Source organism: Carica papaya, chromosome 2, assembly GCF_054855325.1.
Source record: "Carica papaya isolate Zhongbai chromosome 2, ASM5485532v1, whole genome shotgun sequence".
NCBI classification, from domain to species: domain Eukaryota; kingdom Viridiplantae; phylum Streptophyta; class Magnoliopsida; order Brassicales; family Caricaceae; genus Carica; species Carica papaya.
The window spans coordinates 9,909,085-9,960,633 of record NC_142310.1 but is presented as its reverse complement, the minus strand read 5'-3'; the positions used below and the strand labels follow the sequence as shown (position 1 = coordinate 9,960,633).

At 32.3% G+C, this 51,549-nt stretch overlaps 5 protein-coding genes across 12 annotated transcripts; 1 reads left to right on the top strand and 4 right to left on the bottom strand.

Moving 5' to 3' along the window:
* The first annotated feature begins 14,996 nt into the window (after positions 1 to 14,996).
* Positions 14,997 to 16,542, top strand: LOC110824139 (LOB domain-containing protein 42-like). The gene is made up of 2 exons (XM_022054694.2): positions 14,997 to 15,577; positions 15,667 to 16,542. Exons 1-2 carry the CDS (start codon positions 15,388 to 15,390, stop codon positions 16,098 to 16,100), a joined length of 624 nt encoding a protein of 207 aa, XP_021910386.1. The 5' UTR covers positions 14,997 to 15,387; the 3' UTR covers positions 16,101 to 16,542.
* A 3,347-nt stretch (positions 16,543 to 19,889) lies between these two features.
* On the bottom strand, positions 19,890 to 22,141 carry LOC110824138 (transcription factor MYB3R-4). The gene is made up of 3 exons (XM_022054693.2): positions 21,388 to 22,141; positions 20,759 to 21,193; positions 19,890 to 20,422 (listed from the first exon to the last, which is right to left on the bottom strand). Exons 1-3 carry the CDS (start codon positions 21,896 to 21,898, stop codon positions 20,148 to 20,150), a joined length of 1,221 nt encoding a protein of 406 aa, XP_021910385.1. The 5' UTR covers positions 21,899 to 22,141; the 3' UTR covers positions 19,890 to 20,147.
* A 5,568-nt stretch (positions 22,142 to 27,709) lies between these two features.
* EMB93 (Mitochondrial transcription termination factor family protein) lies at positions 27,710 to 32,765 on the bottom strand. Of its 3 annotated transcripts, none has more exons than XM_022054616.2 (2): positions 31,838 to 32,765; positions 27,710 to 31,010 (listed from the first exon to the last, which is right to left on the bottom strand). In XM_022054616.2, exon 1 carries the CDS (start codon positions 32,710 to 32,712, stop codon positions 31,852 to 31,854), a length of 861 nt encoding a protein of 286 aa, XP_021910308.1. In that variant the 5' UTR covers positions 32,713 to 32,765; the 3' UTR covers positions 27,710 to 31,010; positions 31,838 to 31,851. The 3 variants fall into 3 exon arrangements, with proteins under 3 accessions (XP_021910308.1, XP_021910309.1, XP_021910307.1); XM_022054617.2 differs by having other exon boundaries at positions 27,710 to 28,215; XM_022054615.2 differs by having other exon boundaries at positions 27,710 to 30,948; positions 31,838 to 32,764.
* Positions 32,766 to 34,020: 1,255 nt separating this feature from the next.
* Positions 34,021 to 39,279, bottom strand: LOC110824197 (agamous-like MADS-box protein AGL30). Of its 6 annotated transcripts, none has more exons than XM_088213246.1 (12): positions 38,533 to 39,277; positions 38,250 to 38,438; positions 37,267 to 37,326; positions 37,139 to 37,181; positions 36,946 to 37,010; positions 36,835 to 36,850; positions 36,663 to 36,724; positions 36,429 to 36,525; positions 35,796 to 35,843; positions 35,574 to 35,701; positions 34,862 to 35,225; positions 34,021 to 34,562 (listed from the first exon to the last, which is right to left on the bottom strand). In XM_088213246.1, exons 2-12 carry the CDS (start codon positions 38,435 to 38,437, stop codon positions 34,551 to 34,553), a joined length of 1,083 nt encoding a protein of 360 aa, XP_088069372.1. In that variant the 5' UTR covers position 38,438; positions 38,533 to 39,277; the 3' UTR covers positions 34,021 to 34,550. The 6 variants fall into 6 exon arrangements, with proteins under 6 accessions (XP_088069372.1, XP_088069371.1, XP_021910460.2 ...); XM_088213245.1 differs by having other exon boundaries at positions 38,709 to 39,277; XM_022054768.2 differs by having other exon boundaries at positions 38,807 to 39,277.
* Positions 39,280 to 40,872: 1,593 nt separating this feature from the next.
* Positions 40,873 to 42,121, bottom strand: LOC110824242 (expansin-A1). The gene is made up of 3 exons (XM_022054818.2): positions 41,908 to 42,121; positions 41,500 to 41,812; positions 40,873 to 41,397 (listed from the first exon to the last, which is right to left on the bottom strand). Exons 1-3 carry the CDS (start codon positions 42,047 to 42,049, stop codon positions 41,091 to 41,093), a joined length of 762 nt encoding a protein of 253 aa, XP_021910510.1. The 5' UTR covers positions 42,050 to 42,121; the 3' UTR covers positions 40,873 to 41,090.
* Positions 42,122 to 51,549: the final 9,428 nt, after the last annotated feature.

Below are 51,549 nucleotides of genomic sequence, written 5' to 3'. Positions count from 1 at the left end.
TCCTTTTTGTTTTACTATTTGTATCAAATTTTATAAAATAATTGTCTGTTTGTATTTAATATAATCTAAAATTACCATATAAAAATAAGAGTTATTATCCAAATCTCTCGTGAGTTTTTATTTAGTAAATTAAATGATAATTTTTATTTTTAAAACATAAAGATACAAATTTTAAATAAAAAATATATTTTTTTTTAACATCTCATTATCTCGTACTTAAAATGTTAATCAAACTTATAAATTCTATAACCATAAAAGAATCAAAGAAAATTAAGCGATGCATTCGATAAAAAGATTGTTAATCAGTCAATTAAGACTGATATTTGAATTATGAGGTGATAAATTAATAAAGAAAATACTATAAGATAGAAAATTTCAAATTACAAGAGTTCAAATTGAAATTTTCTCTAAAATGCATTAAATTTACGTATTTTCTGTCAAATGAAAAATAAAAATATATATTTCGCCTCTATTCCCTTTTTCTTTTTTTCATCTCTGAATCTCATGTTCTCTACTCTTCTTCTTCTTGTTTTTTTCCCCCCTTCTCTTCCTAATTTCTTCTTCTCTATTTTTTTTTTTTTTATTTTCTCCACTTGATTAACTTATCCTGCATTATAAGGTTATCCATCTTCTATATGAGTTCTATTTGTTCTATTTAAATGTTTCATTATTCTTAAATTTTTTAGGGTTCTATCTTACTCTAGAATTAACTCTTATTTTATAAATTGGATATTCGATAATAAGTAAATATAATTTAATTATAAATGAAGAACCAACATAATATTCAGTTATAAAAAAATTAATATCACATCGATTATTTGAGGAAAAATAATTTTATTCTACATCTAATGCATAAAATGAAATCAAACTCTTCATAATACATGAAGGGCAATATACTTATTTAATTTCAAAATTAGCCACTAGTCACTAGTCAAAGCTAATGGAACAACTTTTGCTCTCATTTCCCGATGGTAAATCTAACTAACCCTTATTTAGGCAACCTTGTATTTCTTAGCAATTATAAACTAATGTAAATTTGTTAGACACATCCGATATCTAATAAATACTAAAGAGAATTTTTTAGCTTTATAATTTTAATTCAATCATATACATATACCAATACAATTGCTTTAGTACAAATAAAACTTTTAGTTTCTCTTCAGTATCATTCATTGCCACAGTGGAAGTACTTGCTTTCACTTTTTAATTCTCTTCTTATTTTTCTTGACACCATTAGGAGTTCCCACATTCTTTACATTTTTTTTACTTTTTCTCTTGTTTTTCTTAGACTTGAAAGATCATTAGCCCGCCGACAACATTTATCATTTTTCCCTCGTTCGTATTCCCTCATACTTCTTTAATATATTATGGAGTTGAGTTAACTAGAATTGAGGTTCATCATATGATAGTTGACAATAAAACTAAAAACATAACGGTCGAAGAAAAATGTAGAATAATCATATTTGAAAAATTCTTGTCTAGTTTCATGTCATAGGTTATTTGCATCATATATGGTTTAATAAATGATCTTTCAGCTAACTTGGCATTGAACAACATTTTAATCAACAGAAAACTCAAATATTTTTTGTTTCACCAAATTCTTAAAAGTGATTTGTCATATTTACTAAATTTTAATAATATTCATACGATAAAATTTTCTTAAGCTTATGAGATAATAAAAGAAACTTATATTAATGTCTTGGTGAAGCTTAGATATTATTTAATGAGATTAACTAACTCTAAAATAGTAAATTTGATTTGGGAGTTAATTATTTATTAGGTTAAATAATTCAAGTACAAAAATGGATTAAAATATGTATTAATTCATGAAGTTTAAAAAAAAAGTTTAAGTTGCACTTAATGCAAAGTTAAGATTTAACATAAAGTATTTTTTTTTTAATTTTATACGATATTGCCAGCTAACATAAAGAATTTTTTTTCCTCTTGTGATGCTTGCATTATGTTAAGGGAAAAAAAAGAGAAAATCTTATTTTAATCTCTTTTGTTTTATCCTTAATGTGAAGTGTTAGACAATTAATTGAATTACTAGCTTCAATTAGACTAGTTTAATAAGTTATGTTTTCTGAATTTTTGAATTTTTAGAAATACTAAATAATCGATCTAGACATAATAAGAAATTATTTAAAATGAATTAAAGTTATAAAATGATAAATAAGGGAGAATAATAGAGGAACTAGGAGAAGGAAAAAAAAAAGGTGAGTACACGGAGAGAGAACCAATTTGAGAGTCTTTCTATACCTAACTTGCCTCTAGATTTTGGCTAGCATTTGATTTTTTATTGTGGTTAGAAGAAATTTTCAAAAAGCTATAGAGTTTAAAAGATATAGAGAAGAATTTTCTAAAAAGTTAATAGAGTCTCCATGACATCTATTTTGCTAAATGGTTTTGAGACGTCAAAACTAATTTTAGTTTAAAGATTCTCTTTCATTAATGTGAGAAGAACAACTTTAGTATTAGAGAAAGTTTTGAAGCATGAAAAGGGTTTCCAATGTAATTCTTCTCCCAATGAAAAATGCTTTTTGTTTACTAGGGTTTTAAAGAGCTAAAATCAATTTCTCTTATGGTGTTTCTCTCCAAATCGAAGATTTATATACGAGAATTCAACCATGGAAAAGGAGAATACAAGAAAAGTATTTTCTAAGATTTTACTATACGGTTGAACACAATATAATTTGAAAAACAGATAAAATTTATTTTTTCTTATATTTCTGCACATCATTTCTTGGCCAAGATAGTGGTTTTTAGTCGCAACTTAATGATTATATAAAGTTAAAATCTTACATATTAGATTTAGTTCCCAAAAAACTCTGAAAGACATAATTTGATCAATTGTTAATTAAGAAAAATTTTAAAAACTCCTAGGCTTAACTCATGCATGTGTACTTATATATTAGGATTTCATTCCTTTTAATATGAAATGCAACCTTGATTGGCCTAAAAGGATTAAGGCCCTAATAAATAAAAGAAGTGATAAGTGTGTCTAATAATGAAAAGTGTCTGCCACCATAAAATATGCTATGATCCACATATTTAAAAATTATCATTATCATGAAGTTATAATATTTATTTAAATTCAATTCCTGATGTATGTAAACTTAAGAGATAGACTTTACATACTTTATATTTTAGGATCTTTAACAAACTTCTTGTTGTATAAATGTTGTTACTGGAAATGGGAAGAATGTGTATTTTGCTCAAGTCTTAAATACATGTTATGGTATCAGAGCTCTCGATCTTCTCCTTTTTTATCTTATTCTTCTTCAAGAGCTTAGGCCACGAGTTAACCGACTTTAAAAAGCTCAATGAACTTCTTATCTATCTCCATCCCGTTAGGCTTAATCGCTCCCAAGCACCTGGAAACAACCTTCAATATACTAACATCCACTAAAAAGGCTCCTTCCTCACCAATAACTCCGAGTCATAAATACTCTCGCCGTCAACAGTCTTGTCAAAGCCTATGTCCAAACATACCCTTAAAATCCCGATACCTTTTTTTCTGTCCAGTCGGTCCTTCCTTTATTTATTATTCCTTTTCCATTATCTGTTTACCCACCTCTCACACCTTCAGTTCATCTAAACATTACTTTATCTATTCATCATGGCTAATTTGTCTAATCAAATTCTTATTCACAACACCAATGAATCTCACACCAATCTTATCAGCATCAATATTACTGCTCAAACACCTCTCAAATTAACCTCTACTAACTACCTCTCTTGGAAATTACAACTTCATAGCTTATTCATTAGATATGGTCTTCTTGGTTATATCGATGGAACCAAATTATGCCCAGCTGACACTCTCACTAATAACGAAATCACCACATCAAATCTTGTACACTTCTTTTGGATATGACAATATCAAATTATCCTAAATCGTATTATTAGCTCCATCTATCCAACTATCATGCTTTTTATTGCTCAATTTAAAACTTCATATGAAGCATGAACAATCTTAGCCAACACATATGTTAAGCCCTCTTGTGGTATCAAGCAAGTTAAGAACCAACTCAAAAACCTCACTAAAAGGTCTACCACTATCACTGAGTACATGTAGAATGTCAAAGCCCGAGCCAATGACCTTGTGCTTCTTAGAGCACTAATAGATGCAAATGATATCACTAAAAAAATTTTAGAAAGTGTCATGATCACTAAAAAGAATAAGTCCTTATTATTTAAGCGAGAGACACTACTATCTCATTTAAAGAACTTCTTGAAAAACTACTCAATGTTGAAGCCTCACTACTCACATCTATAACTGAGCCCTCTTATTTTTCAATTACTACTAATCCTACTAGTCGAACCACAAATTGGCACCCACCATCCCACACAGGACACAACAAAGCATATTGGTGCCCATCATATCCTCATACTACTAGTTAATCAACATCTCCAACTGGTGGGTCAACTTCAATGAAATGTGATCATCCCTCTCGCCCATACCTTGGTTATTGTCAATTCTGCGACTTCAAGGACAAACTGCAAAGCGTTGCCCCTCCTTTCGACTTGTTCATGTTCGCTCCTTAAATGACACTAACAATTCAACCACACCGTGGTAACCACGAACTCACTTAGCTGCTAACACTCCAACCATACTTCACACAAGCTTGATTATCATTCCAAACCTTGTGTTTTTCTTGGGTACTTTCTAACTTGAAGTGCCTATTATTGGCTTGATCCATCTTCTTTCAAAATCTATATATCCTGACATGTTAAATTTGTTGAGAATTTTCCTTTCAAATCTTTTTCTCCTTTCTCATCATCCCTAATCAAACACCATTGCCACTTGGATTCCACCATCAATTCCATTTTAATCACACTCCTTAGTTTTGTCAGTCAATACACCATCAGATGGAATAATCCTTTAATTATCCCAATGTGACACTCCCTCATTTAATCCCTCACCTACCACCATTCTCCCTCACACTCAACCACAAAACACTCACCGCATGATAACTAGAGCCAAAAACAACATTCATAAACCTCTCACAAAAATAAGACTTTATAGTCAGCTATCCACAACTAATGGCCTTAAACCAACTTCAGTGACTCAAGCTCTCAAAAATCATAAATGGCATCAAGCTATGTCTAAAGAGTATGATGTCTTAGTTAAGAATGGAACATGAGACTTGGTTCCACCTTACCCAAACCACAATCTTGTTGGATATAAGTGAATTTTTCGAACTAAACACAAATCTGATGTTTCTTTTGACAAGTATAAAGCTCATTTGGTTGCCAAAGTTTTCATCAACGTCTTAGAGTAGATTTTCATGACATATTCAGCCTTGTGGTCAAGCCCACCACAATTCAACCTGTAGTCAGTTTAGCCGTGAGTCGTGATTAGTCATTTAAACAACCTGATGTAAATAATGCTTTCTTTCAATGAAACCTTTCTAAAAATGTCTACATGTCCCAGCCACTAGGATTTGTTGATAAAGACAACCCAACACATATATGCAAACTCATAAAGCAATCTTTGGCCTGAAACAAGCCCTTCGAACCTGGTACTAGGAACTTCGAACTTTTTTTATTTTTTCTAGATTTAAGAATTCACATGTCGATGCCTCTCTATTTGTTTTAAATGCTTTTGGCCATGCTCTATTTTCTTTAAATATGTTGATGAAATAATTATGACTGGTACTGACACTTCCATATTGAATAGTTTTGTGACTGTTTTTACCCAGCAATTCTCTATTAAAGATCTTGAGATGTTAACATATTTTATGGGCATATAGGTTGTACCCAACAATAATGGTATATTACTTTCACAACACTGTTACATTATGGATCTTTTAACTCAAGAAAAGATACATGAAGCCAAGCTAGTTCTCACTCCAATATCAACCAGTCATTCTCTCACTATCACATCGAGCTCCTCTCTATCTGATCAATCTAACTACTACTAAGTCGTTGGCAACTTGCAATATTTACTAATTACAAGACCAAATATAGTCTTTGTTGTCAACAAGTTATCACAATATATGCATCGTCCAACAACTGAACACTGTCTTTTGTCAAACGCTTATTGCATTATCTAGCTAGTGCTATCAATGATGGCCTCCAAATTTATTGTGACTCAACTCTCAGTTTACATGCCTTTTCGAATGTGGATTGGACATGGGACAAGGACACATTTTGCTCCACAGGTGCTTATGTTATTTATCTTAGTAAAAATTCAGTGTCTTGGAGTTTCGAAAAGCAAAAGACTGTTGTTTCGATCCTCCATCGAGGCAGAATATTCATCTGTCGCCAACACAATTGCTGAAATAAATTAGCTTTACTCTCTTCTATCTGATCTTGGCATTCGTATCCCTGGTTGCCCTATAGTGTATTGAGATAAAATTAGCAACAAACTTCTTGCTGTATAAATGTTGCTACTAGAAATGGGAAGAATTTGTATTTTGTTCAAGTCTTAAATATTTGTTACCTAAAACATTTAATATCTCTTAGGTATACTTAGAGTTTCTGGTATATCACAATTCTTGAATTATATTTTACCTGATGGATCTAATTAATTGTGTATACTTTCTGATACTAGTTTCTTGTTAAATTCAGAAAATAGTGATTATGGATATAGAAATTTATTTGTATTGATCATGTAATCGTAATTTATTATAATGAACAAGTAATGACCTTTTTTTTTCCAAAAGTTGAGCGAAGTAGCTTAAGAGTTACATAAAAAAAAATACAAATTTTTTTTGTCTGTTGTCTAATTAATAAGTAAAAAAATCACAAAAAATTTGTTTTATTAAGTAAATAAAAGAATTGAGAATAGGGAAAATAATAATTTAGTCTTATTCATATTTTATTACTTCATAGTTCATACAAAATTTAAAAATCAGTAACTTGTTCACTAATTATTTCCTACTGAGATTATTATATTAATGTACCAAATTTGAGTTTTCTGGGAGATTTTTTGTTGGTAATTTGTTTGTTTGCCGAGTATAACCTCATTGCTTTTTGTTTATATCTCCGCTGCATGTCGGTGACAAAGATAAGAGTTCAATAAAAATAAATTAACGATTTTTCTGTTATTTAATTTTCTAAAAGTGATGGTATATGAAAACTGTTTTGATAAGTTAATTAAAAAATACGTTATTTTTTATTGACTTGATCATTTTCTTGATGATTAAAAAAAACAAAACAAAAAGTGAGTATAAAATTTTTTTTTAATTATTATTTCAATATATTTTAAAAATTATATAGTGGTAGTACGTTAATAATAATATAATTAATCTTTTAATAAATATATATATATATATATATGAAATGTAGAGTTCTTTTAGAGAGAGAGAGAGAGAGAGAGAGAGAAGGAGGAAACATAGCCGAGGAGGGGGATGGGCCGCGAATCTCGCGACGGTGTTGGAGACAATCCACATATTTATATGTTCTAAACACGTACCTGAAAAAAGCAATTAGTGTGGCTGAATGAATAATATAAATGTACCATCTTTCTTACACCTATCAATTTTTGAAATCATAACTCGTTCAATTATTTTACTATTTATAATTCTCTCAACTATATATATAAATAATATTATCATCAAAGGAATCTTATGTTTTCTTTTTCTTGTACCATGAAATATATTATTATTACTACGTAGAAAACAATTAATTTATATCATACTGATTTATGGGTTATGGCAAAATCAAGTTGAGTACACAACCAATCACACATAGGATTATCAAGTTGCTTAATGTTTAGTAAACGAAACATGATATTACAACAAGTGAACATGTTAAAATGTTTTCCTCCAACTTATGGATTAACTAATTCATATTATACATTAAAGTGTTGTTCGTGGTTGTAATAAAAGTGTTTCCGATGTAATTATCTCTCAAGCTTAATTACATGATTAAAAAACTAAAATATTTTTTCAAAAGAAATTTATTTGGATGCAAGGCCTACACAATTTCTCTCTCTCTCTTATACGTAAAGACAGAAATTAGATAGGGGGGAGGTCTTTCCCAAAAAAAAAAAAAAAAAAAAAATTATTATTAAAACTTTTTAGAGAAAGCTTTTTTCTCTCTTTTTTTTTTTTTTTTTTTGGGTTATCTTGTTTGTAGCCTTCCTATTTGTTCCTAATGCTAAACATCTTCAAAATTGAGCTTTAATATTTGTTGCTAAGTAATCAACCATTTAAAACACATTGTATCTCGTGTGGACGATTTCATTAAATGTGAATTACTTTTGTTGTCCAACCGATCATCAAAGAGGAGCCTCAGATGTACTTGGGAGAAAGGAGAGAGCAACATCACATGCTTGATCATCATTAAATTCGCTTGTTTGCAATGAATCCTCCCAAGTATTGTTTAAATGATTACCACGGTTTATGTCTTTTAATTAAATTATAGTACGTGGCTTTTTAAACAATTTGTTTTTAGCTATTTCGTGCATGATGCATTTTTAGTATCTAGTATGAAAGTCATGTTCAATAACATATATTTCAGTTAATTGTATTTTTAAAAAAATTTACGTGAATTATTGGTTGATTACTTTTATTTTTGAAATAAAAATTTCTTGCATGAATTTAAATCTGATTCAGCATGTTAAATAATCAAAATCATAATAATAGAAAGTTTTAGCATGTTTTCAAGAGTAAAACAAGCCGATAAAATGAATTTGACATAATAAGTTTCCTTCTCTTCTTCAATACCCAAACCCAAACCAAAAGGAAAAAATAAATTAATCAGAAGGAGCTTGGGGCGTCATAGCGAGAAATGATTGAATGGTTCGGGACTGACGTGTATCACAGCGAGAAAGAAGACCTCGACGGCACCGTTTGGCGTGGCCGAACGGGTTAAGAGGCGTCGCGACGAGAAGATTACGTTTGTGTAAACCTAGAATTAAAAGATATACCAGCTTTGGTCAAACGTTCCGAGGAGGTGTCAAAGTCTTCGCGTGATTCAGGACACTCACCCCCACATGGCCTTTCTCTTTTTTTTTTTTTATAAAAAATAAAAAACCTTGTTTTAATGAAATATTTATTAAAAAAAAATGACTTTTAATTCTAGATTAATTAGATGCTGATCGCACCCAGTAAATTATAATATTAATTTGATCACGGCAAAATATAATTAATAAATTATTGATCACGGCAAACACTCTTCTGTGTTTGACTTCTCTCAGAATCAAGGTCAAGCCCACAAGTATTGAATTGTGAAAGAGGAACGCAGAGGGAGGCGGAGAGGGGCTCGTAAAACATAAACAAACAATTCTACCTACATACATATATCGAGAGAGATATATATATATATATATATATATATATACATTGTCTATATTGTAATATATATATTTATATATATCATTTTTCTCTTCAGCTTAAGTTAATATCATCACATTATATTATAATTTCAATAACTCAGCTGCTAATGTGGTTAAATCTCAAAAAATAATAATAATAATAATAATAATAAAAGGTCTCATATATATTTTTTTTAAAAAAATTTTAGATTTTATCATCAAAAACTCTTTAGAGATGAAATGGTAATAACAAATATGAGATTTGATCCTAGATGAAAGAGAAGATGTCATGTTATAATCTAATAGTAAAAAAGAGAAACTAACAATTAGCTCGAGTTATATTTAAGAAAGTTATCATGATAGTTGAATTTAAGTTTAAAAAAAAAAACGACAAAAAGATAATAAGCACACAAATAATATAATATTAGTACGAGAATATAGATTTTTTTTTATATTTTTATTAGAAATTTATATATTTCATTGATTAGACAGTATATACACATCAATAATAATGTAATAAATAATAGTACAATTTATTAATGAGTACATACAAAACACATAGTCAATCTCAAACTCACAGCTTATTAAAATGTGGGAAAATAAGGGATATTGATAATAATTTTTGAAGGGCAAATAAGGGATTAGTCCCTAATATATTGATAAGAGCAAATATCTAGCCTTTTAGAGAGAGAGAGAAAGAGAGAAAGAGATATAAAAATTAAAAGATTATGACTAAGTTATAAATAATTCAAAACGTTAATTTGAGTACTTGCAAGGTCACTAACAAATTAAATATGAGAGAGAGAGAGAGACAAAAATTAAATGATAATGACTAGATTGTAAATATTTTAAAACATTAATTTGAGTACTTACAATGTCACTAATAACTTAAGTATGAGAGAGAGATAAAAATTAAATAATAATAACTAGGTTGTAAATATTTTAAAAAATTAATATATTACTGGTAAAGTCATAGAAGTATCACATGCATGTGCATCAACATGTTCTTTTCGAGTTGTAAGTTTCAAATTGAGAAATCTCCCTTTACTCTTAGACCACAAACCCTTTTAAAGCAAAAAGAATTCTATTGGGAGCAAAGAGCTAGGGATAAATAGGTTAAGTAATGGGATATATGTACTTCCTACTTCAATCTTAGAGCTACCATTAAGCGATGAAAAAATATCATCTACTTCATCTTTACTAAGGAATTACTTAGCTATGTGGACAAAAAAACATCAAACCACTATGGTGTCCTAAAATAATATTCAGTATATTATGTTAATTTGGTTTTAAATATTCCCTTTCCTCACTCATTTCAAGCTCCTGATTACTAAAGGTAATGATTAAGTCCTTAGGCATATACTATCAAATCATGTTATCACTTGCTTAATTAGTCCTGAGCTAAACTCAATGATAGTTATTATGGAAAAGTAAACTATTTCCCTTACATAAGCTCAATTGGTGGAGGATCTTACTTCATGCCCCACTTGGTTTCTCTCATTTTAATGTGTTTTTTTCTCTTCTTCTTGCATGCTGTAACAATGAGCAAACTGAAAATATATATATATATATATATATATTTACTCTTAGAATACTCATTAACAAAAGTACTCTAGTTCCTTTCACTATTCAGTCTTAAATTATCTTTACTCTTTAATTATTGCTTTTAAAGTGGATAACAACATTACTAGTAGAGAAAACAATATCAACATCTCCAAGATAAGAAGGTTAATAAATTTTCCTCTATGCATCTATTATGGTCGATTTGCTATATCTATAGTGGAATCAATATAAGTTCAAGGGAAAAAACATACATACACACAAATATATTCTATCTATGTATCAATATCAACATCTTTATCTATTATAATCGAGACTATAAGTGTAACGGTGGCATATATTAGCAAATGCAAAGGATCAACCCCTACATTACCTTTACAACAACCTCGATACATAACAAATTTATTCTCTATGTGATTCTATAAACTCCAGACCATGTCCAAGTCTCGATTTTCTCTTTGCATCATGCAACATCTCAAGTAGCCCTAACAAATGGTTATGAAAGTATAACTACACACCTATATATGTAAGGATTTTGTTGAGCCTATTTATATAGTGACTGTAGGCTGTATGAGATATTTTTTGTAAAAATCCGGAACTTTAAAGAAAATGAATTCATAAAATTAAATGTAGAAACGATTAATAGAGTTAGGGTTTATATTTTTTATAGAATAATTTTGAATGTCCAATAGGGATACGGAAATATCTCTTCTAAAATACAAACGTTAATTAAAGAAACGAAAAGAAAAGCAAATATAAAAGTACCTTAGAATAATCTTCACTTGCATTTGAAGAGAGTCTGGGTGGTGAATGAAAGAATGAGCTATATTAGCCCAATAAGAATATCACACTAATTACATATACAGAAAATTGAAGATTGGTAAAAATTAAAAAAATAACTAATGGAGCCCTTACTTTATTTAAATACCTTTAAACTTAAAAACATTTGTATGATACTTACCGTAATGAGTTTTTTAAAAATAATTTATAAAAATCTATATCCATACTACTTTTCACTTTCATGCATAAAAGAACAGGAGACAATAACTTTTCTTTTTTACCTGCTTACTGGTACCCCTAGGGGTCCATAGGGATATCTCCCCCACTCGTGAATCCAATATCCAATTTTATGATTAACCGACCGTTCTTATATCCCGTTCGGTAATGAGCACCAAATATTTCATCCCCTCGATACCCCGTCTAATATAAGGGTGAACCATATCTCTCAAATCTTTCTGATAAGGGACTTTTTAATTTCGTCTGACTGAGATAACGTTCACGGTAGGGTTCCTTATATACCGAGCTCGTCCTCCTTTTTCTGGGTATCCAATAAGTCTTTCACATACAGATTTTCATTGATAAATAACTGACAAATGCATACCAATATCTCATATTATATTTATAGATTAATTAAACTATATTTATACCGACGATATATAACTAAAATAATCAAATAAATTGATAAGACTATTAAAACTATAAATTAAGAACGTGTACCATACGAAAATCAAGTAAGTAGGACAGTACAGGAAAATAAATAAAAAATCAAGATAATTTTCAACTAACCGATTCCGGCTCCACTAGTAACCTGTAATTATTTTTAGAATTTTTTTAATTTTTTATAAAAATACGAAATTGTACATCATTAAGCCTTAGTTTATTATAACGGAGAATAGGGTGAGGAATTCTTACTTGGATCGGTGTTTCAAGACGTCGCATTGTCTACCACACCTCCTAACAGGTACTGGATTCCCTAATTTTTTTCTGTAGAATTCAAAACACTTGTCACGTACCTAAAAATACCCTAAAAATCTAAAATCGATATCCAAAACTCTTTTCGGTCAATTTTGGGGTTCCAGAACGGCACCGCCATGCTTTGGTGTTGGCTTCTTCGGTGGAAGTTCACCTCGATCAAGCTAGTTTTGGCCAATTTTGGCCAATTTTACACGTATTCCTACGAAAACATATGTTATGGGGCCTCAGTTGGCCGAAAAATTACTAAAAATATTGAACCTACCGGCGGGGGGTCACCGGGTGCAGCAGCTCTGCCGGTCCCTTACGACTAAGGTTCCTTCTTCGGCCAACCTACAAAGCAAAAGATAGTGAATACAATTATCATAAAATCGTGTGAAACGAGAATCAAGAAGAGGCTTATCAGAGAGATTTTAGAGTTTTGGCTGTGGTGGCTCCGACGGATTTTTCCAGCGGTTTTTAGCTCACATGTCGTCCCTCTTACTTCGATTTAGGCACATGAGTGCTTAGAATCGAATTCTGAGCGTGTAGAGAAAATTTTTACCTTTTAGCAGCTGGCAGTTGCTCTAGTGCGACGGCGGTTAGCGGTCGGCCTTCTTCTTCGGAGTCTAGTTCTTCTTCTCTGGCGGGAGCTGGCGGCTAAGGTTTGAGTTCCCGTGTGACGTGAAGTATTTATACTCATCCCGCATCGATTTGAGTCGTTCATCGCAATTGATCTAGTTTGTCCGATCGTACCTAAGGAGAAAACGAATATGAACTGTTCATCGTGATTGATCTCGATCATCCGATCGTGCCTAAGGAAAAAATGAATCCGAGTTGTTCACACGCGTAAAATTGATCTTGAATCGTCTTATCGTGAGGCACGCAGATCGACTACGTGGCACTGGCATCAGCGTGCCTTGCCACGCGGCGTACTCCGGTTCACCCGGGCGTCTGACTGAGCGGTCTTACGTGGTCGAATTTTTTCTTTTTTCACTTTGACCTTCTATTTTTAATTTTTCGTTCAAAAATATCATTCGAACTTAAATTTTTATCTCTTTCTTTTAAAATTGTTTTCAATTACATCTCTAACTTATTTTTTTAATTATTTAATAAAATTAAATTAAATTTATTTTAAAATAATATTTTTATTTACTTTTTGATACCAAAATTTGATGGGAACCAAATTTCAGATTTGAGTAGTATATTTTTGACTTGAGAATTAGCCGAGTCTCCTAGTGGATCATTTTCTTACTGAATTAGGCCGAGGTGGTGTCTTTTGAATGGGTTTTAATGGTAGGTGTCGGGGGCTAGTTTCTTGTAAATATATGTGGTTTTATGTTTTGATATATATATATATATTTATGTGATTTTTGTTAAAAAAAAAAAGTTATGTTTGCCTTGTGGGAGATTATACATATTTATTTAAATTAATTCGGGTAGATTATACATATTTCTTTTAATAAAAATCTTAAAAGGGAGAAGAAAAATAGTGGGATACGGAGCCAATAAATCATGAGTATGTGTGTGGAGAAATTTGACGAGAGTGTAGGCTCAACCGCTAACCAAGGAGATGTCCTTTCACTGCAATTATCTGATTGGACCAAACTATTATAATATATAATAATAATAATTCAATTTTAAAGTTTGAAATGAATTTGTTTTTTCATTGATATTGCAATTATTTATAAAATAGAAGGAAAAAAACAAACAAACAAACAAACAAGGAATCTGAGAGGGGTTTATGTTTTGAATTGCACGAAAATGTGATTTATTTTCTTGTGCGGCGAGTATAAAGTCGAATCTCTTCAGACTTCCTCTTTTTTACTTGATCAATAATTTATTTATTATATACTAAATTTCTATTTTACATTTATAATACAGATTATAATCGTAAAAATTACTTATATAATACATAAATTACAATTATTTAAAAATTAAAATTTATTTTTATATTTAAATTTTCCAAATTAATAATTTATATTATATATTATCAAAATTATAGATGATACAATTCTTAACCAATCAAAATTAAACTTTGTTTTTATATTCGAATGCTTTTTTTAAAAAAAAAAACTAACTCAAAATATAAATTTAACTAATTAATTAAGTTATAATATCAAGTCTGTTATTGTTATTATTATCAATTTATTAATTTAATTAACTAGTTACTCAAAAATTATTTAACAAAAAAATTTGTTAATAAATGTTGGGTGAGGCATGTAATTAAAGATGATTTACTTAAATTAGGGAGATTTGAAAGAAAATTAAATCCATCAAATTAAGAAAGCAAATATATATATATATATATAAAAGAAATGGAATGTACGGATTCCCCAAAACCTGGAATTAGTAAAACAGAGAGGTTATGGCGAGACACAGCCTCAACTCGTGCCGGGCACCTGCATCACTTTACATTTTCTGTTTTAATGAAAAATAAAACATGCGTTCTCTTTTCCTCCATTTCTCCCACAATTATTGACTCTTCTTTTTACTCTTAAATTACAATACATTATAACCAACCCCTCCAGGCCCATTAACAAAGGCATTATTATTTATAGAGTGGTTTATTTGTAAATAAAGTTTTGCATGTAGGGCAGTTTTCGTAGCAAGTAAAAGCTTAAAATTCAAAGAGGGTTGGCCTTTTTGCTTTTTCCAAACAGGGCATTCCATTCCCCCAAGTTTACTGAAAGAAGAAAAAGAAACCCCCACTTTTTGCACCCCTGGTTTTCACTTTCCTTCACCTTCTCTTCTATTCCTTATAAACCCACTCCCCCTATCTCTTTTTCAATCCAATCTCTCTCCCCTCCAATTTCTCTCCGCCCACCATGAGACTGAGCTGCAATGGCTGCAGGGTCCTCCGCAAAGGCTGCACTCATAACTGCATCATTAGGCCTTGCCTTCACTGGATCAAATCTCCTGACTCCCAAGCCAACGCCACCCTCTTCCTCGCCAAGTTCTATGGCCGTGCTGGTCTCCTTAATCTCCTTCAAGCCGGTCCTCATCACCTCCGTCCTGGTATGCGTACCATATATAACCATCTCTCCTCCTCTTTCTCCCTACATATATATATATATATATAGTTAATTCGTGTGCAATTTCCGCAGCTATATTCAGGTCACTCTTATTCGAGGCTTGTGGTCGAGTTGTGAATCCCGTATATGGTTCGTTGGGTTTGATGTGGTCCGGGAACTGGAAGCAGTGCCAGGCAGCCGTTGATTCGGTTCTCAATGGCATACCTATCACTCAACATTCTTCCTCAGCGCCGCACATGATTACTCCTCCTCTTAACTCCTACGACATGCGCCACTTGCCAAAGAATCTGAACAGGGTGCCCACACGGACCCGGTTCAACCGCCCCACGTCAGTGGATCCAGACAAGGTTGGCGAACCGGTCAATGGGACGAAGACCCAGCCAGTGGTAAATGAAGACGGGGAGGTGGGGCTAGAGCTCTCTCTTGGTCCGGTTCCTCAGCTAGTGCCTCCTGGAGAGGCCAACAAGTGCTCAATTAGCGACTTACGGGTGTACTCCGGAGTATAAGCAATTTTGGCGGCTTTTATGAGGGTGGTTTTAACTTTCGCCTGATCCAATATTACCCTCTTGAAGTAAAGTAAACTTTACAATTTATTAGTCTTTTATTTCCAATTTCCATTTCTGATCGAATATATGTACGTATATGATGTTGGGTGAGGGGTTAGTTGGTGTATATATACTGATATTGGAAACATTTAACATGGTTATACATATATTTAGTATGATAATGCACGATGGCGATACGTAAATATTGATGGACGTGGGCTTTACATTTGGCGGAGGGTGGCAGTGAGCTGATTCCACGTCGCTTCGGTGTTGGCGACAGCTGCTCCTCATGCAACGCCTCATGTAGTTAATATATTCTTTTGTGTCATGTTTTACTTTTCCTTTTTTTTTTGAGTTGTTTCCAGTTCTCAATACAATACCTCCGAATACTATTTTACTTTAATCTATTTTCAGTTTAAGAGTTAAAAAAGTAATTCAAAATTTTCTTTACCAATACTTTGGTTGAATCTAATAGGTCTTATTTTTCAGTAAGTATGAAGCGATGAAATCAAAATTCCTTGCGGAAAAATTTTGGCATCTTAGACTCCTTACAATATTATTATTATTATTATTAAAGGATGACTTTGTGGACTTTATTTTATCTCAAGTAAACTACTGATACTTTATTATTAAAACTATATCTACATTTTATATTGTATACGAGTCATAATTGCAATTTGTCATGTTAATTTTATTGCTGTATTTTAAAGTTTGAGTATACAATATTTAAAATTTTATCTTTGTAAAAAATGATTAATTATATTTATCACATTAATTTTATTTTTATATTTTAGAATTTAAGTGGATAATATTATCTTTATATAGTGTGTGTATATATATATATTATAATCAATATTAATTTATTTTTTTATTTTTTATTTTTAAAAAAATTTAAGAAAATACTATGTGATATTTTTCGGTATTCTATATATATATATATACACACACACACACATATATATATTGATTCTATTGATCTTTTCAGTAATTTCATGGATTTGAGTTTAGGCTAAAATTTTTAGTAATTTTTCTTCAATTTTTCAATATTTAGCTACTTTTATTTTTTGTTGAAACAACATTAAAATTAATTTTAAAAGCCCAGAAAATACGTTTTCCTTTATAAAAAAAAAAAAAAAGGAGAAAGTCTATTTTCAAAGGCCCACTTTATTGGAAGCCTCAGAGTTGATCACAAAGCCCAAATCGACCAATTTTAAGCCCATTAAAATAAAAAACTGCCCGCCTTATCCGACAAATTTTCAAATCCTCTTCAACCGTTTTATTCAGAAGACAAGCCGTGAATTTTCGGTACGATTCCTTCTTTGTACTTCCTTTTGTTGTGGAGATGTTTGGATTAATTAAATTGTAGAGAGCTTAATATTTTCCATCCTCTTATCTTATATGAAAATTGATAGACACCCTTTTCATTGTTTTACTTGGTTCTTTTTGCATGTGTTTACTTACCGATTGAATGTGTTTCCGTCTACATTTATCATTTTGTTTTTTTCTTTTTGCCTCGTGGTTTACCTGAAAATTAATTTGGGAAAGAGAGTCCGGTTAAATCGATGGAATCAGCTTGTGGGAGTGTACACCAACTGCTTGACAAAATGACCCAAAAAAGAAGAGGGGAGGGTGGGGGTTAGCCATTCCATGAACTTTTGGGTCTGTTTTTGCTTTTGCATGTTCTTTGCTTTCTTTTGCCGCTGTTTTTATTTTCTTTTCGCCCCAAGAAATGTAATAATCTTAATTCAATTTAATCACCGCAGTTATAATAATATATTAGTAAATTAAGTAATTTGTTCTAATGAAATAAACATTATAAATTTTGTCTTTAGTTTGTATCTTATATGCTCTCTTCATTTTGGCTTAGAAAGCTTCTTGGTCATATTGTATCTTGTTGAGTTAGCGTGCATTGCATAATATAATCTTTTTTATTATTATTATTTTCGTTCGATACTTTTTTTTTCTTAATGCTGATAACAATATTTGAAAGATGACATATATTATATTATACGACTCTAAAATATAATTCTTTAACCAGGTGCATGATGAAATAAGACTATAGAAAATTGAGATTATAGCCCATAAAGTTCACCAAAAAAATTGAGGTTTAACCTTAATTTTTTTCTTTTTTCTTTAGATGCATTTGATTTCGTATTCCGAATTAAATTTGCCACAACAAAAGAGTTTACAATATGTATCGCATGCAACCTATATGTTTTTAAAATCAATAAAAAATATCTTAAATATTTATAACAATCCACTGGGAGAAGCAGTACATTTTAAATAGTATATACTATGTGATAAAGATATTAAGTAATATATACTGTAAATTAGGAATTGAGAAAAAAAATAGTATACATGATCATGTAAATGGTTACAAGATTTCAATATGCATACATATATATAAATATGTAAATGCTAAGATACTTGATTTCATTATTAACTTATGAAAAATGTTTAAATTGACTAATTGCAATCCTAATGACATTCTCAATATTGTTATAACTATCATCTCATTATCATTGTCATTATTATTACAATCATAATCATTGTCACTTTAATGATGATTTATTACTAACCATCACCACCATCGGCATCACAATGTTACATGACCACTACACTTGTCACTTTTATCGTCACAAACATTATTACTACTTTTGTTATCACTACTATCACTCCTAATATTACCACTTTTATTACTGTTATATATGTTATTGTCACTACTTTCTTTGTAATTCTCACCATCAATGTTATTTTAATTGATATCGTTATTAACACATGTAAAATTATTGTTGACACTACAACCACTATTATTATTATTATAATCTTATCTCCACTACTCTATCAGCACCATTGATATTATTATTATTATTATTATTATTATTATTATTACCATTACTCTAAATTATTGTTATCGTAATTTCTATTATTATTATCGTTAGTTTTGGTTATCATTGTTCCATTATTTTTGTTGTTATTATTACCGTTTTTATTGTCACAAAAATTAATCTGTGAGCCCAAATATAATGAAATTCATCTGTTACAGTCCAATATTTCTTCCCCAAAAATTATGGATTTGACTTCCTCCAAATCATCACGTTGCTATTAATTTGAGGGGAAAAAAAATGAAAAAGACAATCGAACTGGGCTTCAAAGTTATTGGGTCGTCAGCCCAATAAATCCAACGGTTCAATTCCCTCTCTCTCTATCTATATATATATATATATATATATATATATATTAATTTATAAATTTTAACTTCAGTATCTCTCAAGTCCACTTTGGAAAAAAATAAAAAGAGATTAAAATTAAAAAGTAGATTAATTAGGGTATTAAAAAGAGTTGGGTGGGGAAAGAGGAAGGAGTAAGCATTTAAGACGAGTTGAAAAATTAGTGAATGAGAAGGTAAAAAGGAGTTGAGACGACCCACGACCCCCATCCCCATGTGGGTGGCATGAAAGATTCTGCTGATGAAGGAAGGATGTTGAACAGTTTCTATCATGAATGCATTGTGTGTTTGCAGAATTTGTGCCTGAATTTTGCAGGTCCATGGGAAAATGATGTTTTGCTAGAACTCCTCACTTTCTTGTTTTGTTTTCTTTGGCTTCATCATCATCTCCCCATTTCCCAAACAACTTATTACTACTAATTTTTCTTTTCTTTTTCTTTTTCTTTCTTGCTTCTCTGGAAAATCAACTAGAAAAGAAAACAACAAAAAGGGAAAATGAATATTATTCGTGACAATAATAACACAATCCTTCTATCTTTTTTAGAAAGGGTCTCATAACATAAAACAGAAAGATGGTGTGGATGTGACTTCAAACACACTTTGTTGCAGAGATTTTCTGCTGTCATCCTACTGGAACAACCACATCCTTTTTTACCTCTAATCCCCTTCTCACTTTATCTTGGAAAACATCCCCATTAACTCATCTTTCTGTAAAAAATAATCATAATAACAATAATAAATTGACAACCCTTTCACCTTCTTCTTCTTCTTCTTCTTCTTCATGTGGCTCCTACACCAAGAAAGTCGATGAATGGTGGTGAGACCGTGTCATGATTGTGGCCACTTGCTGGGGCAACTGATGTTGAAGCTTCACTTGCTGAAATTTGATGTGCTGGGCAGTCTGAGAAGCTGTGAAGCACTTGTAAATCTGACTGTTGTATTGCCATCATGTATGGCGGATTGTGTTGGGTATATATATTGTGGGGTTCATCAACTGGCCTATCCCAAACTCTGCTCTGCCTAAAAATCCCCATAACTTCATCACTATTACAACCTGAAAATCACAGCCAATAACCAAGATGGGAAGAACCAGTGAGCTAAAAATCAAACGAACATAACTGCAGAGAGGATTTAAGACTTTAAAGCTGCAATAAAGGAGAGGTAAAGTGAAAAGGGGAGTAGCGTCAGTCAATGTCTATAAAAGTGAACAAATAAATGAACACCGGGTTGGTTTTAACTGCAAAACAAAACAAAAAAATTAAGACTAGAGAACCCCCTCCTCCCTTGATCTAAAGAAAAAAGGAGGTTGGGTTTTCATAAAGGAAACCCAAGAGGAAACGTTATGCATAAACGAAATGAGAAGATAGAAAAGATCGGAGAGGATACTAACCGGAGAAGAAGTGAAAAGGTGTTTGTTGTGGAGGAAAGCCAGAGCCTGGTAATGCTTCGCCTCCCCCACCATTGAAGCTTCCAAATGGGAAAGGAGAGATATTGCTGAATCGTCTTCTTGGGATACTGAGAGAACAATCTTGTGGTTGATCTGTTATTGTGCTTGGAATTTCATCCATTCCTCTGTACACAGATTGGTTCATCTTCCTCCTCCTATAAGCACTAGATTGTTCTCTATATTTCCTGGCCATTATTACATGCCAGTGATTCTTCACTGCATTATCAGTCCTTCCAGGGAACAGCCTTGCTATCATTGCCCATTTGTTTCCATAAAGTCTATGAGCTTGCATCAACCTTTCTTCTTCTTCTTCTGTAAAAGCTCTTCTATTGATTCTTGGGTCCAACTGGTTAAACCATCTTAGTCTACAGCTCTTACCTTCAAATTCCAAATAACAAAAAGTCAAAATAATAAGGCAACACTAATCATCACTTTACAAATAAGACACAACAAGATATATATATATATATATATATATATATATAAATACATATCTTTCAAAAAGAAAACAAACAAAGCTTTAATGAAATGAGTGAAGAAACAAGAACACAGAGGAGCCCCCACTATATTACCTGACCTTCCTTCCAACTTCTCAGCTATGAGGTTCCAGTTCTGGGGACCATAAAGAGCAACAAGTTCCTTAAGTTTAGCATCTTCAGTAGGCCGCCAATGTCCTCTGGCGCAAAGTTTTGACTGCCCACTATCTGTTTCCTTGCCATTTTCCATGTTCTGATCATTAGGATGGTCTTCGTTAAGATTAATTCTCTCATTGTTTTCCCCATACCCATCACTGAAATCAACAACATTACTGTTGTGGTGCTCCTCAAAGTTCCTTGTTGAGCAGCTAGCATTGAAAGGAAAAACCCAAGAACTATTCCCATTTTCAATATCAAGGCTGCCGTAGTTTTGGTGAGAAGAGGAAAGGGTTGGGACTACCCCATATTTGGGACTTAGGGAGAGGGAACCCATGTCTGCATAAACCAAAGCCAGTGGAGAGGAAGAAGAAGAGGATGAAGTAGTGGAAGAGTAGCAAGTAAGACCATTTGTGCTATCTGTCGCATATAAAACACACTTGTTATCCATGTCTTGGTTCCTCTCTGACAAATGCTGTTAAAAAGTCATCATCCTCCTCCTTGAAAATTTAAAGAGAAGAAAAGAAGTTCAACAAGGAGAATTGGAGAAGAGAAGAGCAAAAACAGCAAAAGGGTTCTTTTCTTTAATTTTTTAGAAAAAAACATAAACCTACAAACACACACGAGTTCCCTTGTGATATCTCATGGCCGATTCCTGATGAAAGAGTGTAAAAACAAATGCTTAAAAGTAGTTAACAACCAACCCTTTTTAAATCTAACTAGTTCACTCTTATAATATTAATTTTTTTTTTTAAAAAAAAAAAAAGGAAATCAGACATCACTCGCACGTGTGGGGGAGTCTCGTGGGCTTAAAGGTTCTTAGACTGTCTGTCTGTATATTGACAAGAAAGAGTCTAATTTGATGTGTGCTAGCTTCAGCTTGTACAGGTCTAGACACCTATCTTTTCAAGCCAGAAATTGAGAGCACAACACACCACCTCCTGTCACTAACTAGTAAATAACATAGCCCCCCATCAAGAAGTTTATTTTATTTTATTTTATTTTGATGGTTAATTAATATTAAATTCAGAAGAGAGTTCAAATTATCAGGCTAGTTTTTTCATACTTCATTCCAAAAATTGCTTGATTTATGTCTCTTCCTTGACAACCAATTTTAACAGTCCTAAAACATCATTGCTTTACTTGGATTCTTTCTGATCTGTTAATTATAATCTGTAATTAATTAATTCTGCCATAAACCAAGATTCTCTTTTCCTATTTGTGTAAGAAAATAGGAGAAAAAGCAGTTAAAAAGTTACCCATATGGAGTAAAATGCATTTCTGATTTGATTCAATTAATAGATAAATGGGTCAAAACTACATGCTGAGATTGATACATATATGTATGTATATATACACATATTATAATGTCATGTGTCTTTGACCGACAAATTTGAATACTTTAAAGATAAAAAGGTCCAAAGTTGAGAACTGAGATTGATTGAGTATTGTTTTCATGTGCATAGACGGTAGCAGTAGACCCTATGTATTATTTATTCCTCTGTATGGAAAAATTATTTTCAGATCCCTATTTCATTAAAAGTTACATACACACATAAAAATGTTGTATATAATTTTCAAGAAGAGAAGAATGTTTTTTAACAAGTGCCTAAAAACCTTGCCCAAGAAAATTATGGCAGGAAATTGGAATGTCTCTTTTATGTATTCATATAAATAATATATATATTTCAACAGTAGTACAGTTGAGCAACTGGAAAACCAGTTATGTGATCTGAATTCACAAAAAGAATAAAGAAATGGGGGGAAACCCATTGACACAAGTAAAATAAATTAATGGTGGAAGGTGAAAAGGGAAGAGCACAGTGTCTTTGGTCAAATACTTTCAAAACATGACTTCACATATCTAACACTTGTTCGTAACACCTCTGCCTATTTTAGATGCCCATTAGCTTCCCAGCTAATTTGGTCCACCACTATGCTGCTCAAACTGATATGCCATAAAAATTTATAGTAAATTTTTTTCTTTTTTTTTTTTTTTTTTGTTTTACTATTCCAAATTATAAAAATTTTGACAACAGGTTAAAGTTAAAATTATTGGTCATAAAAAAGTAAACAACAAATAATTACAAAAGAAAAAAAGAAACAAACAGATTTTTGTTCATAATTTGAGTGATTATCGGATGTAATTTAATATTAAAATCAAATTAGTGCCTAATATTCAAATACTCCCACATCTCCAAGAAACAAACATCTAAGAATAAATTACCCATCTCTCTAGAAAACAGTTCTACCATTTACTTTTGTGTGTGTATCTATTTAACGATTTAATTATCTTATTTGTTTCACTAATAAATAATGCATTAATTAAGGAAAGATAAGCTTTGTGTTTACATGTCTGCAAAAAAAAAATACTTACAGGCCCACTTAGCTCAAGCCCATTGACATTGTACTACTCATATTTTGGGCTCTTTTTTGTAATTTTTTTTTTAATGGGGTAAATATTAAATAAGCAAATTGATGAATTATTAAAGTAACTATAATAATGTTTTTCCTTTTTAATTTAGTTACCCATATATTTTTTTTATTTCCTTATATTTCCTAACAGTAAAAATTTTAAAATAATAAAATTATGTTTACATATTTTAAACTAATGAAATGAAAAGAAACTAAAACATTTGAAAAAAAAATGTAATTATCTTATTGAGTTTTGTAACTATAAAATTTTGGCATACTACAATAAATTCCAAACTTACCACCAACAAAAATAAATATTTATGTTTTTAAAATATTTGAACCTGGAAAGACATAAATAAAAATCGTTAGTTTTGTTTTCACAAGGAATTCCATAATTTACACCTCCCTTGCACTTTGTTTATAATAAATCGAAAGTCTTAATTTTTAATTATGAGATCACGAGATTAAAACTCATGCATTAAATGTATCAAGAAATTTTATATAATACGAATAACAATGCAATCACAATACGTCTCAAAAGTTATTAAATTTCTAATGAAATTCTACACAATTTTATGTAAATTCAATTTTATTTGTTATCTTAATACAATTTACAACATCTATTACTTGAATTAACAAAAAAAATATATATGTAAAATGCATGTGTATATATATATACACATAAGGAGAGGAGAACAAATACAAGTGGAGTCTATACCTACCTACCATTTATAGCATGGTTATATCATATGCATGTGAACATTGTGATGAGACAGACATTAAGGGTGTATGTATATGTTGGGAAGTGAACAAAGTCTGTTTTTAATGTTGTCATATTTTGATTCGACACCTTAAGTTAGGAGGAGGCCCATGTCTATTGCCTATTCTTTTTCATTCTATCGCTTTCCTTTTCCTTCACTGTTTTTACGCCCTGTGAATCTTCTTATTTATTTATTTTTATTTTATTTTTTTAACAATTTTTATTAATTATATGCTTTTAGTTATTTTTTATGTCATCAAGCTTTCTCATTACGTCACCCACGAATTTTCACAACATTTCTATTTTCCACACAACTTAAGAATTATAATAACAAGAAATTAACTTTAATAGACAAAGAGTAATCTGATTTTCATTTAACTCATCTGCATGATACTTGTAATAAACATCAAGGAAGAAAGGCTTCAATAACTAATTTTTTTGAATTCTACTTTTAATTCGCATTAACTATAAATATTTTATTTTTTTTTAAAGTCATTTTTGTCTTAATCAAGCAAGATAGAACAAAATTTGACTAACTTTTGTACAGAAATCATATTCTAAAATAATTTTATAAATTTAAATACCAAAATATGAAAAGAAAAATTTAATACTCAATTGCAATGTAATCTATAATTGATAGGTTAAATTGATTACTTGTATTATTTTTTTTTTTAATTTGGTTTTGCTTATTACCTATAAATTCTTGAAAGGATATAAATTATTTACTTTTTCAAACTTTTCATAAAAATAAATATTTAATAAAGTAATATTAATTATAAATTAATAATAATATAAATGACCATCAAAAACTTGTTTAATGGTTAGAAACAACATCAAAAAATAAAAAAAAAAATTTCAATAATAATAACATTGTATGCAACAATAAGAGTAGCAACTAGCATATAACGATAGATATAAAAAAATAATAGCAATTATATTATCAATGACAGTAGTAGTAAGAATAATAGTTTAAATGTAATTATAGTTAAGGTATTGATTACGACGGTAACTATGATAATGTATACGATAGTAAATATGATTGTTACTATAATAGTGATGATAGTAATAGTTAGTGATAGTAATACAAAAAATAAAAAAAAATGATATGAGCTCTGGTATTAATAAAAGAATTTTTTTAATTTAAAAAAAAAATATGCCAAAGTCGATAATATTTATTAAATAAATAACATATATCTCTAAATCTAAATTGAATAATATCAGAAAATTGATTTATAAATAGTGAATAGATTATTTTATACATAAAATAACATAATTCTTAACATTAAATAGGGTAAGACAAATATCTTTAAGCCACTTCATTTTCTAAAATTTGAAGGGTACATATAGCCTGCCAACTAGATGCTTCTACGCCTCGTAAAAACCAGATTAGATTATTATTGAGCGTTCCAACTCTAACACGTCATAATCAGTAAAAGGTGGCATATAAAAAAAAAAAAAAAAAAAAAAAAAAAACAAAATTAAATGCTGATTTCGTGTCAGATCTACTTACATGTATATAATATATATGGGTAATACTGTAATGTCTCCTAAATGCCTGCATTAATTTCGACCATTAAATTAACCACAGACCTTTTAACAATTTACTTTAATTTTTAAAATTTTCATGACTAAAAATATACTACACATATCACTAAGAATATTTTATTTTTGGTCTGCCGTTTTGCATCGAGATCTTTTTGACACTACGAACAATGCATTAAAAAATAATTACCTAGTACAACAATTACAAGAGGTGCATGATAATACATAGTGATAAAAATGCAAATATTAATTACCTTAGGCTGACACAAACAAATAACCCACTTGATTAATCACCATCTGATGATGGTACGACGAGCAAAGGATCGTAGATTGCATTTAGATTGTAGTGTAAGCATGAGTCATGGTGAAAGATTATAAAAAGACCCAAATTAACAGGTGACGATGAGATGATGAGGGAAAAGCGTTATTAAATGCGTGATCTTATTTGTCAGCACGGTGAAAGATTTGGATTAAATCAAGTAAAATACATAATAATTATGATAGGGATTGTTGTATTGAAAGGCGTCCCTCAAAAGGGAAAGAAGAGGAGAGGGAAGTTGAAAGCCAGAGACTTGGAAATTACCAGTCATGGTAAATATAAATTATAATGGAGAGCTGACCAACTGAAAAACTCTTTAAAAAGTGTAAGAAGAGAGGAGACAGAGCAGAGCGACAGGCGGGTATTGATTTTGTTACATAAGAGGGAATTGAATTGTCTCTATTTACTAATATATTATTTGTCATTTACCTTCTTATCCTTTCTGAACCACTGAATGTACCTCTCCACGTGCGTAGACCCTCCTCCTGTTTCCCTTCCTCTTTCATTCACCTTCAACTAATTCCTTTTTTTTTTTTTTTTTTTATCTCATACTAAATTAACTTCCTACACCCCCGTAAATGTTTTATTTACTCTCAAATTTCAATATCAACTTTTGATCGTGTTTCAATACGATGATGCCGTCAGATTTTGGACAGAAAATTAAATTTTGTCCACAGTTGCTTGGGACAAAAAATTTATTCCAAATTCTATTTCTCCTGTCACTTTCTTCCAATCTTAATCGCTTAACCAGTACCCCCAACATCAGTTGCTTTTGAATTGTTTTGTTGAAGTGTAAGAGAGAGAGAGAGAGAGAATGTTGTTGTTGTTAAAGACGAGATTGTTGATGTTGAAGATGATATAATATAGAGAGATGGATTGTTGCTGCCAAAAATGGAGAGAGAAAAAAGGGGAGACGGGATGGGCAGAAAGTTGATGTTGAAGACGAGCTGAGAGAGACGGGGATAATCTTTTTTTTTTTTTTTTTTTTTTTTCAGACAAAAATTTTGCATCCAAAAATATTGGTGTAATAAAATATAATAATAATTTTAAAACTAACCATTATTTAAATATTTATTTGTAAATTATATATATATATATATATATTTAATTAATTTATTTATCTTAATCATTTTGCGTAATACATTGGCTAAAAAGGCTATATTCTGATTTCAGGTTGTTTATAAAATATAAAACAATTTTGTAGATCATACTAAAAAAGAACATACTGATATAGAAACTACATGAATATTTTGTACCGCATAAATAAGCAATAACATGTACGGTAAAAGTATGCTACACCCTCCTCCATTAATGTTTATTTTTCTGTCTCACCAAACACAAAAACTGAACTGGATGTTTATTTTTCATCTTCTTCTTCCAATTATCATTTTCATTTAGTTCTTCGTCCGTCCGTCCATCCGAGGGGCCATGAAACTAACATTTCATCTTGCGCTGCAATCATCACTAAAATTGCTCCATATTGGCAACATTGTAGACATAAGCTGGAATGCTCCCCCTCAGAATTAGATTAAGCTCAACAACAATGGATTTCTTTATGGGGGCCGTAATAACACTTCAACCATTGCTCTGATAATGGCAGATATGTCATTGACTTTTATTTCCATGATTGGCATCGGATCCAGCACTCCTTTATTCATTGAGCTCCATGACATTGTTAAAGGCGTAGATCTTGCTTGGCCAGAGAGAATTAGAACGCCCAGCCAAATTGCTTCTTCAACATAGATTCAATGCGACACCATCACATTCTTGAGGGACTAGGAAACTAAATTTTCTTTGAGTTAATAAATGCTTTTATACCTACACTATTATGATACATCTCCGGGCTTGATTAACCAAATGATAGTCATCGTCCACTTTTTTGTCTCCCCCCCCCACCAAAAAAAAAAAAAAAGCACAATTCTAAGTCAAAGAAAAAGAGCCTAAAGAGTACTCAGTGACATTTCTCAATATTTTGTGTACCTGAGAGACTATTCAATCCTTAAACTAATATAAATTCACTTGTCGAATCAGGTTTAGGAGAAATTCCATTTGATAGAATCACATATACTTTGCACAAAGATGATATCAATTCCATTCACACTTGAATCGAAATTGGAATGAGAAATTTATTTTTCGTTGTGAGATAAACAGAGACCAAGCAAAATACAACCTCCAAATTATCATATAGTTAAACAAAAATAATCCAAACTGACCTGACCTAGGCCGGATTCTGCAGGACAATTTTGGAATGCTAGGCTTTTAAAATGCATTTAGGCTCGTAAAATGCATTCACTAAAAAAATTTACTGCATATGTAAACAGTTTATACAAATTAAACTACTTACCCTTTTGTGTTTACATTATCTACCACAAATTTGCATAAGAAATTGTACTGGAAATACATATTCGTATAGTTAACACCATTGTTCTAAAAGGAAAAGCAAAACAAAATGAAGCAAGATTCTCTAAAGAGAAAAGACAACAAACACACATGAACAGCAAGAAAGAGATGTCGCCAATAAAATTTTTGGCACATAATTCACAGAACAAGACACTGACTACGTGACTTAAAAAGCATGTCAGAAACCAACCATTAAGGACTACGTTGACAGCCAAGTAACCTAATGGCTGCTGCATATAGCGCCCACTACTGATAATGAAATATACACTTCCCACTTTGATTACCTCTTCCCATTTTCTCTCTGTCTTACAATATCTATGAAAAGCAAAATATTATTTAAAATAAGGAACAGAAACAAATCCAAATGATCCTTGTCCTAAAAGGATAATGGGATCCGATATATCAATAAATTAATAGGACAAGTATGTTTTTATCCAAATTCCTGATAGCAGATGACAAAGGAAGAAATCCAAATTCATTCCTAAAGTTAACCTCTAAACTAACTAGTACTAAGGATGCCAAACAGATCAAAGATATCATCTGGACAACAGTACATTTGCAAACTAAAAAAATTACAAAAATGTTTAACCATGGATATCTGATCCAACACATAATTCTAATTAAGGACTCAAATTCATTCTACATACATGTTTGGTTGAAATAAAATTTTTGAAATATAATGCAACACAATTAATTTTGTAATGCAATACAATGTAATATAATAATTCATTGCATTACAATATTTACATATATCAATGAAAATAATAATCATATAATGCAATTGTTCATTGCATTATCATATTTGATAGCACAAATGTCCAAAATTATGCAATATAATCACATCTTTTTTTTTTTTTAATGAAATAATATGCAATATAATCACATCTATATTATTACATATAGAAAATCTAAAATGTCACTAGACCAGGAAAAAAGTCTAAACATGCTCGAGTAAAAAAAGTCTAGAAATACAAATAGCGACTTGAGGAGTCCAAAAATGCTTTTGTTTACTGGAAAAACCTGTCTCTGAACATCTTATATGAAGATACCTGACAAGTACATAATTACTCTTACCCAGAAAGTCGAAAAAATTTTTATAGATACCTGAAAAATGTATTTTTTTAAAAAAAAAAACCTACAGATAGCTATAAAGCTTAAAAAGGTTCCCAGATATCTGGGAAGTCCAAAAATGTTGCCCTATATCCTGAAAAATCCCTCCAAGTACTTGGAAAGCCCAAAAATGTTTAGGAACCAAAAATCCCATAAACATTCTCACATACCCAAAATGTTGTTCAAGACACCTCTGGGCACCCAGAAGACCAAAAAAACTACTGAATAACTAAGAAAGCTAAAAATGGGTACCAAAAAATACAACCAAGTACGAGAGAAAATTACATTTAGTTTTAGCAGCAAGAACCTTAAAGATATAATAGAGGAAACCACACATTTAACTATTACCCGAGAAACCTTAAGAAAATATAATTAGAGAAATCCTGTAAAAGAATATACTACATAAGGATGAAATGCCATTAAGAAAGGTGACAACAATGATGCTCATAGTAAAATCAATACATGATCTGGATAAGTTGATGGAAATTGATATGTCAACATTCTTGGAAAATGATAAACCAGCAGCACAAAAATAAGTGAATTAACACGATTTCTTTCATTTAGTCTCTTGCTATTGTGATGCCATTTTCTCCTTTAATTCATTATGTTATATCTTCTAAGATTCCAAGCATCCTAACCAACAGAGGATTCCCATAATAGCAGTACATGGCAGCAAACTGGCTAAATTGGCAAATAACAAGATATGAAGAGGCATTTTCATTTCCTTGACATGGGTTTAGCTTGCTGTGGCCATGAGACATTTTTGCTAAAATTCCGGAAGATAACCAGTAATTTTCCCTTTGGAATCACAACCAACTCTTGTCTTCGGTGCAGAAAAATATCCTCAAAGCACAATATTCAGTTATCCTATCATGGACTTTCCATTTCATTTCTTAAGCATGTCAGCCAAAGCCCAGATGAAATTGCAAAAACAAACCGCCAGGCTTCTACCATCCTTATAATAAATGACATAGTAGAAATTTCCACAGCAATCAAATTCCAGTAGCAAATGAAAATCTATCATTAACATACAAAAATGATTACTTACAGCCCAATGAATGAAACTCACAAGCAACCATCAATTTAGTAGCTATCCAATATAAAATCTGGGGAATTCTAATAGCTCAAAGTATTTGAGAAACCAATTCATGAAAGTACTTATCTATCTATAGATATCAAATTGCCAGCTGGCCACGTATAGCTACACATTGTTAATTTATTTGGCTACAATTAATTATTGTTTTTGGCAAAACAGAAATAACCACAAAAACTGAATCAAATGATAGCCAAAGATGGTAATCATCATCACCAAAGAAATAATAGCCAAAAAGAATAACTGTTAGTAATCAAACAGAGTAGCCACTAGTAGTACGAGAATAAAACAAGCTACACATCATGAGTTATTGGCACCTCAAAATATTTGGTACCTTAGAAATGCCAGTAAAACGTTGATAACTTTCACCAAAATAAAGCTTAACATTTCATAACTTTAGCATTGAACTTTTGACCTACCAAACAATCCTTCTACATGCTGTAATCAGATACTTTCAGTTCAATTGGCTATGTTATATCGTATCGATGCATTGCAGTATAATATATCAAAGCTTCTCTAAATTACAGCCTATAAAAGGATCCTGCTAATCATTTTCTATTGTCTACGAGGTTGTGGTAGTTCGTTTTTTTTTTTAAATCAGGAAATTCATTTAACTCTCACTGAATTAAATTATTCACATGTATAGTAGAATATACAGAGAGTAAGAACATCATTTTTCTTTTTCATTCCATCAAAAGTAGAGAACTTTTTTTAAAAAAAGAAAAAGCACAAAAGCCGCAAGCGAGCTTACCATGACTACATGTCTCATCTGTCAACTGAGCGCAACCGCATCTCGATCAACCTGGCGTTGAACTCACCATCGCTGACCTTCAACATGTTGGACAAGGGCATCGACAAGCCATGCTCGACCAGCAGCCGGTGACGGGGCTTAATCCTCCTCTCCAGGCTAAACGAGAAGTACTGCGGGAACCTCTTGAGATCCGCCAGGTTCCCTTCCATCTCCTTCACGAAGTACTCCGTCTTGGGAACCAAATTGTTGTTTACGCTGAAGGTCAACAGCGCCGGCGACCGAACAACCATGTTGGAGACCTCTTCCCAGGAGAATCCGAGGCCCTGCAGGTACTCGACTTTGGGTTGTAGAGTTAGGGGGACGCTGGAGACGAGCAGAAGGGTAGTGTGGGAGTCGATGGCGTTGGGGCCGACGAAGCCGAGGGAGCGGAGGAAGGAGAGAGTGGGGCGCAACTGAGAAGAAACGGAGGAGACGAGAAGACGAGGGCAGCGAATGATGGATTTGGGGAGGTCGGAGGAGGGGATAGGGACTTCTTGGAGGAGAAAGTGGAGGACGGGGAGAATGAAAGAGCGGGGATCAGAGGTGAGGAGGATGGGATGCATGTCGAGGATGCGGCCGAGGGAAGGACGAGAGATGCCGACGGAGGAGAGAAGGTGCTCGACGGAGAGAAGAGAAGAGAGAGGCGTAGAACGGAGAGAAGGGTTGAGGCGGAGAGCTTTGTGAGTATCAATGTTGAGATCCTGGAGGTAAAGAAGTTTCCGACGGAAGAGGAGGCCGGAGTCGGGGGATGTGGGGAGAGAAAGTGATGGAACGTTGGAGCGAGGGAGGAAGGAAAATGGGGAGGGAGGGGGAGGGAGTTGGAGTCGGATAAACATTTTTTGAGGAGATTTTGTTTGGGAAAGATGGGAAGTTATTATGATAAGGATATATGGGGCTTTTTTCAAGACCAACTTGCAATTTAAATAGTTTCTACTTAAATTAATTTTTCTTAATCTCTTCTTGATCACATAGTTAATCTCTTCTCATTTGTGGGATTCCCACCCAAGATAAAATAAATAGATGGTAGCCAAGTGTTTTTGTTGGGCAATAAATCCCTGTACATAAAAAGCTAAAAAGCTTTTACATTGACATCAATTTTCACCACAAACTCCTTGCTAAAATTTGGCAAACTCCCTGTACTCTCTCCTCCGTTGATGGCCTCTCTCAGGACTTCGAATGCATGTGTAGCCTGTACTTATAATTGGAATTTCTATTTGTTCAACAACTACATAGCTTTGGCCAAGGAACTTAGACTCCTTTGCCTGTAATGAGCTGCGGTTAATTGCATATTATTTGTACTTGTTTTAACCCCATTCGAGGTGATCAAATGCCCAAGGTATTCGATAATGTTGGTGTTAAATATATATATATATATATATTTTTTTTTTTTGTTCTTTGTTCTTTTTACAAATAATTCTTACTATTCATTGACGATGGCCCAGGATTCCTGAAACGCAGAAGAAAAACTGTTGGTATACCATTAAAATACTTCTTTGCTGACAGAATATTTGATTTTGTTGGTCATTGGGTGAATTTATCACCACAACCCTAATTAAGGTATAAATGGTTCTATTAACTTTTGTAAACATTAAAGAAAATGCAAGACAATCCACTTTTTTTTTTTTTTTTTTTTTTTTTTTCTGATTTTGATTTTATAGAAGAAATACTTGTATCAAATATCAATGCCTACAGGATGTCTAACACTGTAGATCTTCCCTAATTTTTTAATCCATTATTTGAATACTTGGTTGAGTCCCTTACAGGAGATTCAAGATTATGTGATTTAAATTATTAGCCTTCAAACTAGTTTTCTAATTTTTAAAGTTTAGAGCTCAATAATGTTTTATGGTCGCAAGACTTGAACCACAGTTCAAATTTATTTGCAGCTTCAAAGGTATTCATAATAAATCTAACACACTAAAAATAACCATATCAGTAATATGTCAAAGTCTTTCTCAATCTATATATTTATATAGAATATCAAAGGGCCTGCTAAAGGTCTTTCGCTCGGCAGATGAAGAGACGACTGTCCAAAGATTCTATTCGTTACCGTTTCACTAAATAAGAACAACCATCACAAAAAGTTGCACCAGATAGAATGAATCTTCTGTTGGTAACTCAAGAAAATAAAAAAAATAAAAAAATAAAAAGTAAAAATCAATTGAATTAATATATGTCTTCATTTACATGCATGAGGAATTGTTGTTCAAGCCATAGCTATATATGTATTTTATTTACAGCTTTGGGTAACTAATAAGATGTAGGAGGGGAAGGAGTATCCCGGCCGCCACAAGGACCTACACATTTTTTATCATCAAAAGGAGGAAGCAAAAAATTGACCTCACATAATCCTATTATTTAGGTGTAATTTGTATACAGAAAAAAGAAAAAAAATTTCTTTTGATATTTCAAATATGGTGCCTCATTCCGCAGAGTCAGCACCATATGTTTTGGCAAGTCATCACTGTCTGGGCATTATATACTCCTATGTTGCTGCAATTATGATCCTATACATGTCTCATAAATAAGCCAATTCCCAAATTTGCAATTGCAAAAGAAAACCATCAAAAACTCAGCAGGCTCACTTGTCATTCTTGAGAAGATTCGACATGTATAGGAGTTCTCCAGCAACCTTATCGGTAGATTGGATTAACAGTGACATTGCTCTTGAACCTCAGTTTGGTTGCTACATTTAAAAAAAAAAGATAGTCAACAAAAACAATTTAAGTGGAATTGGATTTTAAAATATCTCCTAGTGATATGACTCATGCTACATCTAGATGAACTCTGAACTGAGTTAATTTAATTCCAGAGAAGATTTCTGGAACTCTTTTTACATCCAGATTACCGAACAAAATGCACAGACATAACTTAAGCAGATATTCAGATAAGCTTAGAAGTGCAGATATTGGGGAACCATGTGAGAGTATGTCAACGAGTTAACATTTATTTGAGAAATCACTCTCATATGAAGGGTAAACTTACTCGGCCAAATAAAGGCTCATCAAACACAGTAACAGCACAAGGCCCAGATGTGGAAGCCCAGCTAGCTTGGGTGGTGTCATACCCTGGCCTAGGAGCATCCAAGATTCCATTAACATGATAATCCACATGGGTTTCCTGTAAGTTTATATCTGCCAGTGGTTGAAACTTTGTATCATTTAGCAAATTAAGATTGTAAGGAAGGTAGGGATAGTGCCCATTCATTTGCAGCCTCAGTTGTGCGGTGCCAGTTAGATCGTTTAGGATGCAACTTTCTTGCCCTGAATTAGAAATGTCTGAACTTTTACCAGTGCCAAAGTAACCAGAATAACTACCGAAGGAGGAACTTGCAGAGCATTCCACATCCCTTTAGAAGAAAACATTAAATTCGTAAGACAAACAAAGGCCCCATAGCATTTAAATAATATTCAATAGTGCAATTTTTATGCATAACAGTTTGAACTTTGAACATTGTTGCCATATCATAATAAACACATATATCTCATGCTGTTTATGGTTTCAAATTTTCCCGTCTGCTTGCTCTCTCTCTCTCTCTCTGATTTATTTTAGATCTTTAGTCATTTTGAAGATTTGAACCTATGATCTTTCCTCAGGCATAATCTTGCACCAGGTTGAAGAGTTTTTTAGTAAGAGCTTTTATCCAAAATAAAAATCTGCAAAAGATTAAAACAAGAATTCTAGAAGGCCCACTTACCTATGGGGAAGCAAATTTGGCTCCTCTGGTAAAGCAATACTTCTGTTTTCATTATTAGGGATCCATGATAGAGGTTGAAGCTGTTGTTCAGCACCCATTCCGAAAGGCATATGCATGCTGGGTTGGATCTGCACAAGATACGGCTTGTAAACATAATTTTGCCCCATTACCATTCCAAGGAAAGCCATCAGCAAACTAAAGAGCATGCAAACTATCCTTTACCTGACTGGTGCACTCTAAGGATATCAGCTGCTGTTTACCTAAATTTTCCTGTCAAAGAAAGAAGAAGAATTTTAGTGCAGAGTTTATAAATTGGTGGTAAACAAGAGATAGATAGTTGTTAGCTTTTTAATACTTTAATGAAGAAGGATAGCTAGTTCCTAGAAATCCTTTGTTTATTATATTCCTTCAACCACCAGCTATTCCTTCCGTTTGGTGCTTGAACAAAATCCTGAATGCTGTAGCTACTGGAAAATAAATAGTAATGCCTTCGATGTACCCTTCTACGAAACTATTCTCCTTAGAAGTTATTGGATAACCACATCATCTGTACAACCATGTGGATCAATTTTAATGAGAACCCTAGACCTCCAGAAGATCGGTTAACAATTGTATAATTTAGGTCCTAATTAAATAGAAATCTAATGACCTCAGTTACTAAAAGTGACCAGGCATATTTTTAGATAAGAGAAGAAATAAGTAGACCAGACATATTTACTAGTTCAGAACCTTTAACCACATTGGTTTATTTGATAACCCTTGCCTATCAAATTTTGTAATGTATGCCAAACATTTATCTGGCGTATCCAAATAAACTTCTTTGCAGAATATGAGCCAGATGGATTATAACCATACCCTATGGGCACGAATTTGGTTAAGAGATTCTCTGAGTGAATTTTCCATTTGCTCCAAATGTTCGACATTACTGATCTTTTCAGGGTTAGTCCAGTAGCTGCAGAACTCAGAAAAAAAAAAAAAGAAAACTAATGAGATGACCAACCAAAGCCAAGCATTAATCAAGCTTAAATGTAATGAGAAAAAAAAAAACAAAAACTGAAAGTTTACAATCAGATATTTGCAGGACTTCACCTCAGTCTCCTATGTATCTCAGAAAGTTGAGTTTGCAACAACCTTGCTTGGTTAGTCAGGTCCTGCCAGGCACAATTTATTTTCAGAACATATAGTTTTTATTAGCAAGGCAAACACCTAAGAATTTAAATCATAATCAAAATTTTGGAGGTAACTGGTTTAGCATGAGTACCTCTATTGTTTGGTTACTGAAACGAGAGTAGACCAAAAACAAAAGGTATTGTCAGATTTAGTCACACAAAAACCATTTAATTCAACCATGTCAAATAACAGAGGCACATACCTTGTACCCATAAATTCCTGTATATTTACATCATGGTCCAACTTCTTAAAAGTCTTCTTCAAGGCCTAAACTCTCAAAGAGAACAAAAAATTATATATGAGATGAGAACTAAAATGCGTATGCTTCGACCGACAGAATGGCATAAAAGGAAACTAGTACTAAAAGGAAAAATTGGTTCTAGGAAACAACTTACTTCAAGGCTCTCCAACTTCCTGTTCCAATTGCAGAGAAAATTTCTTCACATTCAGTCTCACATAAATTCAAATCAGAAACATGAAAATTAACTATATGATTTTTTGTGAGCGAAAGTTTTGGCTGTACCTCTTTGCTCTTTCCTGAGGAGTTAGCTGAGCAAATTTTGCAATAACCTCTTCGATGCTACTAAAATATCAAAAAAGAGTAAAGAGACTTTAATAACAACAGCACTGCAAACAACAATACCATTTCAAAAGAGTTTACATGCTTGAGTGCAATCATAATGGACAAGAGAATTACTTTATATTAAACACATTGTAGAATGAGCTTTATGAACAATTCCAAAGAACCAGCATGTGTTTGTTACAAAGTGATTCTTCCGTTTTAAGATATCAATGTTATATTATATTCAAGTGTCTGTCATCTCAAAGTGCAGTACTTTACATGAAAGAACAGGTTCCTGGTCCCCACTAAATAGGCCATGTTTAATCCTGTTTATGTTTGAGCAACGGGATTATTTTCATTACTAAAATGTGCGATGTGAACAGTTGCTGAAAGACACTACGATGAACAATCAAGATTGACGAATGCTTTGAACTTGAGGTGTATTGCAAATGTCATTCGTGAACAATATCAATATATCTACAAAATATCCCCAATAACTTCGCCTCTTTCTTTTTGTAAATATTACCAAAAACTTTCGAGAAATGGAGAGTAGAGGTAAATGCTAATACTAAAAGGATCCCCCTCAAGGCAATAAAAAAATCATTTTCTAGTGATGCTCTATATAAAATCAGCCTCATAGTTGCCACATTAGCTAATAGAAGCAGCTTAGTTCTCATTTATTGAATTATTGAGCTACTTAGCTATCTGAGTCCTGACAAACGAAATTGCCTCGCTACTTGATTGTAATCACATGGTTATTATCTGAAACGCATTTAAATGAATCTTCGAAACAAAAAAGTACAGCCTACGACGATCATTTCTCCACATTGGAAAAACCCCATTTGATGTTTTATCAAGCTTTCTTAGCCTTGTGATTCGGCTGTGTTAAAAATCAATTCGATTCCACATATGCAAATAATTAAGAAAATAAAAGAAGAGGGTACCTGCGTCTTCCGGTGCATAACGAAGGTTTACCCGATGTGGGGGAAAACATAAGGAGAACAATATCTATATCACAGAGTATTGATAATTCATTAGCCTTTTTCATGATGCCATGCTTCCTTTTGGCATAGGTCGCTTGACGGCCATTGATATTCTCTAACCTCTTTATCTTCAACTTAACCCTTCCCATCCTGCACACATATAGCCAAATGGGAACAGCTTAGCTCTTGATCCCACCCCCTTGATAACAACAAAGAAAATATCTCGGATCTCCGATCATCACACCAGGTGAAAATAATAAACTAGTTAATCCAATCAGACGAAGAGTTTACAATAATTTGCATGACAGGGCAAGTGGAAAAACGAGTTGAAAGAAAGTAAAAAGAATTGGGTTGAGGGAGAATGAAAAAGAAGAGAAAAAGGTTTAAAAAGAGAGGGGCAGGAACACAAAAAGAGAATACCGAGCAAGTTGAAGAGAAGAAAAGACATGTTTATTATCCGTTTTCCCCTGAAAAATCCAAAGGGTGTTTTGGTGTTAAAAAGCAAAAAGGGAACTTACTCAAATAAGCAAATCAAACGACAAGCGGAGGGGGCATGATCTAAAGGTCTTAAAGGAAGGACATAAGCAGCCGAAAGGAGAAACCAGAGGTAGAGAGAGAGAGAAAGAAAGAGATGATTGTAAAGCACAGAAATAGGCTACGTTAAGACGACCGGGTGAGCGAGAAAAACGGTCATGGTGTAGCTGGAGAATAGGGATCGTTAGAAATTTGGCGCGTCCCAAACAACACACCCGCCCAAACCAACCACTCCGCCCTTCACCGCTCTTCATACCCACAACTAGCTTTAACTTTACCGCTCGTTTTTCCGTTATGTTTGGAGCCTTCCATTAAATTCACTCTCTTCTCCTCCTCCTCCTCCTCCTCCTCCTCAACCCTCTAAACCATGGACATTTTTTGTCTTTTCATCATCACTCTCTTTTTTTTTTGTTCACTTTTCCCATTTTTCATTTCCACTTCCTAACCCCCCCCAGACAGAATTTTCAACAAATTTTTATGTTAAATATCATCTCATTTCTTAAAACTGAATAAGAAATATTTTCCAAATTATTATATATATATGTTATAGTTTAATATATATTTATTATTGAGAGTTTGCGATAATATAAAATTAAATAAGACAATCATTGTAATTTTCTATTTAAAAAAGAAACTATTAAAATAACATCTTTTATACACATCACTTAATTGACTTACTGAGCATATTATTGTTAATAAATAAAATTCAATAGTAGGAGTCAATCAATTTCTGAAGAACATAAAAACTGGTTGGTAGTGACTATAGTTGCTCTAACACCTAACCTTTTTACTAGTTTTAGATATGAGACAAACATAAGTTTATATTTTGTATTAATGAGATTAGCATGAGAATTGAAGAACCCTTCTCATGTCTGTGTCATTTTCATTTTCACTTCTCCCCTCCAAAATCCAGCAAGGTTTAAAAAAATTAAAGTATAAGAACGTCAGTAAGAAACATAATCTCCTTATCCACCCAATTCAGATATAAATCATCTTCTTTCTTTCTCTCCTTCAAATTGAAGCAACACAAATATTAACACGAGTGAGCAAGAAAATGGATTGCAGTGTGCCATTTAGGGAACGTGTTGTTAACGTGTATACATGTAAGTATATGTGTATTAAGTTAAAAATAGCATCGACAGGCTGTATCCCTGTACATGTCCCCCTTATTTATTGGTGGTATAAATAGCTTGCTTTCTCTCGTTCGAACTATCTGGAATCACAAATACTTCAATCCTATTAGAGTTTTCTCACAAAGCCATTGTCTTCTCTTCGCGCTTTATCTATCTGTCTGGTTTTTTCTGTGTTTGTTTCTTATTTTTAATGCAGAATCTTTACAGATTGTGTTATGCAACAGCCTCGTAGTATTATTTGCTTTGACCAATTTTCCCAAACAGGAAGACCGGAAAACCAACTCCCGAAATTTCTTTTCCAACACCAGCACCGTCTCTTCTCCCCAACGGAACAGGTCCTTAAAGCTTTTCTGCTCCTAAATTGAAGAGATCTTGGGGCTCCGTGGTGGAGTAGGACTTGTGAGAAAGGAGACAGTTGTTTGGAAGAAGATGGAGAGGGCGTCGAATCCATGGATTTGAAGTGAGGAAAACAAATTTTTCAGACAAAAACTTATTTAAAATATTTGATATTGTCAGAGAGGGCGGCCAGTCTGATTAGTCAAATCAGATTAATGGATGTTTGATATTGTCAGAATGTATTCAATTTTCAACTAATTATCTACTCGCATTACTGGCAAGAAACGTAAATTTACACTTGGGTTCTTCGAAGTAGGTAAAATTTAGGCATATATATTAGGAAAGTGGAATACTAGGCCAAAGCTGGATTACAATCACCTTACAACCTAAAATAAATTGTTCCCTTCCAAAATTCCAAAAAGGAGAACATAAAAAACATAAGCATCCAAACCCCCTATTATATCGGTGGCGGGTGGTAGGTAAATGACCACCTCTGCCCTCTTCTGTTACTACAGAAGAAAAATATTTAAACAAAAAAAAGGAAAAAGACCCCATGACCAATAACAAGGGACCCCCACAAATAAAGATACCCTTATAATGTTTGGATGAGCCCAAAATGATACAAGAGCCTCATGTAAAATTATAGCCCATATCATTCTGACCCAATAGAGGCCCAAATATGATGCAATAATATACTCTCTCTCTCTCTCTCTCTCTCTCTCTCTCTCTCTATACTTTGTATATACCTAAATACCCTACTACAACCTTGCTTAGTACTACAATTGATAGTGTCTGAATCTCAGCGGAATTGGGCGCCGGTGAAAGTTTGGCCGAAGGACCAGCCAGATGGGGCAACATTGTAGGAGACCACGCTGCGGCCATCACTGGTTGTGACCTTAAAGGAGAGGGCTTGGCCATTGAGGTAGCTGTTGCTCTGCCAGTTCTGGCCCCAGTTCCTTGACATAGCTTGCCACCCTGTCCTTGACCCTTTGATGGCCACCGCATGCACATCTCCAGCACCACCCACGTTTGTGATTAGTACCAGGTTGAAGTATGAGTGGCCGTTGATGGTGAATCTGATTCCTCCCCTTCTCCTGCAGGGTACCCTAAAATACAACATATCAAATAAGAGCACTGGTTAGAAAAGGGTTTTGTTTCGAAGAAAATGAAAGAAAATCAGTCATGGATTTAAGGATTTAAGAGTTTACCTTCGGTAAGATACAGGAACAATCCCTGCCCTGTACTGAGCAATGTGTTGGAAAACAGGCTGGGAGAGGTCAAAATGTTGGAGAGGAGGATTGCACCAGCCACCAGCATTATTTGGCAGAGCATTGTTTGGTGGGCAGAAATTGGTGGCGGTGACCACAACGGAGCCTGGCAAGCACCATTTTGGGTCGTTAACGCACCTAATCTCATAGCAAGACCCGCAGCTCAGACCATTGTTGAAGAGAGCAGTGCTCAAAGCTGCAGTGTTTGTACCGTACCCCTGGCTATACAGGTTGCCATAACCACAAGCCCCACCTGCAGAAATGAAGCAAAAATTTCAGCTCATTGAGGAGTTCTTCCTTAAAAAATTGTTGAAGAAAATGGCCGAAACATGTATATATTATATATACCCATTGTGCCGGAGGCATCACCCCCACCATAGAAGGTGGCGTGGGCATTAGTCCATCCTCCTCCGCCGTATGCATGAACAGGGCAGACCACAGCAAGAGAAGTCAAAAGCAGAAATATTAAAGAAGCCATTATCCGGGACATAAAGAGGACTTTGAAGTAAATGAGGTTGAAGAAGCGAGAGGGTGTTGGGTGGAGAAAGTTTGGGAGGGGGGTGGAGGGAATTTATACAACTTTCTACTTACTATTTGATGTCGGGACCAAAAATTAATTTAATTTATTAAAAAAATAAAAAGGTATAAAATGAAAAATGAAGAACAAGGGGAGGCAGGTGTGAGAAGTTTTGAAAGCTAAAAGCGTGTGGTTTTGTAGCTTTCTGAAAAGAAAACTAGCATCAAATCAAATCCAAGTGGGACAGCAGCAGTTTTGTATTTAGGAAAACACCCTCTTCTCTCCATGATACAAATTGATATTTACGCTGTCTTGGAGAAAACAATATGTTTGTTAGAGAAAAAGGGAGAAAATTCTGCAGGGGCACATGGGGCTGCAAGTACATGTGCAACAGTACACAAAGTGAGACGTTAGAGTTGGTTGTCGAAACGCAGCCGTTTAGTATGACTGACTGACTAGTAGTAGTAGTTAATCCATAAATGTGGTTAGGTGAATTAAATAGCAACCGCTTTCCGGTAAATGAATTTAATGGACGTAATAATAATAATAATAAATAAATATATATATATATAAATATAAATATATAAAATAGCTGCTTTGGGTAACTTTAGAATTGCTTAATTCAACAAACAGAAATTATTACTTTGTGGAAAATTAAGCACGTGCTTCTTAAATTCAATTACCATCTCATACTTTTTGTGTTATTAGAGATGATGGGATGTGGATACAAATATTGACATCATTAATTGTTTAATATGGGAGGATAAGATTTGATTTGGACTTGGACGGTAATTTGATTAGCGTAAGCAGAGGGCCGCGATTATCGGTATTATTATGATTATTAATCAAGTTAATTATATACGTGGTGGGTTAGTCTGCCTGTCTTTAATACATGGACTTATTATTTCAATTTCAAAGCCCAATCACGAACAAAAATCTTTTTGCATCTCTTTTTTCAACTCAATTCTTCAGCATTTACTTCCTTCATTTTCATTATTCAATATGTATAATCAAAAGATTTAAAACCGTAAATTAAATTAAAAGCTGAATTACTTTTGAGCTGTTAGCAAAATAATAACATATTAGGTGAACCTCAATGTAGTAAAAGTCAATCCATTTGACATTTTGCCACATTCTATATACATTTTTATGAACTCTAAAGCACAGGAAATGATTATCTCTTTATATAATGGAATGAAGTTTATGAGTTGGTTGTGTTAAAACGCTTCACATTTACAATATAATAATAATAATAATCTGAAATTTAAGGACTAAATTACACAACTGCTATGATATATGCCCCCTCATGTTTGATAAGTAATTAGATTATTATTATACATGTCTAGCCCAATGAATTGGTAGAAAGGCTGAGTTTTTATTTATTGATTGCGTGGTATTGGGGAGGTGGGGTTCCCAATTTTCACAACTCCCTAGAGGCTCAAAATCATCTTCAAACCAAATATATATATATATATTCACATATTTATTTTTCAACAGATAAAAATAGTGCATTTGAGATATATGGGTGTTGTTTCTATATTTTTTGAACCACTTGTTATGGATTTTTTTTTGGGTGCTCGCACCCTGAAACTGAATGAGACTTGTTACGAATGGGTAAGAAAAGAAAAGAAAAGAAAAACTTTTTAAGACCTTGTTTGTTTTATTGTTTAAAAACACAATTTTGGGGTTAATAATATATCTATTGGGTGTTTTGTCAAGTTCGTGGCCACATGATATTTGGGGATTTTGCTTTATTAACTCTGGCAATGCACATGCAACCCATTTGTCTTTTTTCTTCTTATTCAAAATCATTTTGTCTTAATATAGTATTTGATAAAATCGAGAAAAAAGAAAAAGAAAAAGAAAAAGGATAGGCATAATAAAACTTAAAAAGACAAAGAAATTCACAATATCTTTTAATTTCTTTGTAAGATGCTCTTTTCCCATTATTCGCCGGACAAGGACATATTTGTCATTTGACACGAAACTTAACGGCCAATAACCAACCAACTTGTCTTTTAAAGAATCTCAACTTCCCTTCCAAATTATTTAATTTTTTAAATTATTAGATTTTTCTATCTTTTATGTTTCTTCACACCTTTCACTGTTGCTCTGCCCTGCAGATCCTGCGTCTCCCTCTCTCTTCTCCAGCTAAAAGTCAAATTGCCATTGTCGACTACCAAACAGAATTATCATTAACTGTTAATTTGAAGATTTAAGTGTAATTACCAATCAAGCTTTGCTTAATGTCTGTTTATTCCCTTTTTGTTAATTTCCAAACTTTCTTTTATTCTAGTGGGTAATTATTACGTTGAAAAAGTCTATTTTGAGTTAGAACAAAAAGGGAGATACTCTGGGTAACTTTTTTATTTTTGGGGGTGTGTGTGTGTATATATATATATTATAAACCCCATCTCTATAATTAAGATTAAAGTTATTAGAAAAAAAGCATCACTATTATAACTAATATCTCCATCATTAACATTCAAAAGTAATGGTCGTGTGCTTGGCTAATCATATCTTGTTATATACATCAAATCTTCCCGAATAGATATATGTTTCTTCCTTTTCTTTTTCTCTTTTTATTAAAAAAAAAAAGCTACTTTAAGAAACTGAAAATTAATTCGATCATAATAAAAAGGTTAATCATCCTTCCAATTGGATTGCTTCACGTTGCAATCTCTTTTTCGTTTTGTCCTTTTTGTTTTAAATTTTGTTAAGGTGTCATTTTCACTCTTCAATTTTTTGACAGACGAGAATAATTTTTAACCGGAAAGGTAAATATTTCCATTAAAAAAAACCAAAAAAAAAAAAAAAAAGCTGTAAGCCTACAGACTCGCCAGTTACTTCCCCCGTCTATATATATATGCAAACTCAAATGGGGAGTCAAAGTCTAACTTTTAAGAAAATTATTGAAAATACTTTTACATTTTCGTGAAGTGGTACTTCTCCATTTTCACCCAAGACGTGAAAGATTTGATTCTTAATTAACACAAGGAGTAAATATATATTATGTTGTTGTATTAAAAGAAATTACTGATAGACCCACTTTTTATATTTTAAAATTTATATATGAACTCAATTGAAAGAAAGAGAATATATATAAAAGTACCGTACTCAATAAAATTGGTTTTGTTTTAGTTGTTACTAAAATCTAACAAATTTTAATTCTTTATTCAAGTTCCATCTGTGTTAGAAATTTAAATTTTGACTATTTTGTCTCAAAAGACTAATATATACTGCGCCGTATAAAAAAAAAAAAAAAAGAACAATAATATATCCTTTCTCTGTATATTATGGAATAATTAAATAAATTAATTTATTTTAAATATTTTAAGGGAGAAAATTATACTTTAGTTATGGAATTAAAAAGATTGTATGAAGTTAAAACTTATATAAAGAGACAACAGAGGAGATCATCAAGGTCATTAGCACCGCTACTCGCATTTATAAATGAGATATGATTCAAAAACGAATGTTACACAAAATGGTTATATGGCTTCATATTTTAGGTCCAACTAGTTTAATCAACATTCTCTTGCTTTATTAAAGAGAAACCCACTTTTGAGATAATGCCCTTAGAACATAAATCAAATAACATATCTTTAACCAACGAGAGCCGTAAAAAATTGGAGCTAAAAGTGTACTAAAAAAGTAATAACAAAATACAATACCTTGAAGTAAGGAGAGTTAGAATAAGTTTCCACCAATAGTGTGTTTAGTAAGAAGCCATAATGAATTACATATCTATATATATATATTTATTTAGACAATATCTTGAACTAAACAAGTCTAAAGGGTAAACATTATAAATCTAAACAAAAAAGTCATGAATATGGAAAGTCAAAGACATAAGACAACATAAATACTAAAAAGTAGAGAGATAAACCATGAAACTATTAGGAGTGGTGCATATAAAAGTGTCAAACATAGGTTGAATGTATGCAATGTTTAGCCTATAACACTTACAACAAAGAATCTTCTAGTATGAAGTCACTTTACTTACAAAACATAACTGACTAGAGAAAAGAATCTTGATAAATGACTTATATATATAACCATAGGGACTGAAACATGAGAAGATATAATGCATTCTCTTTAATACAAGAATACTTAGGTATATTTTTATATTTTAGCAGGTGTTGATGATTGTTTTAAAAAAATAAACAAAACATTAAAAAGTGGAGCCAAAAAAGTAAGTACATAATTTTAGTACACACATTATCAAAGTGAACATGAACCTAACAGTGAAAATCAATAGTTTTAATTGGAACAACCCAACCCGAGATAAACAAACCCAACCCACCTACTTCTTAAAAGCAGGAAAAGCCAAAATAATGTTGTTTTGGGAAACTCCAAAAACGACGTCGTTTTGATATAAATGAAGGAAAAATAGAGGCAAGTAAAATGATGTCGTTTTAAGAGCATCAAAACGACGCTATTTTGGTGACTGATAAAGAAAAAAAAATTAAGGCAACCAGATGCGTGCATGCCTCTAGCCGCTGAAGAAGATGATGGAGGTCGAAACCTACACGCTGAAGAAGAAGGAAGAAGTGGCATGCAGGGCTCTTTGTCCTCTCGTCTATTAAAGGATAAAGGGAAGAAATCTGAAAGGAGAGAGAAAACATAGAGAGAAAAAGGGTTGCACGAAGAGAGAAAGAGACATGTGAGTAGAAATTGCGGCTGCCACCGACTTACGCGAGTCGGTCTGTGACGGTGCGTAGCTCTCCTCACGATAAGCAGAAGAGTCGAGATGACCCTGCAACTTGTCCGATTGGAGTCCTGGAGGAGTCACGTGACGACTTATAGTTGAAGAAAAAGGAGATCCGCGGCGGTTGACCGCACGATTCCACTTATCCCTTGCTTCTTTCGGTGTGGTTTCATTATATATGCGTTGGATCCGAGTGCCCGAAGCGTTTTGTGGTGAATTTCGATCGATTTGCAGTAGTTCACAGCAATGTGCGATGGCTGGCAGGGGTCCGACAGTGGTGCTCCGGCAGCAGCTCTCCGGCAACAACGCTCCAACAGCGACGCGTAGCAAATCAAGGACATGTGTATGCTGGCGTGTGGCGATTCCGGTGATCACGACCGCACTACAGTAAAACTCGATCTTCTTTTTGTATTCTAATTATTTTCACAATGTCCGTCTTCTTACCCCACGTGTTTTTATTTGCAAATGAGGAAATTATCTAAATGGTAGTCGGGATTTAGAGATCATCATAGACTCGAACCAATAAAGATTCTGACACCTTCCGATTCGGTTGTAAGTAAGGGATTGGATTAGTCTCATTCAGGGGCCCCTATGTTTTATGAAAACTTGTTTTCTATTAAAACGAATTGTTTACAGACTTTACAAACTGTTTAAGTTTTCTATCACAAGTTCTGTGAACTCATCATATTCGCATGTATACAATTGCATATGGTTATAAACTTACATGATGCTGTGTATGACATATAATTATGTATTCATATTGTTACTTATCTATATATGCAGATTTTATGCATGTTAGTTATCGAGTTGTAGATGTGTGTGACGCATATGTATATGTATAATTATAGGTTGTACAACGTGTGTATGTATAAGTGAACAATTTGTATGTGTCTGCTTATAAAATACATATATATGCCTTGTGTAAATATACAAGTATATTCATGTTGTATGTATTGCGTATTTATATATACTTAATTAAGTCGATAATTGTGCATATAAAGAGTATATATTGTGCTTATTATGTAGGTTTATTGATGTATTATATATATATATATATATATGATATATAAGTAGGTGTATGTCTGAGTAGGTCATCTAGTAGCGAACCTGATTAGGAAAAGAACAACATAAAAATCTTTAAAAGACAAGAAAGTCTGTTTAACCGGTATCACTGAGGGATGAGTGTGTGTGTAACCTTTTGGCATGTGACTATGGTGAACCATAACCATGGATACGAATTTAGCTAGACGTGACGAAACGATAAGAACTGTGAATTGAATACTGTGTACTCCAAACTGTAAATAATGAATTGAACTGTAACGTATTCACATGGTGGAAGGGATCCTTACTGCTCTCGTTGATATCGGCGGAAATGGCATCGCACAGTGAAACTATTTTTAATAAGACATAAACTGATAAGAAAGAATAGAAAGTCAGGAGTGAAGTTTATGATAATGAGATACTGAACTAATATCTATTGAACTACTTATACTTGAATTGTGATACTGAATATCGAATTGTATTATTTATGGAACTGTTTATGCAATGAGTTATAATATTGAAATAAAAAATTCTAAATGTTTACTGAATAAACTAATTTAGAAAATTTGGTAATTAAGTGTGTGTATATCTTTGTTGTGGGCACTGCCCTTTTTCCTTACTGAGTCCGTGAAGCTCACTCCAATTCACACCCCCCAATGCAGATTAGTTCAGATCAAGAGTAAGTTCAAGGTTGAAGGAAGATTTTGAAGAATCTTTAGTAATAATAAGAGTTCGTCTTTTAAAATCAATTAATTATATTATAGCGATGTAAAATAAAGAATCTTGTAAGTCTCATGTCTTGTAATTATGCATAGGAATGATTAAATCTTAAATTTTCGTTTATTGCTCCGTAAATTTATCAAGTTATATGTGTGGAATAGTGTTCATTTCTCAGCAAAGAAAGCGGGTTGTTACATTAATGGTGAATATCATTGATAATTAGAAATACTTAATAAGAAATTATAGGCCAAATGATAAATGCTATGAGCCCAATGGTAAACATTGAAGGTAAATGCTAAAGGCCTGTGATGAAATCTAGTTCAGTATAAACATTAAAGATAAAAACAATACACGAAATAAGAAAAAATGGTTTTGTGAATATGAAGACAGACTATTTAAGGAGTGTAAAATGAGAGAGAGCCAAATTTAACTTTACATGAGTATATTACATTACATTTTAGATGTAGAACATTGACTAACATGCCATCTAATATAGATAGCACACATAACATGTGACTTAGAATGATCACTTTTATTTTTTATTATTTGTGTAAGATGCTGGTTGAACCATTACTCTACAAGATGATTATCATGTCATCTAATATAGATATCATTCTAATTTATATTAAATTTTCCTAGCAAACATTAATCATAAGTTGAGGGTGAGGTTGAACGTTTAATCTTGTACTGGAATGACCAGTAAATCACTCAAATGACATTATATTTGTTGAAATAACTTAATAATTGTAAGAATTTAATTTTTGATGTTTGAAAGAGCAGCATTGATATTTTGAACATTAAAAATTAATAAAAATTTTAACAAAATGAAATAAGAAGAGAATACATTTTGTAACAACTTATAAATAAAATATTCTTTATTCAATTAAAATTTAAAAAAAAAAAAAAACTATTAAGAGGGAACAAAGTATGGTTTAACTTTTTAACTTAATATGAAGAAATAAGAAAGGTCCATAAAAAGAAGTGAGAAGAAAATTCCAGATGCATTGGAAAGTAAATTCAGTCGCGGTGAAAGCGAGTGAGAGGAATATAGGAAAAAGGGCGGGATCAAAGGATGGTTTGCCTAGAAAAGCGAGAGCTGAATCTTTGAGGGGCGATACGCTCTTGTCTTCAACCGAGTCCATTTGAGTAGTTAACCCATGATTACTCGACACTCACTTTGGTTGGACACACTCTCTTTCAATTATTTTTTAAAAAAAAAACACACGCCCTCAAACTAATTAATGGGAGTTGGTAATGGTTTCATTTGGGAAAGTACACACACAGAGAGTAAAGGGTTGTTAAAATCAATACTACATTATTTTGCAATCACCATTTAAACTAATGAAGATTTAAGATTAATAGATAAGTAGCGTTGAAAATCTAACATATGGTAGTTTACTTTTGTTGTTTTATCATGATTGACGACGAGGCAACATACTATTTATAATATACTACAAAAAATATTCATCCTATAGAATTTTAGTTTATAAGTAAAAGAATAATTAGAGTTTTACCTTCTATGGGTTTCAATAGTTTAATTTAAATGATATATATATATATATGTATATATATTTGATAACTTAATATGGTGATCTCATTGTATATTATTTATTATAAAATTATTGAGTTGATAGATTGTAATTTTTCTTAAGAACATAACACATGTTCGATTCACTTAAAAAATAATGATATTATGTTAAATAATTGATTGTTAGATCATATATATATTTTTCTCATAATAATAATATTCGTTTAAATAATTTTTGAATTAAAAGAGCAACTAGTTGTTCAATAACATAATTTATCAAATACTTACTTTTTAAAATAAAGTAATTCAAGTATTTGAGAGCTTAAAGAGCTTAAATTCAATTAGTATTAAAAGCTAAATTAGCTCAAAGTAGACTCACAAATTAAAAGAAACAAAATCAATCCAAATGGTAAAATTGAAATAAGTTGTTTCCAAAATATAATCACATTAAGCTAGTTAGTAATAATTTTCTAGGTTGAGTAGGCCGTTACTTGGCTGGTATGCGAAAGAAGCTCAGTTACAATCACGGGCCACCAAGAGTAATGAACAAAACGACAGCATTTTTGTAGTTTTGTCTGAGAGGAACATGCCAACATTCAAGCACTAACTACATCAGAAATTGCATGCAAGCACAGATTGTCTCTGTACTTATTACAATTGTTTTGTAAGGTAGATAGATTTATACTCGGTCGTTATTGACATACATGAAATTATATAATAAATTATTTAATACATTTGTTTAATATTAAACTAAATTTCTACAAAATTTAAATCTAACCAAAGTATTTGTATCATAAAAATCGAAACAAAATTATCTGGTTTGATTTAAATTAGTTCCTTTTGAAAATTTTTTATGATTTTCTCGATTGACTGAAATGTAATGTATATATGTATATATAATTTTTGTGGGTGTGTGCTGTTAACATGGCTACAGGGTGAGTGGGTCCCAATTGTTGATTGAAACAAATGAATGAGAATAAAAATGATAAAAGGTAAGGGGACAGACACATGAAAATTCAAACCCCAATTAAAGGTACAAGACGCCTTCGATGCCAACATATATATTACACATCGAACAAATCTTCACGGATCTATCATATATCATATATCATATTTTGTCTCTGCAAACCCCCAATATCTTTTTGAATATGACTTCCTCTTTCTTTCATATATATATATATTAAAATTATAATTAGCAGGTCTCAGATTGAATTTAGATAAAGGCCCCAGCCCCCATGTGGATGGTTTTCTCTTTTTTTTTTTTTTTGTTTGATATTCACAAAGTCATGGACCCCACTCCCATTCTCTGCCACTCAAATCCAAAGCCTTTACCCCTCTACTTTCACCCACTAGATCTCAAGATATTTTATGCCTTTTCTTCTTCCTCTAATTTTTTCTTACATTTATTTTTTACCAATTCTTTAAGTTCCCCCTTTTTATTTTAAGATAAATTCTTAAATCAAGTCTTAAAAT

Bases quoted from the DNA above. Each gene is read 5' to 3' on its own strand.
- LOC110824197 (XM_088213246.1), bottom strand. From the start codon at position 38,437: ATGGGAAGGGTTAAGTTGAAGATAAAGAGGTTAGAGAATATCAATGGC. The intron at 37,327-38,249 runs GTACCCTCTTCT...TTGATATTTTAG, and splicing joins TTATGCACCGGAAGACGCAG to TAGCATCGAAGAGGTTATTG. The intron at 35,844-36,428 runs GTATGGTTATAA...TTTCTTTGACAG, and splicing joins ACCAAATTCGTGCCCATAGG to GAAAATTTAGGTAAACAGCA.
- LOC110824139 (XM_022054694.2), top strand. From the start codon at position 15,388: ATGAGACTGAGCTGCAATGGCTGCAGGGTCCTCCGCAAAGGCTGCACT. The intron at 15,578-15,666 runs GTATGCGTACCA...CAATTTCCGCAG, and splicing joins TCCTCATCACCTCCGTCCTG to CTATATTCAGGTCACTCTTA.
- LOC110824138 (XM_022054693.2), bottom strand. From the start codon at position 21,898: ATGGATAACAAGTGTGTTTTATATGCGACAGATAGCACAAATGGTCTT. The intron at 21,194-21,387 runs GTAATATAGTGG...TGGAATTTGAAG, and splicing joins GAAGTTGGAAGGAAGGTCAG to GTAAGAGCTGTAGACTAAGA. The intron at 20,423-20,758 runs GTTAGTATCCTC...TGTGATTTTCAG, and splicing joins ACCTTTTCACTTCTTCTCCG to GTTGTAATAGTGATGAAGTT.
- LOC110824242 (XM_022054818.2), bottom strand. From the start codon at position 42,049: ATGTCCCGGATAATGGCTTCTTTAATATTTCTGCTTTTGACTTCTCTT. The intron at 41,813-41,907 runs GTATATATAATA...TCATTTCTGCAG, and splicing joins TGATGCCTCCGGCACAATGG to GTGGGGCTTGTGGTTATGGC. The intron at 41,398-41,499 runs GTAAACTCTTAA...GTTGTATTTTAG, and splicing joins GTTCCTGTATCTTACCGAAG to GGTACCCTGCAGGAGAAGGG.
- EMB93 (XM_022054616.2), bottom strand. From the start codon at position 32,712: ATGTTTATCCGACTCCAACTCCCTCCCCCTCCCTCCCCATTTTCCTTC.